Source organism: Rana temporaria, chromosome 12 (assembly GCF_905171775.1).
Source record: "Rana temporaria chromosome 12, aRanTem1.1, whole genome shotgun sequence".
Classification (NCBI taxonomy): Eukaryota; Metazoa; Chordata; class Amphibia; order Anura; family Ranidae; genus Rana; species Rana temporaria.
In genome coordinates, this window is record NC_053500.1 from 41,499,050 (window position 1) to 41,571,138 (window position 72,089).

The 72,089-nt window shown below is 42.7% G+C and overlaps 2 protein-coding genes across 2 annotated transcripts; both read left to right on the forward strand.

Moving 5' to 3' along the window:
- The first annotated feature begins 1,864 nt into the window (after positions 1–1,864).
- LOC120918668 (keratin, type I cytoskeletal 47 kDa-like) lies at positions 1,865–20,007 on the forward strand. The gene is made up of 8 exons (XM_040330351.1): positions 1,865–2,444; positions 10,679–10,761; positions 11,454–11,610; positions 12,944–13,102; positions 13,213–13,338; positions 15,610–15,827; positions 16,433–16,488; positions 19,609–20,007. Exons 1-8 carry the CDS (start codon positions 1,953–1,955, stop codon positions 19,707–19,709), a joined length of 1,392 nt encoding a protein of 463 aa, XP_040186285.1. The 5' UTR covers positions 1,865–1,952; the 3' UTR covers positions 19,710–20,007.
- Positions 20,008–44,678: 24,671 nt separating this feature from the next.
- On the forward strand, positions 44,679–59,112 carry LOC120918667 (keratin, type I cytoskeletal 47 kDa-like). Its single transcript, XM_040330350.1, has 8 exons — positions 44,679–45,248; positions 47,903–47,985; positions 48,449–48,605; positions 50,905–51,066; positions 52,612–52,737; positions 53,794–54,011; positions 56,203–56,330; positions 58,882–59,112. The coding sequence occupies exons 1-8, from the start codon at positions 44,760–44,762 to the stop codon at positions 58,980–58,982; spliced, it is 1,464 nt and encodes a 487-aa protein (XP_040186284.1). The 5' UTR covers positions 44,679–44,759; the 3' UTR covers positions 58,983–59,112.
- Positions 59,113–72,089: the final 12,977 nt, after the last annotated feature.

Consider the following 72,089-nt stretch of genomic DNA (forward strand, 5'->3'; position numbering starts at 1 on the left):
CCTGTTGCATCCAGCATCATGGAGAGCAAATTTCCAGCAGTACTGCTACATTCAGACACATACAGCTTGAAAGAGTCATCCTCATTCCTGTCCAGGGGACAGCCTAGCAGGAAAAATAGAAATTATGTTTTAGGAAAGCCATACACACTCGTCTGACATTGCCATAAAGTTACCTTATAAATGGGAGCTACAGTATTTTTAATAGAATCAAAGAGCAAAGCACTGTACTGAAAGAAACATTTTAATATACTGTAGAAGGATCGTAGCTCGTCTGGTTCCTGGTGAACTGACTGAACCCAGCAGCAACAGACCCCCCCCCCCCCCCCCTAGCAGCCAGCAATAACAGAACCCCGTCCTCAACAGTAGATTCTCCCGGCAACAAAGAACCCCTCCAGCATCAATAGACTCCCCCGCAACAGCAGATCCCCCAGCAGCCAGCATCAATATTCCCTCCAGCAGCCAGCAACAATAGACTCTCCCTCAAAACAGTATCTCCCCCCCAGCAACATAATACCCCCCCAACAACAATAGATCTCCTACTAGCAATAATAGACCCCCTAGAAACAATGCACCCTCTCAATGACTATAGGCCCCCCCGGCAGCCCGCATCAACAGACCTTCCAACAGACAGCAACAATCGACTCTCTTTCTCAACAGTAGATCCCCTAGCAACATACAACCCCTCAACAACAATAGATCCCCTGCCAGCAACAACAGACTCCCCCCCCCAGAAACACTGCATCCTCTCAGTTCTAAAAGACCCCCCAGCAGCCAGCATCAATAGATCCTCCAGCACACTCGAGCATCCCTTGCCAGTACATACATTAAATGTTTATCACTACATTTCCACTGAGAAAAAGCCCTGGACATTCTTTTTTGTGTTTGTTAAACTGGATATTTGTATTTTTTACAACCATTCAATGTGCATTACATTTTTGGATCATCATGCAGCTTTTTTACTTTTAAATTATTTCAGTTTTTTCGACAATTATTACATATATGACCATTTTTTTCAGTCATGGAATCACATACAGTTTAAGTTAGGAGACCGGTTTAAGATGGCACACTTTTGTAAGAATTTAAGTTATGACTGTATGAGACCAAATAATTTTTTTTTTTTAGAAGAAAAGATGTTAGTTGTAAAATCAGATCTCATCAGACACTTATTTTATGGGGGATTTTGGCCAGCAAATACAGGGTAATGCAGTTAAAAAGGAAAAAGAGACAGTAGGGGGTGACCCAAGATTTTAGCCTTTAGCCATTAGCACTCATATAAATATAATATAATATAATATAATTAAATATGGAAAAGCAATTAATAAATCTGATACTCAATATTTCTACCTACTGGTGATGTCTAACCAAGGTACACTAGTGGACAACTAAAATGTAACAGCAATATGAAATAACACATACAGTGTAGCATGTAGAAATATATAAAACATATTAACAAGATTCTATCAATAAATCGAAGGCAATGAGACAGAAATGTCACCTATAATAAAGTATTTTTCAAACTGTATAATAATTCCCCCAGACACCTCTAATTGTTTACTGATGGTCCCTAAGGCATAGAACGTGTCTTTAAATCAATAGTGATAAAAAAAAACAGAAGGGACTTAGTAGGATCAGCATAACAGGAAAACTATTCTCATAAAAGTTCGATCTCACCCCGCCTCTTCTCTATTGTCCTGGACCACAAACGCTCCAGGCATGTTTCACAAGGGATGCATGTTACATCTGTTTTTTCAAACAGGTGGGCACAGCAAAACAGGTAAGCAGACCATAAAAAAATGCTCGAGGAGGAATGTGCAGACTGAACACCTAGAGACCCACCCACTTTCCAGTATAAAGGTAACACGGAGAGCCAGTGAGCTCAGCTTCCTGCATCTTCTCTCCATCAGTCTCATCTTAAGAATCTCTCCAGTTTGTGCAACGTTACTGCCTGCATCATGTCTGTGAGCAGTTACCAAGTCAGGTCATCTGGCCAGAAGGCCAGCAGAAGCAACTATGGAGGGTTCAGCAGCTCCTCATTGTCTGGAGCTGGATTTGGCGGTGGCTTGGTGTCCCAAAGCTCCGTCGTCAACTACGGAAGCGCTGGTGGCTTTGGTGGAAGCGCTGGTGGCTTTGGTGGAAGCGCTGGCGGCTTTGGTGGCAGCGCTGGCTATGGTGGAAGCGCTGGCTATGGTGGAAGCGCTGGCTATGGTGGCAGTGCTGGCTATGGCGGCGGCGATGGGCTCCTCTTGGGTGGAGAGAAGCAGACCATGCAAAACCTGAATGATCGTCTGGCAACTTATCTCGATAAAGTGCGAGCTCTGGAGTCTGCTAATGCCGAGCTGGAGAAGAAAATTAGAGAGTGGTATGAACAGCACAACTCAACAAACAGCCACCAAAGAGGAGACTACTCCAAGTACTTCAACATCATCGAAGATTTGAGGAGCAAGGTGAGCCCCATAATCGGGATTAATAAAGAAGGGAAAACAAAAGCAAATAAGTCGAATTTATCTTTCGTTAACTTGAATGCTTAAACTTTTGTTATTATAAAATACAGTAAAACCTTGGTTTGCGAGCATAATTCGTTCCAGAAACATGCTTGTAATCCAAAGCACTTGTATATCAAAGCATTTTTTTTTACAGGGTATATAAGAGAAGAGAGGCACCTCTAAGTGTAGCAATAAGTTACTAAATGTCGTACCTTCATTAAATGTAACCATAATGCTACATTTAGAGGCTCCTCTCTTCTTTTTTATACTCAGTTGTGACATGACGCTACTCTTATATCAAGACATCGCTTGTATATCAAGGCAACATTTATTAAAACATTTTGCTTGTCTTGCAAAATGCTCTCAAACCAAGTTACTCTCAAACCAAGGTTTTACTGTACATGTTACAGTTGCTGTTACTTTCATATATTTGATGTATAAAGGTAACTAGTATTTAAACCTACCATCAGGCTAAAGAAGGTTGACTAGAGGTTAACTGTCATGTTTTGTAAATGGAATGTTAGACAGGATGTCAGCTGTGAAAAAAGACAATACCTGTTTCTTGTATAACAACTGTCGGGGTATTTCAATGGAGCAAATCGCAATATACAAAGTGCAGTAACCTATAGCAACCAATTTGTTCTTTTACATTTTCTAAAAAATAAAAGTTATTGTATGTTAAATGCTATTTAAGACAACCCTAAATACATATGACACTAGCTGCCTGGAGTTTGCATGTTCTCCCTGTGCCTGCATGGGTTTCCTCCGGGTACTCTGGTTTCCTCCCATACTCCAAAGACATGCTGGTAGGTTAATTGGCTTCTGCCTAAATTGGCCCTAGTATATGAATGTGAGTTAGGGACCTTAGATTGTAAGCTCCTTGAGGGTAGGGACTGATGTGAATTTACATGATATATGTAAAGCGCTGCATAAAATTGATGGTGCTATATAAGTACCTAAATAATAATAATATATAAAGTTTTCTGCAGAAAAGTGATTTTTTTTTAGCATTTTATTAGCATTTTTTATATGCAATTGCAGTCCATGCAATCAGCCATATTAGGCCATGGGAGGCTTATTAGAGTCCAAAAGTAACATTTCAATACATGAAGTTAAAGTGGATCTCAGGTCAAACTTTAAATTTACAGCCACCACTTCACCTTGCTACTAATATTAATAAATTAACAGCAACAGCCATTAAAAAAAATGGATGCCCTCTGGGTCTGACCAGCTAGTGGGTGCCACGTGATGCTATGGGAGGCTTTTGGAGACTGTATTTCTATACATGAAGTTAAATAGGACCTCTGGTCATACGTTAAATGTAGGTTCATTGTTTTACCAAGCTGCTCCTATGAATGAATTAAGAGTAACTGCCATGACATATATAGATGTTCAGTGGAGTGGCCTTTGATAACCAGCCACTGGGTTCTCCATGAGGGGCTTTGGAGGCTGTCAGTGAGATTTTAATACATGAAGTTAAGGCTGACCTCAGGTTTAAATTCTGGAGTACTGCTACCATGAACACATAACAGTAACAACAATGAAATACTTGGATGTTCACCGGAACGGATGCCCTCTGGGTCTGCCCAGCCATTGTGTTCTGTATGAGGTTATTTTGTTTTAAGCCCCGTACACACGCTCGGTTTACTAGGCAAGAACCAGCAAGAAAACTGCTGGCAGAGCTTTCTTGCCAAGTATACCGAGCGTGTGTACGAGACTTTCAGGCCTCGTACACACGACCGAGTTTCTCGGCAAAAACCAGCAAGAAACTTGCTGTTTTTTTTTTGCCGAGGAAACCAGTCGTGTGTACATTTTTAGACGAGGAAACTGTCGAGGATCTCGTCGAGCCAAAAAGAGAGCATGTTCTCTTTTTCCTCAACGGGAATGGAGAAAATTGGCACGTCAAGTTCCTCGACAGCCTAACAAGGAACTCGACAAGGTAAACGATGTGTTTCGCCCGTCGAGTTCCTCGGTCGTGTGTACGAGGCTTCAGGTTTCTCGACAAGAAAACTGCCCAGAACCTAGATGAGAAAAAATAGAGAACATGTTCTCTATTTTTCTCGTCGTGAGATTCTCTGCAGTTTTTCTGCAGAGAAACCCAAGAGTGTGTATACTTACCTGTCGCTGTGGAAACCCGCGCATGCTTGAAATAACTTTGACGCATGCGCGGTAGCTTCCACGGCATAGGTAGGGTGCAGCAAGATGGTGGCGACGGCATCGAATGTGACAAGCGCATGCTCGTCGTACGCGATGACGTCACCGCGTTCTTTCCTTTCAAAAGAACCACGGTTCTTTTGAAAGGAGAATTTGTACACTCGGACGGCAAGAGATTCTTGCCAAGAATCTCGGCAGGGAAAACGTTTTTTTTCCTGACGAGATTCTTGCCCGTGTGCACAGGGCTTTAGGGTTTCTCTGGGGTAAAAAGGTTGCCAAAGGCTGGCCCACAAATGCTGTATTTAGCACATCAGCACTCAATGAATAAGCATTTTAAACAAAGCATTAACTTATTTTTTTCTGTTCAGCAGGCATTAAGCGATTAGGTCACTGCACAAAATTATAACTTTACTATATATTTCTGTATACAACATATAGGCAAACTAAGCAAATCCCTATGGGAAGTTTGGATGTTTTTTCTTTACAGTTTTTTCCATTATAAATATAAATAATAAAGAGGTGTTGAGTGAAGGGACATAAAGGGAAGGGTTATCGGGTTACTTTCTCCACAATGCATGGCGTCATACTGAAATGCAACCTGTTGTTAATAATTATCCTCTATAGATGCAGTGGGACAAAGATGCCTAGAAGCAGTTTTCCTTATTTACCTACAGAGCAGAGCTAAAAACTATGATTATTCAAAATTATATTATGAGTCCATAAAACCATACGTCACATCTGCTTTATTACAGAATAAGCTTTCCTTATTGGATCAAGTCTGAAAGATGACTCTTGATTATTTGAATGGGTTATTACCTCTATGCTTTGCTTTGCATGCTGCCTTATGAAGCAGCCGTTGGAAATGCAAAACCATTATTTTTAAAGAGGTATTCTACCTTCAGATGAATTAGTCCTCTTCGTTATAACATGCTTTTCTATAGTTTTTACTGTACCATTTATAAATATGCAGACGCTTATACCTGCTATACTATACATACTGTTACCATTTTAGACTGCAAAAGAACGCCTAATGCCCTGTACACACGATCGGTCCATCCGATGAGAACGGTCTGATGGACCGTTTTCATCGGTTAACCTACAGTATGAGGCTGACTGATGGTCTGATGTGCCTACACACCATTAGTTAAAAAAACGATCGTGTCAGAACGCGGTGACGTAAAACACAATGACGTGCTGAAATAAACGAAGTTCAATGCTTCCAAGCATGCGTCGACCTGATTCTGAGCATGCATGGATTTTTAACCAATGGACGTGCGTACAAACGATCATTTTTTTTTTCTATCGGTTAGGTATCCATCGGTTAAATTTAAAACAAGATTTCTTTTTTTTTAACCTATGGATAAATAACCGATGGGGCCTACACACGATCGGTTTGGTCCGATGAAAACGGTCCATCAGACCGCTCTCATCAGTTTGACCGATCGTGTGTACGCGGCATTAGTGTTATGACCGTTATTCATGGAAAGACGTATTTCTCGAAGTGATTCCTCTCAAGCCTGCCTTGCATACACACGTTCGTGATAAAAAATGCTCGAGCAAAGCGCGGTGACGTACAACACGTACAACGCCACTATAAAGGGGAAGTTCCATTCGAATGGCGCCACCCTTTGGGCTGCTTATTCTAATTTCCCTGTCTCATAACTTTCACGACGTGAAAAATTACAAGAAAAAATAGAGCAGGTTCTAAATTTTTAATGGCCATTTTTCAATCGAGAAAAATGCTCTGGAGCCTACACACGACCGTTTTTCACGACCAATTAAAAAAATTGCATTTTTCTCGTCATGAAAAACGGTCGTATGTACGCGGCATAAGTCTAAGGCCCCTTGGTCTGAGAACATTACAGTGGAGTTCCACCCATAGAAAAGTCAGCAGCTACAAAAGTGTACCGTATTTGCCGGCGTATAAGACGACTCGGCATATAAGACGACCCCCTAATATTCTGCTGAAAACTGTGGTTTTGTGGTCTACTCACCATATTAGACGACTCCCTTGTGCGGTAGTAATGCCTTTTAAAACGAAGAGGCCGCCACATAGTGAGTGTGGGCGCACGTCTGTGGCTTCACAGCAGGGCAACGCACTGCGCATGCACGAGCCGCGCTGTAAGCTGTGATTGGCCGGGCAATCATCTGGGACCTGTGACATGTTCCAGATGATTGCCGAGAGGGAGGGGGGAGAGATGAACTTCCTTACGGAGCCGCCAGTGGGAGCTGGAACCCTCTAAAAAGAGGGTTTCCGCTCCCCCCAAAAAAATTACATGCCAAATGTGGCATGTCAGGGGGTCACCTGCTCTTAAAGCGGAAGTTCCATTTTAATATCCTTGCAGGAGAGAAACAGGCATGCGCAGTTGTGTGTGCTCCTAGTTCTCAGACCCAATGTCAAGCAATCAAATTAGTCACAGAGTTATTGCCAAGTTAGCTGACATACTGACACTGCTAAACTTGGTCTAGGTTTCAAAAAACCTTGCCAATTAAAGGGTATTCTTAAAGCAAACATGCTGATACTCTCACAGATACTGAGGAGGCTACAACTCTGCATTTCATTATCAGATGACATCTGAATCCTAGTTACCTGTTTTTCCTTGTATCTTCTTAATAGACAGGAAAGTAGCCCATCATTATGATGTGCATTAGGGATGTGCAGGAGGCGATAATGGAACGCTTGACGTCAACGCTGTCAATAAGTGGTAAAATTTGCGTGTTACAGATCCAGGGCTTCAGGACCCTGGAGAGGGCTCCAACAAGTACCTGTAAAGCCCCATACACACTATCAAGCCCCGTACACACGACCAGTTTCCTCGGCAGAATTCAGCTTCCGACCGAGTTTCTGGCTGAATTCTGCCGAGAAACCCGGCCGTGTGTACAATTTCGCCAAGGAGGCCGACGAGGAGCTCAACGAGGAAATAGAGAACATGTTCTCTATTTCCTCGTTGTTCTATGGGAGCTCTCGGGCCGCCGAGCTCCTCGGCAGCTTCAGGGCTGAACTGGCCGAGGAACTCGATGTGTTTGGCACGTCGAGTTCCTCGGCCGTGTGTACGGGGCCTCAGTTTTCCTGCAGGTTTTCTCTTCGGGTTTACCAAAACCATGTAGTGCAAGGGCCTGCCTGATCGCATACAAATTGAAGCTCTTGAGGTTTGACCTCATATTAGATGGTTTTGGTAAACCTAAAGAGAAAACCTGCAGGAAAACTGATAGTGTGTATGGGGCTTAAGTCATAGTATTAGCATGATGGTTGTGGAGTGTCTCAAAGAACTTCTAATGTAAAATATATTCACATAATATACAAAAAAAAAATAGGATAACTTTTGCTCATATTTGAAGATGTAGAAATTACCTTGGCAACAATGGGGCCCAGCAATGCCAGGCAAGGATGTGTAGATAGCTTTAATCAGCACTTGTCCTGTAGCACATCAACAATAGACAGAGATGGCCTAGATCTAAATGTATGATAAAAGCAGAACACAGGGCACATAGACCTAGTGCATTGTTTTAACATAAAATTTAAAGAGAAAGTAAACCCTCTCTTAAAAAAAACCTGCAAGACAAAGGCATAATGAGCAACTTATGGGTATCGCTGCTCCGGCCTTGTAACTGGCCGGAGCAGCGATGACGTCACTCCCACGCGAATGCACGGGAGCCGCCACTAACGACATGATGCCGTTAGTAGCGACACGCTCAGTGTGCTTGCGTGCCGTTGTCTAAATGGTCAAAATGGTCTGTAAGGGTTTACAACCACTTTAATAGCAATAAAACAGTATTGCACTTACAAAGATTCTATGAAATTGAGCATGTAACCAGCCTAGGAGAAGATGATATCTTAATCCCTTAGCAGCTAATGCTAAGCGTGACAGTAAGGAAAATAGTATTTTCAGAAGCAGAGACCATAAATGGAAACCACCCTACATCTGTCATCACAGGTCCGCTTTAAGCCTTCTGAAAAGGTTTGCAATAATTTGGCATATCAGTGCTGTAAGCGAATAAGACAGAGCCTGGTGAGCACCTGTTTACTTTTAATCTCCAATTTTTTTTTGTTTAAATACACAATTTTTTTAATTAATACATTTTTTATTTTATTTTTATTTATTTTTTGACAAACGTGGAAGATAAATTCACAGTGTAACTACTGTTCTGGATGTGTCACAGTACTTTGATGATGGATAAGTGTGTGTTTCCACTGTTTGCCATTCAGTTGCCTGCAGGCTCTCGGGATAAAAGGTTTTCTGTGTCTGGAACTTTGCTAACATGTCCAATATACACTGAGGGATAATAAAAGCATGCTCCCTTTGACGGCAAACAATGGATTCGTTTGTGTGCCAAACAAGCAGAATCAAAGAGATGATATTGTAAATTGAAAAAGTAAGACCTGGAACATCAATGTACTATACAATAAAAAACACATTAAAGAAGATTCACTTTAATGTAACATCATTATCTTTAATCATCTTTAAGATAAACAGCTTTAAACCAATATTGTGGATTCAATATGAAATGATGTATCATTTTCTCATTCTTATAAATTTTCTTGATTGTTTAATAGCAATATGTTTGGATTACTCACTGATGCTGTGCAAAGAACAGCCATAAAGACAGTGAGTCCCATAATTACGATTGCTAAATAATGTCTTCTGGTCTTGCTGTGGCAAGACCAAACATTTTGCCGTAGCGAGAGGTAGAAAGGATTTTGTTTGGGCAGAATTCACATTACAAAACTAAGACCATAGGCGTGCGCATAGGGTGTGCCAGGTGCGCCCAGCACACCCTAATCACCCTTTACAGCACAGATTCACCCTACTTCCCTGGCTCCCTCCTTGCCCCTGGATAAATCAACACATTTTCTTTCTCAGGCCTCGTACACACGACCAAGGAACTCGTAAATAAAACATTGTTTTCCTCGACGAGTTCCTTGTTAGGCTTGTCGAGAAACTTGACAAGCTTTCTTTGCATACACACTGTCAAGACAAAATCTCGTTGTTCTCAAACGCGGTGACGTAAAACACGTACGACGGCACTATTAAGGGGAAGTTTGATTCCACTGGAGCCACCCTTCTGATCATGCGCTGGTTTCTAAGCATACACACCAAACCGACGAGGAACACGACGAGGAAATTGAGACTCCCAACGAGGAAAAAGATAACTTTTTCTCTTTTTTTCTCATTGAGTTCCTCGACAGTTTTCTCGATGGAAAACATACACACGGACGTTTTCCTCGGCAAAAAAGCTCTGCCACCAAGTTTCTTGATGGATTCTGTCGAGGAAAACGGTCGTGTGTACGAGGCCTCAAGCTCAATTAAGGAGGTGTTTTCATGTTGAGCCCACAGACATGGCCATATAGGGCTCATGCTCTCTGATGACTGTGAGCATCTCTGATCATCTTTAGCTAAGCTAAAAGAAATGTTGTCTTGTAGGTGCCCTGGAAGACTGTAAATAGGTTTTAAATATACATACTATGGTATGTTTCCGTTGGTTGGTACCCTGACAAAACTGTTATTATGTTGTACAAAGTGACAGCAGGTTTTGCAGGTGTGAATGCTGAAAGCTGTATTGGAATGTTGTCTGCGTAAGTCATTTCCTGTTCCCTTGGGCAGGTGATTAGCTAATGAGTGTCGTCAACTACTTGTATCAACATGTGTTCCAAAGATTAGATCTGTAGTAAGAAGAGCCGGCAAGACTGTAATCCTTGAAATGACGTTTATTGGTACATCAGAGTGACAATAAAACAATGATGTTGATGCATTTCGGCAATAGCCTAATGCCGCGTACACACGGTCAGACTTTTGACCGGGCAAACCTCCATCGCAATTTCCAATGGAAAAATAGGGAAAATGCTCACTATCTACGTCCGTCGGAAATTCCGACAGAAAAAGTCAGATGGGCCATACACACAGTCAGATTATCGGATAAAAAGCTCCCATCGAATTTTTTCCATCAGAGATTCCAACCGTGTGTACGCGGCATTAGTTGAGCAAAGTGAGATGTATCATGATCAAAGGCCATTGACAAATTTCATGCTTTGTGTCCAACAGATTATCTCTGCCAGTACAGACAATGCTAGAGTGGTCCTGCAGATTGACAATGCCCGACTGGCTGCTGATGACTTCAGAATGAAGTAAGTAATCTTCAGAAGTGCTTTAACTGTTAAATAATAAGTCATCTGAACAGATTTCTGTTTAAACGTAAATGCCGCCCAACTCAAGATTTTCTAGTGGTTGTCTATCAAAACCACACAGCTAATGAGAGTCAAATGGAAAGCGTACTTTTTTCTGTAGTTATATAGAACTAAAAAAATAATTTAAAAACATACTTTATTATTAAGAAAGCAGCCAAAGCTTGAGTAAAGAAGCCTGTCCCCTAAAAGCATGCTGCAGAGAAGGACCACTGCTTCAACACAGAGATCAAAGGTCATTTTCTGCAATGTGCTTGTAGAGGATGGACTTTTCTACTCAGGCTGCAACTTCTTTCTAAAGAAAACAAGCAAGGCTGGCTCTACGCCTCTGCATTGCAGTAACACAAAATACATTTTTTACCACAACACCCCTGTAATGCATGGCACTCTGTGTTTAGAATAGCATCCTAAAGCAATAGCCATTGCAATAAAAAATGATGACTTCCTTAACCCAACACACAAATACAGGATTTAACATTAACATGCATTTCGTAATGAATCTAACCATAGCGAACAGGTGTAAAAGGAGACTACAGTAGTAATTCTTTGATTTTGAAGAAATAGTGAATGTTTAGTAAATGAAAGTAAATGTTTAAGTAAGGCAGCCAATAATTCATGCCCTTACTCCATGCTAGGTATGAAAATGAATTGACCCTACGCCAAAGTGTGGAGACCGACATCAACGGACTCCGACGTGTCTTGGATGAACTGACACTTGGCAGGTCTGACCTTGAACTGCAGATTGAGTCTTTGACTGAAGAACTGGCTTTCCTCAAAAAGAACCATCTAGAGGTAGGAAGGTCATTTAAAGGGTTAACTCAATCAAACCTGACATTTCAGACAAAGATACATGTTGGCACTAACCACTTCAAGGGTTCTTCCCCTTGAGAAGGCATTTAAGGCACGGGGATGGCTCCAAAGGCACTAACTCCAGCAAATGCCTGGATCATGTTATTTTTCTTAATACATATACCGCGTTTCCCCGAAAATAAGCCTGGGTCTTATGTTAATTTTGGCAACAAGAAACACAGTAGGGCTTATTTTCAGGGTAGGTCTTACCATGTAATGTGTTGTCTTTTCTCCCCCTCTCTCTCCCTGCCTGTCAGGAATCCCCAGTGTGAACTGAGTTAAAATGCTTGTAAAATCGTATAATTTACTCTATAACAGTAGTATATAATGTACAATGCCTGTGTTTCTGTAATATAATTGTGGTAAATAACTCTGTTATAGTGCCGCTCTGCGCTTCTATGACCCGCCGGAGCTCTCTTCCCCGGGAATTATATTACAGAAACACACACATTGTACATTATATACAACTGTAATAGAGCATATTATAGGATTTTACAAACATTTTAAACTAGGGCTTATTTTCGGGGGAAGGGCTTATATTGCAGCCCTCCTGGAAAATAACGCTAGGTCTTATTTTCAGGGTAGGTCTTATTTTCGGGGAAACACTGTATTGGAAGTCTAAGGCCTCGTACAGACGAGGGGATCTCCGCTGGAAACGGTCCGGCAGACCGTTTCCAGGGGAGATTCCTCCTCCGGATTTTGATCCGATGGCTTGTACACACCATCGGAACAAAATCCGTGCGGAATACATCGGCGGTGACGTGTCGCGCCGTTGCCGCGACGATGACGCGGCAACGTGCGCGACGCTGGAAGGTAAGTACTTCCACGCATGCGTCGAATCATTACGACGCATGCGAGGGAGGGGAGCGCACGGATTGATCCGGTGAGTCTGTACAGACGACCGGATCAATCCGCTGGACACGATTCAAGCGGATAGATTTCTTAGCATGCTAAGAAATTTCTATCCGCTTGAAATCGATCGGCCGGACGAATCTCCGCGGATAAATATCCGCTAGGCCGTACAGACGACCGGATTTGTCCGCTGGAACTGATCCGCGGATCAATCCCAGCGGATAGATCCGGTCGTGTGTACAAGGCCTTATAGTTATAGAAGTCTTCATGTAAATCTAATGCCACTACATCATGCAATGGGTAAATCATGCACTTTTATAGAGGGCAAAATGTAAATGATGCAAAAAATTTGATACTGTGGCACAATATACTATATACTAAAATGACATGCATCTTAATAAATGTGTATTCTTTACATAAATAGGAGATGAATTCCATTAAGGGTGGTACCGGTCAAGTCAGTGTTGAGATGGATGCTGCACCAGGAGTGGACATAACCAAACATCTGAATGAAATGAGAGCCGAGTATGAACTGCTGGCAGAGAAGAACCGCAAAGATGCTGAAGCATGGTTCCTCAAGAAGGTTAGACATCACTATAGAAAGCTTTACCACGTATTCATTCTGCTTTCATTGTGTTAAGTTGTAATTAATGGTAAAATTCTTATCAGAATTCTAACATTGGTCATTTTCAGAGCAGTGAACTGAAAAAGGAAATTTCCGTTGGTGTACAAGAAGTCCAAACTAGCCGCACTGAGATCTCAGACCTCAAGCGCACATTACAAAGTCTTGAAATAGAACTACAGGCACAAATGTCCATGGTAAGTATATTTTTTTATTATTAATATTAATTAATGATTGTCTACAAAACATTGTTAATAGATTTCCATATTTAATTACTTCAGCCCTGGAAAATTTTACCCCATTCCTGTTCAGAACACTTTTGGCACTGTGTCGTTTTAACTGAAAATTGTGCGGTCTTGCAATGCTGTACCCTCTGCGGTTTTTATTTTTTGCACTATAAACAAAGAAAGAGCGACAATTTTGAAAAAAAAACAATATTTTTTACTTTTTGCTATAAAAATATCCCCAATTTAAAAAAAAAGAATTTCTTCAAAAATCGCAAAAAGCGTATATTGATTGGTTTGCACAAAAGGTATAGCATCTGCAAACTATGGAAAAGATTTATGGCATTTTAATTTTTTACTAGTAATAACGATGATCTGCGATTTTTAGCAGTACCGCGACACTGTGACAGACAGATCGGACACTTTTGACACTTTTTTGGGACCATTCACAATTATACAGCAAACAGTGCTATAAAAATGCACTGGTTACTGTGTAAATGTCACTGGCAGGAAAAGGGGTTAACACTAGGGGGCAATCAAGGGGTTAACTGTGTGTTCCCTCAGTGTGTTCTAACTGTATAGGGATGGGAGTGACTAGGAGAGGAGACAATTTTTCCTACTTAGTAGGAACAAACACTATGTTTCCTCTTCCCTGACAGCACAAATCCCTGTGCTATCGCTCGTGCTCATCGCCAGCCACGCACATCGGGTGCCCCCACCGTGCACTGGGCACTCGCGCGCCCTCTGATGGCTGAAAAAGAGAAGGATGTACCCGTATGGGATTTTGCCCGGGGGAGCCATTCTGCTGCAGTATATCTGCGTGAGCCGGTTGGGAAACGATTAACACAAACTATGGAGTGGGTCTCTTCTTAACTACTTCAGATCCGTGATATAGCCGAAAGACAGCTACAACGCGGACCTAATTTGCCGGGAGGGCATCCATGAGCGTCCTCCCGTTCTTGAGCGGCCTGCATGCCCCCTGCAGGGCGTGCGGCGCGCACCCTGTAGGGCACACGCGGCACGCTCTATCATCAGCGAGTCTCGGCTGATCACAGATCGGAGTAGGGGTCGATCCCGACCCCTTACCACGTGATCAGCTGTCAGCCAATGACAGCTGATCATGTGATGTAAACAGAGCCGATAATCAGCTATTTTTTCTCCTCACACTGATAGCGTGAGGAGAAAAAAAATAGCTTATCACCGATGGCTGTCAGAGAGACATCTGTCCCGATGAAGGAGAGCACTCGCCTGCTCATCTGTGCCACTGCCAGTGAATAACACTGCTGCCTACCAGTGACCACCTCCAATCTCACCTATCAGTGGCACCCATCAGTGCCCATAGTTCCCCCCACAGTGCCACCCATCAGTGCACACATTGCCACCCATCAGTGCCCACAGTGCCACCTATCAGTGCCCACAGTGCCACCTATCAGTGTCACCTACCAGTGCTCATGAGTGTCACCTACCAGTGCCACCTATCAGTGCCCGTCAGTTCCATCAATGCCCCCCATCAGTGCCCTCCATCAGTGCCACCCATCAGTGGCCATTAGTGCCGCTCTATCTGTGCCCATCAATGCTGCCTTATTTGTGCCCATCTGTGCCGCCTTATCTGTCGCCATCAGTGGCACCTTATCTGTGCCTATTAGTGCCCATCAGTGCAGCCTCATCTGCGCATATCAATGAAGGAGAACAATTACCTGTTTGCAAAATTTTATAACAAACTATAAAACATGATTTTTTTTAAAAAAAAATTCCATGTTTTTTTGTTTGTTTAGCAAAAAATAAAAACCCCAGCGGTGATTAAATACCACCAAAATAAAGCTCTATTTGTGTGAAAAAAATGATAAAAATTTCATTTGGGTACAGCGTTGTATGACCGCGCAATTGTCATTCAAAGTGCATCAGCGCTGAAAGCTGAAAATTGGTCTGGGCAGGAAGGGGGTTTAAGTGCCCCGTAAGGAAGAGGTTAAAAGACCATATTCTTAAAAAATAAATAAAACATTGTTAGTAATGGCTTTCTGTTGGTCATATTGAGTAAGGTAAAGGCCATATTAGCATAAATTTATGTTTTAACATTGTAAAGTAGTTACTATTTGTGGTTCAAAAAGGACCAGTCCTTTAATTAGACTAACTTAAATGACGAATAGTTAAATGGCATTGTCATCAACATTTAAATTGGAATTTAAATGCTATCATTTCCTTTGCTAGAGGAAAGCCATACAACATTTTATTTCCCCCCCCTAGAAAAACTCACTGGAAGGAACATTATCAGAGACAGAAGGTCGTTACTGTGTACAACTGAACCAGCTTCAGATCCAGATCAGCAGTGTCGAAGAACAGTTGCAGCAAGTCAGATCAGACATGGAACGACAGGGGGCAGAATATGCAAGACTCTTGGACATCAAGACCAGACTGGAAATGGAGATTCAAACCTACAGACGCCTGCTAGAAGGAGAAATAGGGTAAGGACAGTTTGCTAAGAGATGGAGAATAATGCCAAATAGGATTGTCTTCACTAAATTTGATCAAAGATAATAGGTATGTCCAAACATTACCCAACCACAAAACCCCCTCTAGAGCAAGTCACAGCATATTGTTACCATGTCCCTCTAGTGAGAAACTTTTATTATTCTCCGTGATTTCATGACCAACTTGTAAATTTCCTGCAGTTCCTGGGAGCGCAGTTTCTCTTAACGTAGGCACCTCCCCAGAACTACAAGAGCCCTTTTCCTACATACAATGGGTGGGGAGGTCAAAATTGGCAAATTAGTCACACATCGTGTTGCCCAAATAGTCCTTCCCCCTACACTATTATAACTTAGGTGACTTAAAATGGTCAAGTGGTCAACTCTGTTGTTGGGTTTTTTGTTGTCGTGTATGTGTGAAAGTGTGATATTAGTGATAGAATAGGAATGAGTAATTGTAATGTGACAAAGGTCAAGTTACAAGTGACACAATTGGTATAGCTGTATTTATTTTTAATGATATGTTGAAGTTTCAGGTACAAAAAAAGCAAAACTCTAAACTAAACTAAACTAAGATCTTTTTTTTTCTTCTGTAATTACAGAAGTTTCACAGTGCAACAAACCAAATCTCAGACATCATCAGTGGACTCCAAAAAAGGTAAAATTGAAATTATCAACTGTTGAAGATGAAGATAAATCAAGTGGGGTGTATAGCGCGCTAATGAAAAAATGATAAACTAAATTGTGAAGAAGAAGCAACGACTCAAAAACATGTGATAAACTCATGAAAACAAAATGTATAAGGGAAAAGGTTGCACTACTAAATGAGATTAGAGCTTAAAAAAACTCTAAATAATAAAGTAATAAACAAATACCAAAATCGCAACAAATGAATACACCTAAAAGACAAATGCAAATAGTGTACTTATGGCAATATGAATACAGTGCACAAGAAAAAGTCCAAGTGAAATAGTCTGAATATAATCACAAAAATTGTTGAACATAAAGTAAGAAAGTCCATGTGGAATAATCAAGAGAATCCAATCCAGAAAGAGAAAAAAGGGGATGGGAAGTTGTTCTAGATTTTCCACCACCCCCAAAGGGAGCTTGGGGTAAGCCTTGCCTTGGGATAAACTCTGAGAAAAGTAAATACTCTTACCAGATAAACAGAACCTCCTATAAGTACCGAGATCACCAGCGCCTGCAGATATAGCCCTCTGCGGGGTCAGGAAGACATCACGTATGACAAAACATGTCGGCGGAGCTACGCGCTGACGTCATCACACTTCACATGCCCCCGGAAGGACAGGTGTTTGTTTGCATTCTTATTGCTGGCAAATTTTAAAGTTTTTACTATTCTGGAATCTTTTGAACAAATAACTGAACTGTGTTTTATTTTATAACACACTATTGGAGGCCTTTTTTATTCTCCTATACGCTTCGCTCCCGTTCTGGGAGATCGTGTCCCGGCGCTGTCTGGAGTAAGGAAGACGCCTTGATTGCCGTGGCTTTGGCATCCCAGACTCATCTCTGACCCCGCAGAGGGCTGTATCTGCAGGCGCTGGTGACCTCTTATCCCCTTTTTTCTCTATCTGGATTGGATTATTTTGATTATTCCACGAGGACTTTCTCACATTTATGTCCAACAATTTATGTGATTATATTCAGACTATTTCACTTGGACTTTTTCTTGTGCACTGTATTCATATTGCCATATGTACACTATTTTCATTTGTCTTTTAGGTGTATTCATTTGTGCAGATTTTGGTGTTTGTTTATCACATTATTATTTTGAGTTTTTTTAAACTCTAATCTCATTTAGTAGAATGACCTTTTCTCTTATACATGTTGAAGATGAAGGCATCACAAGTGTACATATACGTTGTGTTGCAACAAAGGTTAATCTTTGGCGTAGCGCATCCAGTGGTCCTTTGCTTCCTCTTTGCGTACAACTTCTCTTTAGTCACTTAAAAGCAAATGGCAATCAATCAAGTCCCCGATAGTGTGGACAAGCAGTAAAACATCTTCCTTGAAGAGATTTCTCCTCAGTTCTCCTCACCTTGATAGTTGTCATTGGACGGTTCGTTCTCATTGGGCTATTTCCCCTCTATTCCTGTTCCAGTGACAACTAATGGGTGAGAGTAGTGAGTCACATTCTGCTGGACTTGTTCTGTAATGCTGAAGCTTACAGCTTATTCACGTTTATCCAAGCCCTTTCTTCAGTTTTAATGAGAGTCAGAAACATATCCCAGCATTTAAAAGGCTCCACAAGTCACCTTAATAAAATCACAATGGAATGTATCAAGGCAGATGTCAAATGTACAAGTACAAAATGGAAAGTGTGAAAGTCTGTGGAACCAACCCATTCTATCTTGGGGCCATTAATGGGTCTGATTATGTAATTAGAACAGTGTGATTCCAGAAAAACATTTCCACAAAAACTTTCACACAAGTCTCTTTTTACCTAAAATAACATGTAGCTATCTCCTATATCTTGATCGGTTCAATTTGCAATTCAATGTTAGCTTTTTAATATGAAGCAGACAGCATTTTGCCTCTATTGATTATTTCTGGCTACTGGCAAAAAGGAAATGCCTGAGAGGAAGTGTTGTATGATTTTTACATGCCTTATCCTGCCCACACACCTTTCAACCCTATTGTACAATATCCTTTGGATTTACCAACAGCTACACATTATAAACTGAATGTACGGCCCAGGCAGGCCCTCAAACTACATAATTGTTCATATATCTAAAGAAGATGTGCAATTGTGTAACTGGAATGTAATTGATATGGCCAGTATAAGATTGCAAAATCTAAAAAAACAGGTATAGCCGGCCATAGATGGATCGAAATTCAGCCAGTTCAGCAGGGACCAGCCAAGACTCGATCCATCTATGTGCAGGCTTTTTCCAAGCAATTACTACCCGTGGTTATAGTTGCTAGTAGTAATCATTGTATTCAACAAGAAAAGCTTCCCACACCAACCCACCAGCAGAACCCAACAGTCCTGCGGGAGGCATTATCCTATCAACACTGACCGTGTTAATGTGGAAATCGAGCAATTTTCTTTCCTTCCACTTGTGGTGGAAGGAAAAAAAATCAAATCATCTATGGGCTGTTTATGGCAGGCAGTCTTTAGGTACAACCAGCCTGCATGCTAACAACTTTTAATCAGGGCTGGACTGGGACAAAAAGTTGGCCCTGGACTTCATCCAGACTGGCCCACTTTGACAGGTCTCTCCCATGGCGGCCGGACAACTCCTGCATCCCCCCCGGCCACCCAAGCCCCCTCTCCCACTTCACTAGCTACTAGCCATTCTACTTTATTAGAGTAGAACGGCTGGTACTGGTACTCTTATAGGCAGTACCAGTGGGGAAGCTAGACATTATTTCACCCGGGGCAAAGAATCAGTTCGGTGCCCCCCTTATGGGACAAGATTAGGCAGAAGTGAGAAACTCCCAGGCCATAGCTGTTGAGTCAGCTGTCTGTCCCCTCCCCCATGCTCCTCTGTCGTCCCCCCTGCTCCTCTGGTCCTCCCCCTGCTTCTCTGTTCCCCCCAGGTGAGCTCTGTGGGGAGGGAGAGGAGGTGAGCGCTGCGGGAAGGGAGAGACAGAGGAGCAGAGGGGGCTGCGGTCCGCTGTCACTGAAGTCGGCCCACTGAGCCATCGGCTCACCGGGAAACTCCCTGCAGTCCCAATGGCCAGTCCATCCCTGCTTTTAATGCAGTTTATTGTTAGGAGAATGATTTGAAAGTCCAACTCTTGTGTATTGCAGATCCCACAAAGATAAGGAAGGTGAAGATGATTGTTGAAGAGATGGTGGATGGAAAAGTTGTTTCTTCTGAAGTGAAGGAAACAGAAGAAAAGATGAGTTAGATTGGTAACAATTTAGGTACAATGAGCTACAGTGGATGTACAATGGCTCCAAAACAAAGACTCGCTTATGAAATTCATATTTCAACTACTTGTGAAAAAGCTACCATGTGTACCATTACATATAAAGCATGGCAATACCAATAATGTAATTTTTCTGTTCTGATTTGCCAAACACACTATGCGATGAACAGGAAAGAGGACAAAGCTAAACCATTATGGGGGCAATGACAATATCCATCAATCTAGCCTATGTACCCGTGTTTGTTTCAATAAAGCATTACAGTACTTTATTTCTCTGCATGACGTCGATTATTTATATGCATTACCTAGATGTACTTTGAGTATCCCAGATGGTGATTTGATATGACTTAATGTCCTTCAAAAATGTTTGAGTATCTAGTAAGAGCTGGAAAAATCCTAGGAGCCTGACAGAATTCCGCACAGCTGAACAGTCCTCCGACTATTCTTTTATTTGCCTTCTGTTCATCACTACTATGCATTTAAAGTATTTTTGATAAGTGTTTAGCATTATTTTAGGCCCTTCACAAATGTTTAAGTTTGCACTAAAAAAATGACTAGGAGCCTGGCAAAAACACCATACAGCCCCCCCATAAGGGCAAATGAGGACTCAATTCCAAATGAATAGCTATGTTACTACGTTTTGCATTCAAAGCAAACGATTCTCTAAGTGCGTCTTACAAAGCCATCGATGCACTTGAGAGTTCCTTAGATAAACATGCTTGCTTGTATATTGTAGATGAATTGTGTGGCTGAAGCCTACAGAGTAGGAAAAACAAACTGTCACTGTCTGAGTCACGTCTCCTTAACTGTTCTTCAGGACAATGAATATCACAAAGGTATACCATGATCAGTGTAGTCAAGATATCCCCAACTTTTTCTTACCCCCTTTTTTTTACCCTCAACCTCCTCACACCTCGTTACCATACCTCCACCAATCATAAGACCACACATGAGTTGGAGTATAAATGGCCATAGCAGCTTTTTTATTAATAAAATCTCAAATAATTTCCCAATAACATTTGTACGACAACTTTTTAAACACCCAGCTTGTTGGTCTTTGACGGCACCCCGAAGTTACCATTTTCCACCACTGCGGGACCTTTATACCATACCAGGCCTCCAGCCGTATCACCAGCAGCTCGGAGACAACCCCTTTTCCCGCAGTGCAACCATAACCGTATTTCAGCAGACACCGTTCCACTGGAATAACCCCATACCCCGGATGAACCCCCCACCACTTCTATCACATATGTCGTTATCTGCCACCATCAAAGACCACGGGTGCCGCCGTTATCCCGCTGCTATGACAACCCGAATCCATTGATCCTGAAATAAAAGAAAAGAAAACAAACCACACAAAGACAAACACAAAACAGGGAGGGTGGGTGGGAAAACAGCCTCCTCCTTCTGTCTCCCTTAACTGAATAGCTCCCCGCCTCCCTATTTATATAGCTCCTCCCCCTTCCAAAACTTCTCATCCTGCAACCTCCCCTTCAAACTCTACCACCTTAACTTCTTGTTGGCTCACTTTTCACCCGGTCATGCCCGGCCCTCCACTACTTGTTACTTCTTCGTTTTCCGTTCCGGGCCTCACTCTCCTGTAAATTACAGATCATAATTCATTCAAACTACCCTCCAGTCAAACAAAATAATGATGCCTTCATACTGACTTGGGGATACCATTTGCCTGCTATATGGCTATAATTTAACTGACATTGACGTTTTGGACCTGGCAGTACCACAGTCACTACCATCCGTATTCTTTAAATCACCCTAAACTGAACCCTGAAATGCGCAAAAGTGTCCCAAGGTCCAGTGTCTGCTATTATATCCCTCTACACTGCACAACAGCATATGGTAAGAAATGTAGTCCCAGCCTGATGTACTGTGAGTGGTCTGCTAAATTTAATTCAGTTGGATGCTATACTCAGATTAAAAAAGTCAGCACATTTGACATATTTTCTCAGAAACAATAGGCAATGGTCTCAGGTGTGAATGGGGAGCAGGTGTGTTAAATTTGGTGTTATCGCTCTCACTCTCTCATACTGGTTACTGGAAGTTTAACATGGCACCTCATGGCAAGGAACTCTCTGAGGAACTGAAAAAAAGAATTGTTACTCTACATAAAGATGGCATTGGCTATAAGAAGATTTCCAAGACCCTGAAACTGAGCTGCAGCACGGTGGCCAAGACCATACAGCGGTTTAACAGGACAGGTTCCACTCAGAACAGGCCTCGCCATGGTCGATCAAAGAAGTTGATTGCACATTCTCAGCATCAAATACAGAGGGGGGACAAATGCTGTCAAATTACATACAGAAGAATCACCTGTTTACTTGGCAGCATCTGTATTAGGAAGTCTTGTCTCCTGGGCTGCCATTGGACGACTCCTTTGTCTATCATAGTAGGCAGGACATTGTATTAAAGAGGCTGCTGTGTAAATAGGAGATTCTCCTGTATGTAATCTGTTGACGCTCGTCCCTCCCCCCCTATCCCCTCCCCTCCGAGGCTGCAGATGGGCATCGACCAGGCTGCCTTCATGGCAATGTAGAGGCTGCATTCATGGCAATGAAGAGGCTGCAGATGAGCACTGATTGGGCTGCATTGATAGGCAATGACCCTTATTTTGCTTCACAGTTCTTTATTTACATTTTTTTCCACTGAAACTTCCCTCCTTAAGTGAAGGTGCGTGTTAATCGCCGATAAATACGGTATATCCAAATAACACGCCCAAGCTCATCTATTCACCACACACAGCCAAAAAGGCAAGATAATTCTTGTTGGGCAGTGTATTAGTGCTCGGGCAAACACACTTAGCCCGAATTTTAATGGTCCAAAGAATGTCAGCAAAATGGTCGGCCCTCACGCATGTTCACTTCATCAAATCTGGCCCTCTTTGAAAGTTTGGACACCCCTGGCATAGAGGTTTCTCTTTTTTTGCACCATGCTAAATATCAGCACCTGCCACTGGTCACTTCTGATATCACATGTCTCATTCTCTTTTATTCCTCCACTGAGCAAAACTACCATCAGGACAGCCCTATAGACAGGACCAACATTAAAATTTTACAACGCTAGGAAACTTTATACGTGGAAAAACTTCAGGAAAACATTGCACAAAATAATCCACCATCCCCAAACACTGATTTCCTTATATGAGCATATTTGTATAGGAACAGCCTGGGCACGCAATAGATAAGATAAGGGCTACACCTTTCACATTATAGTTCATCAATCTCTCCCAAGTCCCCACATTTTGTTAAGCCCTGTAAACACGATCGGTTCGTCTGATGAAAACGGACAGATGGACTTACGCCGATGTATCTACTGATAAGCCACGTAAGTGCAGGGATGCGCCGTTGTATCTATGCGCGTGAATCTGCTATTAAGATACGCCTGAATTTAGGCTTCATACGACCGAAGTAAGTTTCCTACGTCGTCATATCTTGGGCGCATATTTACGCTGGCCGCAAGGGGCGCTTCCATTGATTTAGGCGTCGAATATGCAAATGACCGAGATACGCCGATTTACGAACGTACTTGCGCCCGTCGCAGTAGTATACGCCGTTTACGTAAGGCGTACGTCCGGTGTAAAGTCATTCCACCTATAGGAGGCGCATCCCATGCAATGGTATGGACGACGGAACAGCCGTCGGATTTTACGTCGTTTACGTAAGTCGTACGTGAATGGGGCTGGGCGTAGGTTACGTTCACGTCGTAGGCATTAAGCGTTGTATCTTAGGGAGTAAATTCTACATGATTCTGAGCATGCGCCGTTCGTTCGGCCCTTCATTTGCATGGGGTCACGGTTAATTTAAATGTATCACGCCCACTACCTTCCTACTTTGAATTAGGCGGGCTTACGCCGGCCAATTTACGTTACGCTGGCGCAACGTAGGGAGCGAGTGCTTTGTGAATACTGCTCTTGCCTCTCAGAGTTACGTCGGCGTAGCGCATATGAGATGCGCTACGCCGGAACAAAGATGCGCCGATCTACGTGAATCTGGGCCAACATGTTTTAAAATGTTCCTATGGATAAAAAAACGATAGAAAAAAACGATTGTCTGTGGATCAAAAATCCACGCATGCTCAGAATCAAGTCGACGCATGCTCAGAGGCATTGAACTTAATTTTTCTCAGCATGTCGTAGTGTTTTACGTCACCGCGTTGGATACGGTCGGATTTTTGAACGATGGGGTGTAGGCAAGACTAATGAAAGTCAGCTTCATCGGATATCCGACGAAAAAAATCCATCGGATTAGATTCCATCAGATATCCGATCGTGTGTACAGGGCTTAAGAGACATACTTTAGCCTTTCCAAACTACTTACAAAGCAAAAAAATTAATAAAGGGGTTAGTCAGCCATGACTCATAACAGCCTAATAGTATGACGATAGACTAACATGACATGATTGTGACTTTCAGAAGACCATAATACAGCTCAAAGGGTGTGGTGCTTAATATTTTTAAAGTGTTATTTATGGTTATTTCATTGTGTGAACTACACACAAAAGATAAAGCTGGTTACACAAGACTGGGTGACACAACGTACAATTCAGGCATTGGTAATGATGAAAGGATATCATGTCTGTTAAGAGGGCTTGTCCTAAGAAAACTCAGGATTATGACTCAAGAGCTTAATTGCAGGTATGCAAAGTAAAAAATAAGGGCTAGATTCAGATAGAATCGTCAATCTATCCGCCCGGAGTAACGTATCTCAGATACGTTACGCCGCCGTAATTTAGGGCGCAAGTTCTGTATTCAGAAACAACTTGCGCCCTTAGTTACGGCGGCGTAATGTATCTGTGTCGGCGTAAGCCCGCCCAATTCAAATGTGGATGATATGGGCGTGTTTTATGTATATTAACTGTGACCCCGCGCATATGACGTTTTTTACGAACGGCGCATGCGCCGTTCGTGAAAAAATACCAGTGCGCATGCTCGAAATTCCACCGCAAAACGTCATTGCTTTTACGTCCAGCCCTATTCGCGAACGACTTACGCAATCAACGTAACATTTTCAAAACTCAACGCGCGAACGACGGCCATACTTAATATAGGATATGCCTCATATAGCAGGGGTAACTATACGCCAAAAAAAGCCTAATGTAAACGACGTAAAAAAATGCGCCGGCCGGACGTACGTTTCTGAATCGGCGTATCTAGCTCATTTGCATATTCCTCGCGTAAATATACGGAAGCGCCACCTAGCAGCCAGCGTAAATATGCACCCTAAGATACGACGGTGTAATGCCTTGTTTCCACTGAGCGGATCGGTTCGGTACGGTTCGGTTCGGTACGCTATTTTGGGTGTTTCCATTATGAAAGTGCGCCATAAAACCCAACCGTACCGGACCATTCTGGGTCCTGCTTCAGATGTGGGGCCATAGAAAATGAAACGGGTCCATTAGGGCGGAGATGCAATACATTCCACTGATTGGTGGACGTGCTAGGCATTTTTTCTAAATCCTGTATGGTCCCGACGGTCCGATTTGCAGTGGAAACGCTCACGAGAATAGACCGGTCCGTTCTAAACCGTTCCAAATCTACTGACCCGAACCGTTCCGTTCAGTGGAAACAAGGCATAAGTCACTTATGTCGGTCGGATCTTAGGGAAATCTATGCGTAACTGATTCTATGAATCAGGCGCATAGATACGACCCCGCGCACTCTGGAGATACGCCATCGTATCTTCTCTCTGAATCTAGACCTAAGTCTGCATGAAACGATGAGCTTCAAACAGACATAGATTATGGTAGAATGGGGTCCTAGGCGATTGTAGCACTGACCCTCAAAGTAGCTGCTGATGGATGGGTCCCCTGATTTCGGATGACAATGACCCTTCTGCCACGCGCTCTGACACATTAAGGCCGGCCATAGACAGAGCAATGTTCTTTCTTGCAACAATGGGTTGCAGGGTATGCTACTCCGGGCACATAAACACTTCTTTGTGTGCTTGTGTGCCTAAACCCTAATACTGTCACACCAATAACAATGCAAAAAGGGTTTTATTAAAGGGGTTGTAAAGGTTAGTTTTTTATTTTCTAAATAGGTTCCTTTAAGCTAGTGCATTGTTGGTTCACTTAACTTCTCACTTCCTGTTCCTCCTCAGTAAGCTTGCCCCCATCATCCGAGCCGTTCTGGCTGGGGGTTAGTCAGCGTGCTCGCCCCCTCCCTTGGCACTACATCCCTACGGGAAAACACTGTGTAGTCCCAAGGGAGGGGGCGAGCACGGTGACTAACCCCCAGCCAGAACAGCTAGGATAATGGGGGCACGCTTACTGAGGAGGAACAGGAAGTGAGAAATTCAGATAAAGAAAAAAAACATTTAGAAGGCAAATTAAAGGAAAAGGTAAGTGAACCAACAATGCACTAGCTTAAAGGATCCTATTTAGAAAATAAAAAACAAACCTTTACAACCCCTTTAAGGAAGAAAAAGCCCTGGAAAGAGAGGCCTGGAGCAAGTGGATTAGAAAAGAGCTAGCAGAGGGCCAGCATGACAGGAGTGATAAGGGACAGCAAGGGTTAAGGAAGTTAGTTTGGAAAGTGGGGTGTATTAAGGGATTGGAGGAAAAATTGTGGAGAGGAGGGGTTTTGTTTATTTAAAGGACTGGAGGGGTGACCCGGGCAACACAGCAGGGGAATCAGTTAGAGAAGAGGTTTCCCGCCCGCCCTCCCTGGGTTTCGATAACTTTTCTTTCTTTCAGGTGTTTTTGCAGTACACGTCATGGCAGCGGACAGTTGACGGTGGTGGTCTTTGATGGTGGTAACTATCCTATGAGGTGGAAGTGTGGAGGACTCATCCGTGGTATGGGCTCCCTGGTGTGTGCAGTTAGCAAGCGTTAGCTGAAGATGGTAATGGTGGCACTGCGGGTAACAGGTTGTCTCCGAGCTGGTGTTATTTCGGCTGGAGGCCTAGTACGGTAAAAGGCCCGCAGTGAAGAAGTGAAAATGATTATGTTGGGAATTGCCGTCAAAGACCACCGGGGGGAGCATCTGATATCTGAGTTTTTGTTATGGTTAAAATATGTTAAATATATATATTTAATGTGTAATAATTTTGAATGAACAAAATAGTAGCGTTATGTTAAAAAAAAAATGAATAAATGTGTAAATAAATCTTTGACAAAATATACACATGCTAAACCATAATAGACATATATGAGAAGTGAAAAATAAAATAATAAAAAATATATAAATAACTGAATGTTCAAAGGAAAAAACGTTCATCCGGTGATAGAGAAGATTAATCAATATTAACAAGTCAAGTCCATAAGTGATTAATTCTTAAGAAATCTTGCTTGAAACCTTCCACCACATCATAGTGCTCAGTGACTCCACACCCTAAGGAATTGCGCTTACCAGTAAGACATGCCTTGCATTCGCATGCTTGGCAATACAGCTGTATAAATCTTCAAACGAAATGATCAATTCCACCAGTGTTCCAATGCATCAAAAGTTGCTCCACATGTAAAAATAATGGCCCAGATTCACAAAGCACTTACGCCAACGTATAACAAGTTACGCCGACGTAAGTGCAAATCTGCGCCGTCGTATCTGTGTGCCAGACTCACAAACAGATATGCGCCTAAAACCAGGCTACAGGGTGGGCGCACATTTAGGCTGGGTGCACGGTGCCGCTCCCATTGATTAGCCATTCAAACATGCAAATGAGGGAAATACGGCGATTCACAAACTTGCGTGCGCCCGACGCAGGCTATGCAAGGTGCGCGTAAGTTGTACGTCCGGCGTAAAGTTATTCCCCATAAAGGAGGTGCAACCCAGCAGCAGACATGCAAAGGTCTGCACCAGGGAACACAAGCCGGCGTATTTTACGTTGGACGTGTGTCTGGCTGGGCGTAGGTTACGTTCACGCCGTACGCAGTGATCCGGCGTAGTTTAGGCAGTTGTTCCGACGTGGTTGTGAGCAGGCACAGGGGGATGCGTCCACGTCACGGCGCATGCACAGTTCGTGATACGTATCTGTCTGGCGCTCGGCCCATCATTTGCATGGGGTCACGCCTCATTTGCATGGGTCACGCCCACTTCCACCTACGCCAGCGTACGCCTTTGAATCCCACGCCACGCTGGCGCAGCGTTGGGAGCACTGGCTTGCTGAATGCATTGCTTGTCTTTCTGCGCTGCGTTGGCGTAGCGTACATTGGTTACTCTACGGCGGCGTTATGTGCGCCTTGCTCTCTGTGAATCTGGGCCAAAGTATTTTTCCTTTGAACATTCAGTTATTTATATATTTTTTATTATTTTATTTTTCACTTCTCATATATGTCTATTATGGTTTAGCATGTGTATATTTTGTCACAGATTTATTTACACATTTATTTAGGATTGTTCAAAATAATTTTTTTGAACATAGCCCTACTATTTTACGTCATTCAGAATTATTACACACTATTTTCATTTTTTAAGTAGCTGCTTTTTGGGGGGCTTTCACATTGATTGGCGCAGTGGGATGTAAGAAGGTTGAAGGGCGCATATATTTCGCCTTTTTTCACTATTTGTTTATATATATATTATGAATAAAGAAGGCTGCCGTTGGCCAGTTTTACTCCAGCTCAAGTGTGGTCTTGTTATTATAGGTAAGGTCAAGGGGGGCATTAAGGTTGGAGTAAGTAAATATGGTGGCAGTCAAGCTATGGGATGTACATCTTAGCTACCCTGGTCAAGGAAAGTTTGGTTTAAACAAATACAGCAATGCCAGGGTTAATCCAAAATGAAATACAGGAACAACTGTTTATTGAGGATCTATGATTTTACTGTCCTCTTATCACCTTTGAGAGGCCTTGCCAAATGTAGTGGGCAGTAACAACCTGGCTGACAACAAGGTAATAAAACACAGTAACAACTCCGGGAGAGGACATCAGAAGGTTTAATAAAGAGTATAGTCTAACTGTGCAGCGGGGTGCAGTGGCAGTAAACATTTATAGATTTCAGATGCAGTAAACAGAACTTTGTTTAAATTGTAGTCTAGCAATACACAACATTACAGCGGGAAGGTAACCAGATCAGGAGCACTCACAGGTTGTAAGAGCAATCAGTAGTAGCAGAAGATCTCAGGAGTGCCTACAGCATCTCTCTTGAATGCGACTTGGCTGGTCCATACCCAAGCGGGGAGGTTTCCAGGAAGGATGGCATGTCCCTGCACTTTTCTGTTTGTCTGGAACCTCTTCCTGACGCTAAGCAGTGTCCCTGGAAGACGGGGGGCTTGTCTATACTCTATCCACACGTGAAATGCGTGCTCATGTGGTACCGGAAGCAGGTCGGTAAGGTGATCTGTCATTGGCCGTGTGAGGGTGCCAGAGTGCGACCCATGGGGCACACACGAGGCTCGATCCTGGGAGGACTTCATATGACATCCTAATAATAGGGGTTCTTCCTGTCCGTCATATTACAATAGGCGGGAAGGGGTTAAAAATGCTGTATTACATGTGCAGCAGGTGCCCTGCATATCCCACGGCCTGGCCAAGCTGGCCAAGGTTCTTCTGTGAGGGAGAAAGTGCCTGCCAGTGGCTGCAGTGGAATTTTTCCCCTCTCTTTTCTCCTCACTGACTCACACAGACACACAGAGCTGCTCATTCTGCATCCTCCTCTGTGTCCCTATTGGCAGGAGGAGGAGAGCCAATGGCAGGAAAAATGACAGGAGCAAATCAGAAGGACTTTAACAAGCAGCAGCCAAGACCTCTAGGATATGTAGTCCCAATCTAAAACAGCCCCATAGCTTTCTATGGAGACAAAACTACAATAGCCAGCCTGCTCCAGGGGAAAAGGAACTAGAGACTCCATCTTGCTGATCTGAGGAGATGTCTCAGAATCTACAAGGCAGTGGAGGAGACTAGACCTAGAGGATGAGGTGCTGCCTTCCAGGTCAGTCCACCATGTGATTTCAGGTATCCGCAGCCAGTCGAAACATCCAGCCTGATAGAGGGGGATCCCAAGTGCACATCCAGATGCATCTGCACCGACGGTGTGAAGCGTTCCAGTGTGAAGTGTCCAGTCACGTCACTAGAAGAGCCTGCTTGTTCCAGGACATTCGTTTGGGCCTTGACTGCAGGATTAAGTGAGAGGGTTTTTGCTTTTGCCCATTTACAGGAAACAAGGACACTGCACACAGATAGTGTTTTATGGACACTGTATACAGACATCACTGCTCCTAGTCAACTTGCTGACCCCTGTAGTGCCACAGTACACAAGGCCATTCATATACGGAGACACTGTATACAGACACCATTGTCCTTTCACCTTGCTGAGGAAGATTCTGCATTCTTTACTTGATAATCCAGGCCAGTTGTGTTGTTTGGCCCTGCTATTCAGGAGTTTAAGTGCACCGAGAGTGGCTAGCTGAAAATACAAAGCCTCATCTTTCTTTAAAGGGACTGAAGTTACTAGTGCCATATGGGCCCACACACACATATTAAGGGCTCTGTATATGTAGTGGGTGTGCGGGGCAGTTATCTGGGGTGCTAAGCCATTAAATTTTGATTTTAATACAGTGTTTGTCGTTGGGATTGTGGTGTCAAAAGAGACAAAAGAAAGAGGTCTGACATAAGCATTTTAAAGTGTGACATATACTGTGTGACGTAAAAAGTTTTATTTTATTCTCTAGTGTGTCTGCTTATTATATAAAATAAATAATTATATATATATATATATATATATATATATATATATATATATATATATATAATTATTTATTTATTTATTTTTTCAAAAACTGGCTTAACGGACAAATTACTGAAGTTTGAAGTTAGAACTTCCAACCGGTAATTTCACAGTAAATAGATAAATAATAAATTATTATGTTATAACATAATAATATATTATTTTGTTTTAATCAAACAGCAACTTTTCAACAGCAGCAGATTCTCCTTCCCCCCTCTTGACTGAGTGAGAAAAACATGGGATCACAATTTCACTTTTTATATATAAATACCCCTGTAATACACAAGCTTAATGTATTCTAGTAAAGTTAGTCTGTAAACTAAGGTCCGTTTTGTTAGGTTGTTACAGCATTTAGATACTTTATAAAATAGAAATTGACTGGGGCCATCTTAAGTGTGGGCATCATGAAGACAGACTGTATGACTTCCTGGATTTCAGCCTTTCAGATCTTGCACATGCTCAGTGCTGCACAAGCAGTGTAATAGGTTTCAGATCAGGCCTCAGCACCTGTACTGTCCAAGTCACATGATTCTTCGAGACTGGGGAGTGCACAGACTCCTGGAAAGTTACACCCACTACATTCCCAGGAGTCTGTGCGGTGTAGGTTAGGAAGCTTAAGCACCTAGGTGCAGGAAGTGGGAAGATTAACTATTCTGCCTAGCAACAACACTTTGAAGGCATCTAAAAAAAAAAAAAAAAAAAAAATTCTAAAGGACTAATGACATTTTTTTAAAACTACTGATGTAATGTTATATTTATGGGTGGAACTCCACTTTAACAGGGCTGGGCTGGAAGTGAGCATTTGTGTCATGGACATGCAGTAATGTCTGGCAGCTTACCTTCTTCTCATGTCTCCATCAGAGGGCTGACTCTCTTCTGGCTGCCTTTTTATCACCTCTCCTTCCTGTATGGCCCCACCCCAGGCCATCCCAGGAAGTCTATATTAACTGTTGCAGTGCAGGTCTGCTTTGCCGTGTTGTTAGCTTACGTTCCTGTCTGCAGTGTGCTACGTTTACCTTCCTGTGTACCGTTTTTGTCTCGTCCCTGACTTCTCCTGTTTGCCTGTGACCCTGACCTTTTGCCTGTCCCTTTGTCTGCCTGTTGCCCTGACCTCGGCTTACCCATCACTATTGCTTGTCCTGGTTGCTGCTTCCCCTCTCTCCCTGTGGAGCGTGACCTAGGGGATCCCAGGGGTCGCGACCTGGATCCAGCTGCGGCGAAAGGCCATCCTCACCACTAGAGTCTCTGGCGAACGCAAAGCCTGCCAAGATACGCTACGCCCGCACAAAGTTACGCCGCCCTACGTGAATCTGGGCCTTTATTTGTATAACAATTTAAAACACATTTTTGATATTAAGCTGTATTAGTAGGAGATAGCCTGACCGCCGTACACCTCGCCCGGCCCGAGTGGTTAGCTGGTAACTATCTGGTAGCTCGATTCATTCAAGCCATGCCTCTATGATTAAGCCCTGGGGGGCTGGGTGAAACATGTTGAGGGCATGCAGGGCCATCTTAATAGCATCATGGGCCCCTGGGCAAAGTAATGCACCGCGGCCCCTGCCAGCCTGCCCCAAATTTACACACCTACTCAATAATTAAAGTATAAATAGTTGATAGAATTAAACATATACATATATATATATACATTAGTACTTTAAATAAAATAGATTTTAAACAATAGGAAAACATGCCATAATTCAAAGCCTAAATCAACACAAAGAGCACAAGGGAGAGGCAGAAGGGCATCAGGAGGGCAAAGTACAAGTTCTGGAATGCCACTCAGGACAAGGCCATCATCCTGGGAAAACTTAGTAAAATGCATGACTATCCTAGCAGATATAGAACAGTTTGCAAATATGATATAATGCAAGACTATCATGGGGCCCCTATGCACCTGGGCAGTGCCCAAGTGCCCAAGTGTGCCCAGGCATAAAGACAGCCCTGAGGGCATGGTCTGAATAAATTGAGCTGAGGTTGCTTTTACCTGCTAACCACTCGGGCCAGATGAGGTGTGTGGACTTCTAAAGCGTGCTTTGGGTCTGGACGAACCTTTTCCCAGCCTGCATCCTTACTAGTCAGCGGCATCCAATTTATCGTACTTTGTTAGCCTAAGCCGGGACCACTAAACATTTATCACGGGTCACAATTTATTGATACTTATTGTTTATTTTTTCTCTGTATCCTATGATGCGGCGCGCCGGGGGGCGGGGCCGAGTGATGCAGTTGGCAGGTATGCCCGCCGCTGTATCACGGGAGCGCGCCCGCAAAAGCTTTCCACCATGCGAGCTTGCTTGCATGAAGGTGGAAAGCTCTTGCAAGGAGGAGCCGAGACCGCCCTCGAGGGACCCCAGAAGACAGCGTTCGGGAAACACTCTGCGCAAAACGAGCTGCACAGTGGAGGTAAGTAAAACATGTTTGTTATTTTTAAAAAAAAAAATGTTTTGCCTTTAGTGTTCCTTTAACTTCACCAGTCACACAGTGCTTGTTTATTATTGCATTACCACTTTGAGAATGCATGTTTAACATTGCAGACTGTATACACAGATATGGATGTCCACCGCCACCCGCCGATCCTCTGGGAGACACACAGGACAGAACTCTGCGAAGCACACATTTAACCCTTTGAGCTCCCTTGCTGTTTAACCCCTTCCCTACCAGTGTCATTAGTATAGTGACGATATATATGTTTAGCAATAATCACTGTATTAGTGTTACTGGTTCCCTAAAAAGTGTCAAAAGTTAGTGTCAGAACGTCCATTACAATATCGCAGTCCAGCTATAAGTCGCTGATCACTGCCATTATTAGTAAAGAGAAAAAAAAAATAGAAAAAACAGTATAAATCACATAGTTTGTCAACGCTATCATTTTTGTGCAAACCGATCAATATACGCTTATTGGAATTTTATTTTACAAAAAATATGTAGCAGAATAGATATTGGCCTACATTTTTATTTGATTTTGTAATTTTCTTATTGGATGTGTTTTAGGCTAAGGCTAAGATACGAGCGGCGTAAGTCTCCTACGCCGTCGTATCTTAGGGTGCAATATTTACGCTGGCCGCTAGGTGGCGCTTCCGTTGAGTTTGGCATAGAATATGCAAATGACTAGATCCGCCGATTCAGAAATGTATGTGCGCCCAGCGCATTTTTTTAACGTCGTTTACGTACGGCTTTTTCTGGCGTAAAGTTAGTCGAACAAATAGCTGGCCTAGTCAATGTTAAGTATGGCCGTCGTTCCCGCGTCGAAATTTGTAAATTTTACGTTGTTCGCGTAAGTCGTCCGTGAATGGGGCTGGACGTAATTTACGTTCACGTTGAAACCACGTTGGAGCAATGCACACCGGGATATGTACACGGACGGCGCATGCGCCGCTCGTAAAAACGTCAATCACGTCGGGTCACCACCCATTTACATAAAACACCCCCCTCATCCTCATTTGAATTAGGCGTGCTTACGCCGGCCCCATTTACGCTGCGCCGCCGTAACTTAGGAGGCAAGTGCTTTGTGAATACAGCACTTGCCTCTCTGACTTACGGCGGCGTATTGTAAATACGATACGCTACGCCGCCTGAAAGATGCGCCGCCGTACCTGAATCTAGCTATTCGTTTTTTTTCAAATTTGCATTTTTTTTTCTTTGTTTATAGTACAAAAAAAAAAAACGCAATAGTGATCAAATACCACCAAAAGAATGCTCTTTTTGTGGGGTAAAAAAATGACATAAGTTTAATTTGGGTTCGGCGTTGCATGACCGTGCATTTGTCACTCAGAATAACGATAGTGTCTTATCGCAAAAAAAAAATCTTCCGGAGGACAAGTGGTTAATACAGGATTATTGTTAGTACAATCTGAAGTCTCTATTTTGAAAGATGGAAACCAGTAAACTTGATAAATTATTCATGCACCACAAAGCTCCCCGGGGGACGCTTACTATGAAGTTGTCTGCTTTGTATGACGATCATCATATATCATTCACAACCAGGAGAGGAACAGCTGGCCAGACTAATGTTTTTTTTACAAGGACCTCAGGGCTAACACGGAAGCCTTGACATATGAAAGGACCTGTTGAAATGATACCTATCTGGTTCTCAGCAGCAATCTTGTAAGGAACACAATATATGTTCTAATGCAGGTTTCTACTCTATTGGTAATAAGGGCATCATTCAACGTTGGTAAAAGGTGCACCGCTTGTTTTAATCTACAGACATCCCTTTGTAGGCATAGACCATTTTTTTTGGTAAAGGTTTGGTAAAGGTGAACCGTGCTTCTAATGCCACAATTAGGGTTTTCCCGATACCACTTTTTTAAGACCGAGTACAAGTACCGATACTTTTTTTCAAGTACTCGCCGATACCGATTTTTTTTAATCTCATGTGACAGCGGCACATGTGTCAGTAGTTTTTTTTTTTTTTTTTTTTTTTATCTTTAACAAATTTTTTTAATTTTTTTTTAAAAAAAACATTCTTTACAATTTTTTTATTTATAATGCTTTCTTTTTTTAAGGGGGGGGGGGGGTGGACCGTGTCAGTGTGTTTTTTCTTTTTTTACTATTATTTTCTACAATATTTTTTTATTTTATTTTATTATTATTATTTTTTTTATTATTATTTTTTTCAGCCCTGTTGGGGGGCTTTGGTGAGATATCAGGGGTCTTAACAGACCTCTGACATCTCCCCTTTGAGACAGAGAAAGGGACTAGGGACACAGATTCCCCAATCCCTTTCTCTGCAGCTTCAGCTGCGCTGAAAATGAATGGAGTGAAGACAGCCGCTTCTCTTCATTCATAAACTGAAACATTGTAATCACAGTTTACAATGTTTCAGTTATGTGATTAGACAGAGTCAGTGATCACTGACTCTGTCCATTCTGGTCAGTAAGGAGACGGATTTACCGGCTCCTACCCCGCTCTCCATCTTGACAGTTCCAGGGGGTGGAGGAGGAGCACGGAGGGAGAGAGAAACACGGGGGGGACACGGAGGGATACAGGGAGGGAGAGAGAAACACGGGGGAGACACGGAGGGATACACGGAGGGAGAGAGAAACATGGGGGACACGGAGGGAGAGAGAAACACGGCGGGGGACATGGAGGGAGGGAGACTGCAGCAAAACGGAGGGGGGCTGGAGGAGGACACCGGACAGTCAGCAGTGATCATGTGTGGGGGAGTTGCAAGCACCGATCACCGCTGATTTTAAAGCAGCTGAAAGCTGGGGGGGGGAGGAGAGAGAGAAGCAGAGAAATTACTTTTAAATCTATACAGCGGTGATCGGTGCTTGTAACTTCCCCATGCACTGATCACCACTGACAGTACAAGTATCGGATGAAGCATCTGGAGCAAATGCTTGGTATCTGTCCCGATACCGATACTAGTATCGGTATTGGGACAACCCTACACACAATCATTTTTCGAGTTGTAAAAAACGAAGTTTTTCAGGCTCTAGAAAAAACAACGTTTTTTTTCAACTTCATCGAATGGCGCCACCCTTGGGGCTGCTTTTGCTGATTTCGTGTTAGTAAAACTTTGGTGAGAGGCGATTCGTGCTTTTCAGTCTGTTACAGCGTGATGAATGTGCTTACTCCATTACGAACGGTAGTTTTACCAGAACGAGTGCTCCCATCTCATAACTTGCTTCTGATCATGCGCGGGTTTTTCACATCGTTAATGCCCACACGCGAAAAAAATTTACAACCCGGAAAACGACATTGTTTAAAACGTTGTGAGAAAATAGAGCATGTTCGGAAAAAAAAATTGTCGTTTTTCAGAACCCGAAAAATGCTCTGAAGCCCACACTCGTTTTAAATGAAATTTTGAAAAAACCCAGAAAAATGATGTACGCGGCATAAGCCTGTCTTGTTATAAGCCTAATACAATCTGTATAACTGAGACTTGGAAAGGAGGGGGTCAGAATTCTGAGCTAGTCCGCAGTGGCGGCTGGTGCTCAAAAATTTTTGGAAGGCGCAAACAAACTGAAAAGAAAAATCAATTGCAGCCACTGTGCCCATCAAATGCAGCCACTGTGCCCATCAAGTTCAGTCAATGTGCCCATCAAATGCAGTCACTGTGCCCATCAAGTGCAGCCACTGTGCCATCAAATGCAGCCACTGTGCCCATCAATTTCCGCCACTGTGCCATCAATTGCCGCCATTGTGCCATCAATTGCCGCCACTGTGCCATCAATTGCCGCCACTGTGCCATCAATTGCCGCCACTGTGCCATCAAATGCAGCCACTGTGCCCATCAAACGCAGCCACTGTGCCCATCAAACGCAGCCACTGTGCTATCAATTGCCGCCACTGTGCCATCAAATGCAGCCACTGTGCCCATCAATTGCTGCCAGTGTGCCCATCAATTGCCACTACTGCGCCCATCAATTGCTGCCAGTGTGCCCATCAATTGCTGCTTCTGTGCCCATCAAATGCTGCCAGTGTGCATCCCCCACCCGCAATTAACCTGTCTCGGTGGAGCAGCGGGTCATAACAATAGTGTCCTCCACGCTCCTCGATGTCTTCTCCCGTCCTCTCTTCCCGTCCTCTACTATGATTGGACGCCTGATATGCTCTTCTGTGCTGGATGATGTACTATATACGTGATCCGGCAATTCCTGAAGGGGGCGCGCGTGCGCTGACTCAGCTAGGCTGTGATTAGACATAGCAGATGCCAATCAGCGGGTGCTGGCCAATGGATGACCGCCGGGAGAAGCTATGGACACACAGGACAGAGTCTTGTCAGCGGAGAAGCTATGGATTTTCTTTCCCTGCAAAATCAGGGAAAGAAAATCCATCATGTCCCTTAGTAAAAGCAGCACACAGTTTACACCAAAACACTGGCTAGGCACACATTTAACCCTTTGAGCGCCCTAGCTGTTTAACCCCTTCCCTGCCAGTGTCATTAGTACAGTCATACCTCCCAACTGTCCCTGATTTCGAAGTGACTGTCCCTGATTTGGAACCAAGTCCCTCTGTCCCTCTTTCCTCCTCATGTGTCCCTTATTTTTGGTCTGAACTATATAGTTGTATTGAACTATATAGTTGTATTGATCTTTAAAAAAGTGTTTCCCCAGTGCTAAACTTTTTATCCAATTTCTATATTGCTGCATTTGTAGACCTCAAAAGTCAGTAGGAATAGTAGTGGTTAAAAAAAAGCACAAAAGTAGTGGGTTTAACATTTTTTTTTCCTTTAAGGGGGTGTGGCAAGTGGTATGTCCTATACCTACATACATTTGCTAATAGGTGTCCCTTGTTCCCATCTTAAAAAGTTGGCATGGTACAGTGACAGTGCATATTTTTACACTAATCACTGTATTATATATACTGTATTTATGGTTCCCAAAAAAGTGTCAGAATGACTACCGCAATATTGCTATTCTGCTATAAATCGCTGATCGCCACCATTACTAGTAAAAATATTAATAAAAAATTCCAGTATATATCCCATAGTTTGTAGATGCCATAACTTTTGCGCAAAACAATCATAAACCAAAAATAGCAGAATACATTTTTCCCAGAAAGAAATTCGATTTTTTTTAAATGTTTTTATTGGATATGCTTTATAGCAGAAAGTCCAAAAATGATTATAAAACCATCGGTCTTTTTTTGTTTATAGCACAAAAAATAAAAATAAATGCAGGGGTGATCAAATACCGCAAAAAAAGGCTCTATTTGTGAAAAAAATGTATTAAACCAATGTTATTTATGTCCAATTGTCAGTAACACAGTGTCGTATCGCAAAAAATGGCCTGGCCATTAAGCGAGGGGGGATTATGTGGATAATCCAAATTTTTAGTTTTTTTTTTTTTTTTTTATGTTTTACATTTCTAAAAGAAATATGCAGTGACAAAAGCAAGTTGCACATGCTGTAAAACAGCCCTGTACTTACCGGTTATTACTGCCCCCTACTGGTGTGAAGTTGTATGACATTGACTAACTACCAATTTACTAAATTCCATCTCGGCCATGAAGAATGTTCTAGAAAGAGAATTGACGTAAGCTTGAAAAGGCATGTTATGAATAATTGTTTTTCCTTAGGCTTCGTGACATATACAAATCTCTATTGTCTGTACTATTACAGGGTTTTTTTTTTTACAATTAGTTACGTGCAGTGCACTTATCTTAAGGTATCATTTTGCCTAATAGACTATTACAATTGGCAGAAACATATAATTTCATATTATTAAACTGTGACTCTATAAACCTTTTTTTAAACTGTGTCTTACATCGATCGCTTACAGCATCAACATTTAGCTAAAAAGGGTTAGTTTTTTAGTTTTTTTCAGAACTTTTGTTACAGCCCTCTATATGCAAGGCATGTCATCATATAGTATGAATTGAGAACAACAACTCAACATACACTATATTGCCAAAAGTATTGGGACATCCCCCAAATCATTGGATTCAAGTGTTCCAATCACTTCCCCATATGGTTTGCATGTCTAGGTGTATAAAATCAAGCACCTAAACATGCAGACTGCTTCTACAAACATTTGTGAAAGAATTGGTCGCTTTTTAGGAGCTCAGTGAATTCAAGCGCGGTACCATGATAGGTTGCCACCTGTGCAATAAGTCCATCCGTGAAATTTCTTTACTACAAATATTTTGTGATCAACTGTTAGTGGTATTATAACAAAGTGGAAGCAACTAGGGACAACAGCAACTCAGCCACGAGAGTAAGTCAGCGCATTCTGAAGTGCACAGCGTGCAGAAGTCGTCAACTGTCTGCAGAGTCAAAAGCTATAGACCTCCAAACTTCATGTGGCCTTCACAATAGCACAACCACAGTGTGTAGAGAGCTTCATGGAATGGATTTTTCCATTTCCGAGCAGCTGCATTCAAGCCTTACATCACCAAGTGCAATGCAAAGTGTCAGATATAGTGGTCTCCTTTTACACATGACATGTCCCAGGGAGCTGCATGAACACTTTGTCAGAGAGGTACTCACCGAGGCCGAGATGCAGAGAGCGGTTCACTCTTGCGACTAAGCGCAGTCCACCCCCTAGAGGTGGTACAGAGGGTGGATCGCACAAAGAGGCACAAGTCACCAGCAGGTTGGGTAGGTCTTGCATGCAGGTCACCAAGGGGCTATTTAGCCGTACAGAAGCTGGCAGGTACCAATAACCAACGGGTAACAGAGTCCAGAACAGGCCGAGGGTCGAGCACAAGAGACAAGTCCGTAAGCAGGCCGAAGGTCAAACACAGGAAGACAGAGGTAATCCGAGAACAGGCTGAGGGTCAAGGCACAGGAGACTGACGGCAGATCCGAAAACAGGCTGAGGGTCAAACACCGAAGACAAGAAGAAAAGTCCGTAAAGCAAGCCAAGGGGCAGGTCCAGGAGGAGATCAGAGCAGGTCAAGGCCAATTCGGGTCACAACAGGTAATCAAGAGGCAGGTAGCAGATACAAGTACACAGGAAGCTGAGAGATAAACCATCGATTTGTTTGTGGAATGAAGCAACTTTTATAGGCCAGCCAGGGGCTCACATTATGCGCACAGGGAACCGACAATGCCGACAAGATAGATTCTGGTTTCTTCCCTGACACGCTTTCACGGAGCCATGTTATTTAGATCATGCACAGAAAGAAGCCATCTGTGAGACATTAGAAAGTCATTGCCGGCTCCCACAGATAAGATGGCAGAACAGGGCATCCAAAGCCTGGCTCTGGGGAAGACAACGCTGGTTAGTAGTACCTATTTGTTAAAAGTCACCAGCTACAGTATTTGCAGTGGTTGACTTCAAATTTTTAGGAACCCTGCGTAACGCTCCTCTATAAGGGTTCCTCTTTAAGGGTTTTCCTCTTTTAGTCTTTATTTGACAATAGACATAGAAGCTTGGATAGATTTTCCTCCCAAACTCTACTGTAGTAAGAGCTGTTGGATACACCCTGTAGTGTTTAAGAACATATGATGTGATGATGTGATGACCAGATAGCCTTTTTGCAGACTGTCTCCAGAGACAATCCTGCCCGTGCCGTACAAGAAGATGACAAATCGCCCTGGTTGAGTGAGCTCTAACCACCTCTGGAGGATCCTTCCCGGCTCTATATGCCCGGTGAATATTTTTTACTATCCAGGCCAAGATGGTTCTGGCCAAGGCCTCTTTCCCTTTACATTTTCATGATAATGAAAAAGTCTGTCAGAACGTCTTAATGTAGAAGTAGCCTGGAGATAGGCTTTGAGGACTTTTGGAATGTCCAACTCGTGCTGATCAGCATCTGATTCCGCTGGGAAGGCTGGAAGCACCCATTCCTTGGAGAGACGAAAGATCGATGCCACTTTTGGGACAAAATTATCCAATGGTCTCAGCACAACTGTCTGGGAAAAAAATGCAATAAGGTTCTGCCGCCCCCAATTCTTGGAGTTTGACACCCTTCCCCCTGAAGTTATGGCTAACAGGAAAGCAGCTTTTAAGGCGATATCCCATAATGAACATTCTGTCGGAGTATGAGGAGGGTTTGCTAGAAAACTGAAGACTACTGGTAGTTCGCTTAGAGGGAACCTATTTCTCTTGGGAGTGCGTAGACTAAGTACCGCTCTCATGAAGTGCTCCACCAGCAGGTTTGCTGCTCATTTCTTTTGGGTAAGAGCCAAGATGGCTGAAATTTGCACCTGAAGCGAACTGAGCCCCAAATGTCATAAATCTTGTCAGGAATTTCAGGATTAAAGAAATTGGAGGGAAGGCATAGGCCAGTTGCCCAACCCAAGGATGGGTAAAGGCATCCGTCCCCTCCGTTAATGGATGAGGGTAGCCTGATAGGAATCGGTTCACCTTGCAGATGGTCGATGAGACAAAAATATCCATCTTGCAAACCCCCACGCAAAGAAACTGAGGCCATCTGAGTATTGAATTGTGCCCCTAAGTAGATCAAATTCTGTGTAGGTTCCAGCTGGCTTTGGTAATGCCTGTCCCTCAACGCAAAACTGAGGAACTGCTGGTATGACTGAAGGATCAGGACATGCTGATAGGCATATTGGAAGTTCACTGAAATCCTCCAGTCTCCTGGTTAAATGACCTGGATTATGGTATGGAGAGACTCCATCTCGAGTCTATCTGGATAAATTGGTTTAGCCTCTTGAGGTAGTTCTGGAGGCTGCCGTTTGAACAGCCATTTTTTGGCAGTGGTCTTGCCGGAACTGGGTCACTTTGAGCCACCTGGCTCCAACTGCCTCCTGGGCGGGCCTGGTGTTAAAAGGGCTTCTGGGTATCTTGGGGAGCAGCAGGGGTTTCAGCTCTCTACGATCTTATGAAGGTTGGCTGTGTACCCCTTCAACACCTTCTGAAGTCCTTGGATGGGCGAAAGCCTCAGAAATCCCATTATATGTTTGGTGCTCCTCTGAATGGTTGCCCCCTCTGGTGTCTGGACCTTTGATCTTGGGGCAGAAGACCTGATTTTCCTCCAGTAACCCTGGAGATGGTAGTCCAGTTTTATTGTATTCCAACAGTACGTGACAGAAGTGCTAAACTAGGAAGCCACAAACTAAGCATAAGCCCTTGTTTTCTCATGCATCCCCTCCACATAGTCAAGTGATATCAGATCACATGAACAAGTGCAAAAGATGCAGGCGTAGTACACCTGTGCTGAGCTTTACCATTCAGCACATCTGCTCAGCATGGTCTTAATTAGGGTTCACAGCAGGGTAGAAGTTGATGGAAGAGTGCCAGCATGGGATGACCATACGGTTTCCATCAGGGTTCATCCCTTGCCTTGGTAGCTGTACCACAGATTTTTTTTAATAGAAAATGCCCGGTAACGTGATTATATTGGTATGTATAGCTTATTTTTTCTAAAAAAAAATCAGCAGCAATACGATGTCTTCTGAAATAGTTTTCAAGCAAACCAATTATACCATGTTTTTCTCTTGTTGCTGTCATGTCTGTGTGTACAGGACTAGATTTATACTTGTCCCCAGGCAAGTTTGGATATCATTGCACACAACACTAAGACTACAGTAGAGGTGCCGAGGTTGGGAGAGACAGTTCATCCACTCTTCATCTGTATATCTAGAACAGATGACTAGAAGAGAAGGGCACACTTTAACCGCTTAAAACCCTCAGTTTAGGCCGATATGTATTCTTCCACATATTTTTGGTAAAAAAAATCAAAATAAGGGTTTATTGATTGGTTTGCGAAAAAGTTATAGCGTTTACAAAATAGGGGATAGTTTTATGGCATTTTTATTACTATTTCTTTTTTTACTAGTAATGGCGGCGATCAGCGATTTTTTTTGTGACTGCGACATTATGGCGGACACATCGGACACTTTTGGCACATTTTTGGGACCATTGTCATTTTCACAGAGAAAGGTGCTATAAAAATGCCAACTGATTACTGTGAAAATGGCAATAGCAGTGAAGGGGTTAACCACTATGGGGGGCGCTAAGGGGTTAAGTGTGCCCTAAGGGAGTGATTCTTACTGTAGGGGGGCGTGGCTGTAGGTGTGACGTCACTGATTGTCGTTCCCTATGACAGAGAACAGACGATCAGTGACAAGCCACAGAGAAGAACGGGGAAGGTTTGTTTACACTCACCTCTCCCCGTTCTTCAGCTCCTGTGACCCGATCGCGGGACACCGGCGGCGATCGGGTTCGCGGGTTTCGCAGGCGCGGTCACGGAGCTTCGGACCAGGTCGCTGGTTTCTTAAAGGGGACGTACATGTACGCCCTTGTGCCCAGCTGTGCCATTCTGTCGACATATGTCGTCGTGCGGCGGCCCTTAAGTGGTTAAGTACATACAGTAGTATACCATACCGCCCAACTTTGGAACTTGAGAGACACTGTGGGATGGGAAGACATGTGGCCAAGGAAGGAAAAATGAAGGCAGAGTATTAATTAGCAAACTACGCAGCAAAGAGCAACTATTGAGAAAAAAAACTTTGGTCAGGACTATATAATCACAACATAGTGTACAAAGTGCAGCGGTCAGATCTATGTAGTGTACAAAGCCAGGGCCATCTTTAATGTTGATTGGACCCTGGGCAAACAGGAGGTTGTGTCATATGGCCCCTTACATTGTTGAACAGTTAAAGGAAAACCTTCCCAGTGTCAGTTGTGGTAGTTAAAGGCCTGGGGTCAGTGGGGTATGGGTGCAGTGAATATTGACTTGATCTTGTGGACTTCTTTTGCTGGCTCACCAAATTCATCTTGCTTAATTCTGATGAACACAAGTTTCAGTGCCTTGAAAAAACGATATCTGAGGCCTCGTACACACGACCGTTTTCCTCGAAACTTGGTGGCAGAGCTTTTTTGCCGAGGAAAACGGTCGTGTGTATGTTTTTCATCGAGAAAACTGTAGAGGAACTCGATGAGAAAAAAAGAGAACAAGTTTTTTCCTCGTCGGGAGTCTCAATTTCCTCGTTGTGTTCCTCGTCGGGCTGGTTTTCGACGAGAAACACGTTCGTGTGTATGCTTAGAAACCCGCACATGCTCAGAAGTGTGGCGCCAGTGGAATCAAACTTCCCTTTTATAGTGCCGTCGCACGTGTTTTACGTCACCGCGTTTGAGAACGACGAGATTTTGTCTTGACAGTGTGTACGCAAAGAAAGCTTGTCAAGTTTCTCGACAAGCCTAACAAGGAACTCGTCGAGGAAAAAGATGTTTCATTTAGCAAAAAAATAAAAACTCCAGAGGTGATCAAATACCACCAAAAGAAAGCTCTATTTGTGTGAAAAAAATAAATAAAAAATTTGGGTACAGCGTTGTATGACCGCGCAATTGCCATTCAAATTGCGTCAGCGCTGAAAGCTGAAAATTGGTCTGGGCAGGAGGGGGGTTTAAGTGCCCAGTAAGCAAGTGGTTAAGATTTCAATGACAATAACTGACATTTGTTTGAAATAAGATACATTTTGCAGCCTAACAGAATAGATATTATTATATAACGATGAATACTATTTTTATGTAAACTTGTTACAGCATTCCTAGTTGTTGAGCAAACTGTTTATGGTCATGTGGAATTGCAATGTCTTAATAACTTCATGCCAAACAAACCTTTTCAACATTCGTTATTTTTGCCTTAAGCAGACAGACGACCGTAAAATTTGCAGCATGCAAAGAAGCCCGGAGCAAACAAATAGGGGGGGGGGAAGCTTTTAGAGAAAAAAGAATGCACCCCTCCCTGATTCTAGTAATATAACATTATGAAAAAATGCCTGAGGGTTACATAATTGCTGTAAGAAAAGATTTTTAATTTTGGGGTAGGACCAGCGGCAGCTGTTAACTGGGCAAACTGTTTTTCTCAAGGTGAATTTCCACTTTAAAACGCCCACTGAAAACTATATATATAGAAACTACAGACCATAATCCACATCCACATCATCTCTTCATCTCTTTTACCTGAGAGAGAGTATCTCCATTAGTACTTCCACCATGTCTGCCCGCTTTAGCTCAGGATCATCTTATCAAGTTTCAAACTCAGGTGGTGGCTACGGTGGTAGCTCCTTCGGAGGTGGAAGTGGTGGTGGCTACGGTGGTAGCTCCTTCGGAGGTGGAAGTGGCGGTGGCTTTGGAGGTGCTGGCTACGGTGGTAGCTCCTTCGGAGGTGGAAGTGGTGGTGGCTTCGGAGGTGGAAGCTATGGTGGAGGGTTTGGTGGTGGATCAGGTGGGGGAGCCAGTTCTGGGTTTTCTATCAATGCTGGGGGTTCAAGTAACTTCACTGGAAATGATAAGCAGACCATGCAGAACCTCAATGACCGTCTGGCTACCTACCTAGAAAAAGTCAGGGACCTGGAAACAGCTAACGCTGAGCTGGAGCTCAAGATCCGTGAGTGGTATGAGAAGCAAGTAGGTGCTGCAGCAGGTGCAGGAGCCAAAGATTACAGCAAGTACTATGAAATCATCAATGACTTGAGGGGAAAGGTAGGTTCTGATGTAATGAGAGTTGAGAGTTTTTTAAATACTAAATTGATGTTCAAATTATTAATATATTTTATAAAAGAACAAAAGTGATAATTCACTTCTCAGGCAAGGCTGATCGAAGCATTCCAATTTATTTCTTCTGAATAATTTTATATATTTCGGCTGACGTTCTGTTATGAATAATTTTATATAGTTCTGCTGCCCTACTGTATAAAATAAGTATGATTCAATAACTGCCTGATTAATTGCAGATTGGACAGTTTTGTGTACATATGTTCAGGAGAATCCAAAAATTCTCCTGGTTTTCACTTGGTTTGTAAATCAACTTCCTTATCAATACTCTGATCCACTTAATTGTACTTTTTCAGTGACCCATCTAAAATATAATTTTAACAATATTTTTGCCTTTTTCATTACTTACAACCAAAGTTTAATTTTGTTAAAAAAAAAAATGCCATTTATTTTATAAATGCACACAATAACAATAGTTTTTAATTATTATTCCTAAGTATTAATTAATAATAATTATTATTATTATTATTATTATTATTATTATTATTATTATTAATATTATTATGCAAAAGTGTTGTAGGGCTTAGTCACATTATTTGCTTTGCATACTATAACATTTATGGTTTGATAGACTGAAGACAAGAGAATTTTTGAAAATAGATCTGTAAAGGGAAAGTAACTGAAAAAAATACATGTTTTAAAAGACTGTACAGCTAACTTGCAAAATAATAATAATAATAATAATATAAATAGTGAAATGGCACAAACAATATAGAAAATAAAAATACCAAAAATAAATGTAAATGTATAATCCTCTCCCACTTAGGGGGGAGGTGGATGGGAAGGTCCTGAGTCACCTATAGTTGCTTATGGGGGCGGCAACGTTTTTTTTGGGATGTTTTAGTTCCCATTTTAATTTTTGACCTGTTTTATGTTCCCAACTCCCGGATTGTGGATGTGTACGTCGCACAATGTTATCATTCTTCCCAAAAAGTTTTCTGTATTGTGATACAGCTGTCTGTTACCTTCTAACCTTCCAACTGTCTGGTAAATTTCAATAAAAATCATTGAAACTAAATTTATAATCCTCTAAAGCCTCGTACACACGATAGGTTAAACCGATGAAAACGGTCTGATGGACCATTTTCATCGGTCCAAACCGATCGTGTGTGGGCGCCATAGGTTATTTAACCTTCGGTTAAAAAAAGCAAACTTGCTTTAAAATTTAACCAATGGATTGCTAACCGATAGGTCTAAACCGATCGTTAGTAGGCAAAACCATTCTCAGAATCAAGTCGACGCATGCTTGGAAGCATTAAACTTTGTTTTTTTCAGCACGTCGTTGTGTTTTACGTCACCGCGTTCTGACACAATCGGTTATTTAACCGATGGTGTGTAGGCGCGACGGACCATCAGTCAGCTTCATCGGTTAACCTAGGACAACTGTCCTTCAGACCGTTTTCATCAGATGGACTGATCGTGTGTACGAGGCTTAACATTTCCTCATAGTTCTAATGGTTTTCCATTCTTGGAAAAACTCTATTTTATTTTACCAGATATGGCACCATCCAGGTAAAGTACAGTTCTAGGAGATGGAGTGCTACACAATGCAAGAAAATGGCACAGATACTGTATTCAACAGACTTAGAGGTGTTTCGCTTGCGGAAACATTTTTTTTTTGTCAACCGCTACAAATACTGTAGCTGCTGATTTTTATTATATGGACACTTACCTGTTCAGGGAGCCCGCGATTTTCAGATCGGCTGTCGGGTGCTGCCATCACCATCTCTACTAAGAGAAAATGACAGTGAAGCTATTCGGCTTCACAGCCAGTACCCTACTGTGCATGCGCGAAGCACGCTGTGCTTTCTAACTGGCCCGGTGGTAGAGGAAGGAGGAGGGAGGCCGAACTTCTGAGGGATGGCACTGTGGCACCGTCTTCCAGAGATAGGGAAGGGTACCTTTCAAAAACAGGTACCCATTCGCCCCTCCCCCCTAAAAGGTGCCAAATGTGGCACCGGAGGTCAGGAAGAAGCAGATAAGCGGAAGTTCCACTTTTGGGTGGAACTCTGCTTTAAGCTGTCAATAGATGGTTCGAATCTCGGCCGGGACCGGACGAGATTCGATCCATATATGGGCAGGCTGATTGTACCCAAGTCAATCCATAAATCAACTTGGGTACAACCAGCAATCAACTTGGGTACAACCAGTATGTCAGATTTCTAGAATGTGATTATTGCTGTGTTATTTCAGAAGGGACATGAATTACACCCCCCCCCCCTCCCCCCAACTGCTGGGAGAACACTAAGGCTCTGTATTCCCCTATCAACATTGACAGTGTTAAATGCGATTTTGTTGTTGCAGAATATATGTGATATGCACATGTTCTTAACCTGTTAATAGACAAAAAAAAATAATTAGAAGGATGTCAACTTCTGCAGTGCAAGAATAGCTGGGCAATGAAGGTGAATTATGAACAGGATCAGTGTTTGCACAGTGTGCAACATTAAACAGTTTACAATAAAGAATTTATATTAGCAACTCGTGCAAATGCCAAGTATTGCCACCAATACCAATATCGGTGCAATGTAATTAGGAAGTATTAGATGTGTGAAATAATTGTATTTTACTCTTCATTTTAGATCTTGGATGTCACTGTTGGGAACTCCAGGATTGTCCTGCAAATTGACAATGCCAGACTGGCTGCTGATGACTTTAGAATGAAGTAAGTTAAACAGAAAATCTATTTTTGCGTAAACTAAAAATTGTAATATAGTTTGGACACACTTTCAAGAAAGATGTCAAGGTGTCAAGGTGCCCGAGCATTGTTCCTCTATAGTTACGTGATTGTTAAAATGTTACTACTAATGTACTGAAGTTGTCACTGTGACAATTGAGTGCTGTTAAGGCTGTATGTCAATACATTTTTGAGCTGTCTGTAATTTTTTGGACAGCTGACCATTAAATAATTAATTTTGAAGAGGTAACCATGCTACAAAGATCTTTAATAGAGTATGTAAGCTTCATTCAGAAGGCTGACCTTGTTTTGCCCTAAAATGTCCAATGAACCCCATATGTAGTATCTACTGAGTGCTCACTTGCATTCGTTTTGGGAATATGAGTATCGATACAGTGTGCAACAATTTATAGTCATTTGGTTTGATTTGAACTACTGTTTTCTCCCAAAGGTATGAGACCGAGCTGGCTCTACGCCAGAGTGTGGAGGGTGACATTGCTGGCCTCCGCAGAGCCTTGGATGACCTGAGCTTGTCCAGAGGAGACCTGGAGATCCAATATGAAAGTCTAACAGAAGAGTTGGCTTACCTCAAGAAGAACCATGCAGAGGTAAATTCATTTTCATGTTCTCAAATTTTCTGCTGATGCTCTATTCTATGGTCACCTGCAATGGCCCACGTTCTACCTTTCATAGAACAATACTATCAATTTGCAGTCATAACTGTTCATATGAAGCATGAGTAGACCCCTAAACAATCTTATGCAGTCAGATTACCCAATATAGACAAATATACAACTGATTACCTGGGTGTAACTTAGGTAAGAAAGAGGTTTTATACTGCCTCATGGAATGAGTCCACTTTTAAAAAAATATGTAGCCTGTTTTTTTTTTTTTTTACCTTAGTTTGAATCATTTCACAACACTTACATAAAATATTCAGCATAATATCCAATCTCCTCTTCTCAAGAGAGAATAAATTCAGTTCCTCTAATCTTTCCCCATAGCTAAGCTCCTCCATGCCTCTTATCAGTTTGGTTGCCCTTCTCTGCACTTTCTCCAGTTCCCCGATATCCTTTTTGAGAACTGGTGCCCAAAACTGAACTGCATATTCCAGATGAGATCTTACTACTTGAAGGTTGTATACTGCCTCATGGAATGAGTCCACGTTAAAAAAAAAATATGTAGCCTGTTTTTTTTTAATCTATGGGCCAGATTCTCGTAGAATTGCGGCCGTGTAACGTAACCCGTTTACGTTACACTGCCGCAAGTTTTCAGTGTAAGTGCCCGATCCACAAAGCACTTACCTGTAAACTTGCGGCGGTGTATCGTAAACACGTCCAGCGCAAGCCCGCCCAATTCAAATGGGGCGGGTACCATTTGAATTAGGCGCGCTCCCGCGCCGGACGTTCTGCGCATGCTCTGTTCGCATTTTTCCCGACGTGCTTTGCGCGACTTACGGCGGCCCGACGTGTTTGTGAATCGCCGGGAAAAAAAATATTCAAAAGCGACGCGGGAACGACGAGCATACTTTAACATGGTGGAGTAATTTTACACCTAACTTTGCGACGGGAAAAAAAGACTTGCGCCGACGTAACGACGGGAAAAACCTTCGTGGATCGCCGTAACTGCTAATTTGCATACCCGAAGCTCGAATACGACGCAAACCCCCTCCAGAGGCGGCCGAAGTATTGCATCCTAAGATCCGACGGTGTAAGTCAATTACACCTGTCGGATCTTAGGGTTATCTATGCGGAACTGATTCTATGAATCAGCCGCATAGATACGACAGGAGATACGACGGTGTATCAGGAGATACGCCGTCGTATCTCCTCTGTGAATCTGGCCCTATGTACCTTAGCTTGAATCATTTAACAACACTTACATAAAATATTCAGCATAATATCTTAAGGCATAATAACCTGTGAACTTCCAGTGGTGCTTCTTTCAAAGTTAAAAAAACCCAATCGATTATTGAGCACAAACTTTTTGCTTTAAAAATTTAGGGCCTGATCCACAAAAGAGATACGACGGCGTAACTGCTGTTACGCCGTCGTATCCCTGTCCCTAACTATGGAACTGATCCACAGAATCAGTTTTCCATAGTTAGGCAGAAGATCCGGCATGTGTGAGAGACTTACACTGCCGGATCTTAGGATGCAGTACCGCATCCGCCGCTGGGGGCATTTCACGTCGAAATGCCGCCTCGGGTATGCAAATTAGGACTTACGGAGATCCACAAAGCTTTTCAGCTTCGTTTTTTCTCCGTAAGTTTTAGTTTGCAAACGCAAAATTAGGGCTGCTTTTAAAAAGTGTAAACTGTTTACACCTTGTAAAAACAGACCTTTCTATCCAGCGACGCGATTTTTTTTTAATTTAAATTTTTTTTTACCCGACGCAACTTTATTGTCCCGTCGCAATCCACAAAGCCCGACGTAACGTAATTTCGCGCTATGCACGTCGGGAAAATGACGTCACGAGCATGCACAGTACGGCCAGCGCGGGAGCGCGCCTAATTTAAATGGGAATCGCCCCCTGGAGTAGAGGAACGCCTTGCGCCGGCCGGATTTAAGTTACACCACTCAAAATTTCTAGGTAAGTGCTTTGTGGATCGGGCACTTAGTTAGAGATTTTGCGGCGGTGTAACTTAAATGTAAAAAGTTACGTTGCGCCGGGTTTTTGAGGATTAGGCCCTTAATATCTGCCTAACGTTGACATTTGTGCAAATATTATACAAAGTATTAGAATATTAAAATATAATGTTCAGAATCAGGCTTGTCAATTTAACTAGCACTACAAAAAATGTGCGTTAGTATTTATGGCTTATTATTAATTATTAAATTATAATAGCATTAACATAATTTTCTTAGAACATCGGAAAATGTCACATAATCTATTCTTCTATTTTAGGAATCGCAACAGGCAAGAAGCAGTGCTGCTGGCCAGGTCAATGTAGAGATGGATGCTGCTCCTGGAATAGATCTCACTAAGATTCTGAATGACATGAGAGAAAATTATGAAAACCTGGCTGAGAAGAACCGCCGAGACGCAGAGGCATTGTTTGCCCAGAAGGTAAGATGGATATCTACATATAGATGGCAATGCAATAGAGCCTGCACTGTCGCAGTAACCAGCATATTTTGAAAAAGGAGGGTAGGGAAAGAAGATGTAGTACAATTTAGACTCCTTTCACATGGGCTTTCAAAGTTACATACAGTAGTTAGTCAGGTTGAAAAAAAGACACAAGTCCATCCAGTTCAACCATATAAAAAAAAAAAAAAAACATACAATCCCATATACCCAATTCTATACCCACAGTTGATCCAGAGGAAGGCGAAAAACCCCAGCAGAGCATGATCCAATTTGCTACAGCAGGGGAAATCCTTCCTGATCCCCCGAGAGGCAATCTGATTTTCCCCGGTTCAACTTTACCTATAAATGTTAGTACCCAGTTATATTATGCACATTTAGGAAAGAACCCAGGCCTTTCTTGAAGCAATCTACTGAGTTGGCCAGCTCTTACTGTGAAGAAACCTTTCCGTATTCAGAGATGAAATCTCTTTTCCTCTAGACGTTAAGAGTGCCCCCTTGTCCTTTGTGTTAACCGTTAAGTGAATAACTCAACACCAAGTTCACTATATGAACACCTTATATATTTGTACATGCTGATCATATCCCCCCTTAATCTCCTCTTAATCTCCTCTTCTCTTGAGAGAATAAATTCAACTCCTCTAATCTTTCCTCATAGCTGAGCTCCTCCATGCCTCTTATCAGTTTGGTTGCCCTTCTCTGCACTTTCTCCAGTTCCCCGATATCCTTTTTGAGAACTGGTGCCCAAAACTGAACTGCATATTCCAGATGAGGTCTTACTAATGATTTGAACAGGGGCAAAATGATATCTCTCTCTCTGGAGTCCATACCTCTCGTAATACAAGAAAGGACTTTGCTTGCTTTGGAAACCGCAGCTTGGCATTGCATGCCATATGATCTACCAAAAACCCCAGATCCTTCTCCACTATGGATCCCCCCAGTTGTACTCCCCCTAGCATGTATTATGCATGCATATTCTTAACCCCCAAGTACATAACTTTACATTTATCCAATCTGGCTTTCCAATCAGTTTTTCAGGAGGACCTGAATGCAAGCTTCATGCAGGTCTATGATCAGGCAAATTTAAACAGACTCGATTTTGTTTACATCTACCTATCTCTGAGTCCACCCAGGTCCAGAAAAAAGAAACATTTCCAGACCTATATGTGAGGGGTCGGAGATAACCTAATATAAACGTACAAGTCCATTTACATCTGGCTGCCAATAGATGCAACACAGGTCCACCACAATCCAGTGTCAAAAGGTTGACAAATACTGAACAGGCACAGATGTCACAAAAGTGACATCTTATTAATGATTATAGAGCTGCATTAATATGTTCCTTTTATATATGCCTAGAGTTCAGCATGAAATCTAAGAATACCAGCACAGATTATCCTTGTTATGGATAACATATGCTATGTCCAATGCAAAAATCTTTAGATGTGAGGTTATTGCTTCTGCTTATCATGCCTGGCTTCATTTTGCAATATGGTCACATATCTTCTTCATCCATGATCGTTTCAGAGTAAAGAACTTAACCAGCAGATCTCAGTCGGTGTGCAAGAAGTACAAACAACCAAGTCTGAAATCACTGACCTTAGACGGACCCTCCAAGGCTTGGAGATAGAGTTGCAGTCTCAACTGGCACTGGTATGTCAAATGAAGTGCATATAATACGGCCAAAATCTAAGAACACCTCATATGTACGGACAGGTGCTTTTGTCTATTTGAAGATATGGAGCTTTTATCTTGTAGGTGGAAATTTTTATACAAAATCTAAGTACCAGATCATCTAATGCCTCGTACACACGATCGGAATTTCCGATGGAAAAAGTCAGACGGACTTTTTCCATTGGAAATTCCGACCGTGTGTATGCCCATTAGAGTTTTTCCATTGGATATTTCGAGGAATTCCATCGGAGTTTACATAGAGAACATGTTCTCTTTTCCTCTGATGGAATTCCGTCGGAATTCCTATGTGAGTTTTGTTGGGCAAAAGCCTGATCGTGTGTATGGGGCATAACAGGACAGGATCCATTCTGACAAACCTAGGAGAGATTTACATGCCACCAGCCATTTTTCGAGAGTTCCTGTCCAAGTGAAACATACTTGGCCAAAAACTTGTAAACCCCTGTTCATCACACGTATATGTTCAAATGTAGGTGGGCACCCCTCCACATTATTGGGTTCAGGTATTTCCAAGTGAAAGGTACAGACAATGCTTTGACAAACAAATATATTTAAGATAATTGTACAATTTCAACTATGTGGCAACAATTTGGGAAAATCCTTTCTTCTGTTTCAGCATGTCTGTGCCCCTTTGTGGCCCCATTGTGAGACAAGTTTTCTTGTTCAACATCAGTATGCTTTTTTGGATGCATGGGCATGCATTTCCACAGACATGCTCCAAAATCTTGTGAAAAGTTTTCCCAGAAGTGTAGAGGGTGATATACCCACAAAGAGGTGTGCAAGTTCATTGGTGCATGGTTTTGGCCATATACGTAGTATAGATGTATGAAACAAAATGGCAAACTGTAAGGAGGATAAATCTGCTAGTTTTTATTTTATTTTATTATAAAATCCTTGGAATTGGATACACTGTTGATTTAAAGCTATTGGCTACATTTAATATTTCTATGACAAGTAGTAATAATGTGCACAAAAATAATACCATGTTTACGTTTTTTTCTATTTTATTTTTTTTAGAAAAAATCTCTTGAAGACACCTTCTCTGAGACAGAGGGCCGTTATGGAGCACAGCTCCAGCAGCTCCAACTTGTCCTCAGTGGGCTAGAGGAGCAGATTTATCAGGTCAGATCAGACATAGAACGCCAAGGCATGGAGTACAGAGAGCTGCTCAATATTAAGAACAGATTGGAGATGGAGATTGAAACATACCGTCGCCTGCTGGATGGAGAAATGGGGTGAGTGGCTAAAATAAAGTACATCAAAACATTGTAGAACCAATAAAACACAATAGTAAATAATATATGTAAAAACTGATTGATTTTTATTTGTATATGTTTAAAGGTGCCCATAGATTTAGGCAGAGAACTTAAGGCACAATTCAACTATCCATGAGAAAAACTCTTGACTGGTTTCTGCACGAACATGTATTTTCGGCCAGTCTCAGCATAAACATCAAAGGCTCAAAAGGAAATGCTGCTGAAAGCCTGCCATCCGTCCATTTATGTGGTGTCAGATGCTGGCTGATGGACCTTGTCAATGCTCCCCACATGGTACCGGTTATGGTTCGGGAGAACCGGTCGTGCAAAGTTGGGTGTTTTTGGGCCTAAGGCCTAAAGTGGCGAACATAGATTTTTCGGTTAATAACTTTCAAACCGAATGTGCTACCGACTCCAAACTTGGGGCACATCCCCCTGAATAGCACAGGTACCCCTAATAAAAGTTTGGGGTTTCGGGGACCTCAGCCACACATTCCAAGACTAGCTCACCCAGATCAGGTTCATCTAGAATTCACACAAGTTTACCCAGATCAATCCTCACTTTAAAATGTTTCACCTGGATCACATATCTCTGATGCAGCTCCAGTGCGAATTTGCACAGGACCCCTGTGCATCTTTTGGTCCAAATTCAGCCCAAAACTTGGGCTGAAACGGTGAACCAGCTCCCCTGCTGGGAGCCGCATCAGCATTAGGTGTGAACCGAGCCTAAGCCTTTTGTGGGTTAAACATGTCGGAGTGATGTCATTGGAATGTGAACGTACACATTAGGGGTCAGTGCACCCAAAACTAATATTAAAATTTTGGCAGATGATATAGAGTTACCGGAAGATTCTTTATTTCTCTCAATGACTCTATAGGTGAGATCTCCATGCTTGAGTTCCTGGTTCTGCACACCTGTTGTGTTCATTATAAGGGTTTCCCAATCTCCCTGTTGTATTTTTCATTTGTTTTAGGCTGGGTTAACACCAGTGCGAATTGGATGCAGGTTTCCCCACATCCAATCCGCATAGCATGACATTGTGACCGTCTCTCTATGGAGTCCTGTGCACGGGAGTCCTGTGCGTCTTTTGGTCCATTTCAGGTCCGAATTCAGCCTAAAATTCGGGCTGAAATGGGACCTAAAATGGTAAATGTTGATGCACCGTGACTCCTGCTGTGAGCCGCTATGTTCTCCAGTGTGAACCCAGCCTTAAAGTGGATGTAAACCCTCCATACACCCAGTGAAGTGAACAGACTCAAGTTGATACACAGAGATGAACCAAATCTCCCTACATGAGTTTTACATGTATATCTGCTGTCTTCACATTTATATACTGTTTAGAAAGTTCAGATTGTGTTAGGAAATTTTCTCTTCCTGGTTAACACAGAGTGTGATGTCTGGGCATACAGCCAAGATAGCTAAAATTGCTGATTAAAGCAAAGGCACACACCCCCTCTCATCATAGGCAGAGAGGTGTTTTGTAATAGGACCTGCTGTCTGCTAATCTATTTTAGCAGCCTCCCCAGACAGAAGATTCAGGCTGCTTTTTTCTAAAGTGCCAGAGAATTTGTCAGGAGTTATCAGGCTGATAACAGAGGAACAGTTCAGAAGAGAGCTATGGGACTTAGCTCATTGAAGATAGATAACAAAATACTGCACATATATGTGCCCAGCTCAAACTCCATGAATTGGGTTTACATCCACTTTAAGGAAAATTCAACAAGAGATGCTAGAACACTCAAACATGGGTGGAAACAAACTAATCTCACAGACGGACAGGAACAGAGTAATGCCCGTACACACAATCGGAATTTCAGAATTTTTCCATCGGAAATTCTAATGAATTCCATCAGAATTTAGATATAGAACATGTTCTATTTTTTTACGATGGAATTCCGATGTGATTTGGCCGGGCAAAAGCCCGATCGTGTAAAAGCGGCATTGGCAATGGATATAAGTATCCAGTAGCTAATGCAGCCCACCAGGATCTTTCTAATGAGATTTAAAATCATCTCAGTTACAGCATGTGTTGATAAGTAAAGCTGGTCATAGATAAAAGAGGTCTTGGACAAGAGGAATTGCAAAGAAAGTCTTGGCTTTTCACATTTTTCAATTTCAGTTGATCTAAGTGATATATTTTCACAACTCCATTCCAATTTTTTTTTCCAGGCAATCTTCTACCTCTAAGTCCTCCACCGTGTCTTCCTCTTCCAAGGCATCTTCCTCTTCCAATGCATCTTCCTCATCATCCTCTACAGCTGTTGCAGTAAAGACAGCATCTATTGAAGAGAAAAAAGGTAATACTTTCCTTTGTCCCACATTCTGACATTCAGGTTGATGCCAATTCATAAACTTGTAGTCGTTATTTTACATAATTGTTTATATTTGCATCAGAATTTGTAATTCCCCCAAAAAACTGAATATTCAGTGAAGAAATGCTGTTACTACTGTAAAACAGAAGCTAGTGAGATTTTTAGAATTTTTAGATTTTTAGATGTAGGGCCAAAAATGGGGAGGAAGCTCTTTGATGTTTTTATTTGTGTCTGTGTCTTCCTGTTCTGACAACTGCTCCCCTTAATGTAGAGGGCGGCAAATCAGAACACATCCCCTAATAGTGCCATAGACAGAAATAAAAACTTGATGAAAGTACCTATTTTTCTTAGGTCTTTCCAAAATTTGTCTGTAGTTAAGCTTTAAATTGAGTAGAATCGTGCAAAAAAAAAAAAAAAGGAAAAAGCTAAATTTGCAAAAATGTACAGGCATAAAAAAATGACACATTTATATGTTTTTGTGAAGTGATGCTTTGAAATTTAAAGTGAGATTAAAGCTTTGATTAAAAAAATAAAAATAACAAACATACTTACCTCCACTGTGCAGTTCGTTTTGCACAGAGTGGCCCTGATCGTCCTCTTCTGGGGTCCCACGGCGGCTCTCGTGGCTCCTCCCTGAAATAGATAGCGCACTCTAGGAAGCTCTCTCCCGAGGGGGTTACCTTGCGGGCGCGCTCCCGTATCATACACTCGATGTCCATAGACGCCGAGTGTATGAATCGACCCCGTCCCTCGGCGGCCACGTCATTGGATTTGATTGACAGCAGCGGGAGCCAATAGCTGCACTGCTATCAATCTATCCAATGAAGAGACGAGAAGCCGTGGAGAAAGCGGCGCGGGATCGCACCCACGTAAATTCGGGGGGTTCAGGTAAGTAAAACAGAGGCCGGGGGCCGGACACTGCAATGTGTTTTTCTACCTTAATGCATAGGATGCATTAAGGTGAAAAAACACAAAGGTTTACAACCCCTTTAGGTCCCGTACACAGGACAGAATTTCGGGAGACATTGGGCTGGCTTCCTTCGGACGACCATGCTGGAAAACCAGCAGCCGACCAACTCTTGATAAGCGCTCTCAGCCAATGGCAGAGAGCGCCGATCAAAGTGTTCTGGCTGGGTGGGGCATCCCCCTGTCACAACACAACAGCTCTGAGGGGAAATCGCTGAACTAACGCTGCATGGTTAGTACAGCGGCTCCAACCCGGAGCTGACACTTGCGGGGTTGAACGGAAAAAGAAAAGAATAGTGTGTATCCGTCTTTAGTTCATGAGACAAGCGGAGTCAGCCTTTGGCTATCCAGTAACTGAACAACCTTTGAACAGACTCCAAAAGCATTAAGTATTGTAGATAATAGAGCAGTGTCCATAAACACTGGAAACCAATCAGATTTCAGCTTAATAAAGCGACATTATCTATAGATGAATTGTGATTGCTTTCTATAGGTTAGTGTTGCTTGCTTCTTGATGAAATAAGTTTGCTGGAACAGAACTAAAGCATGCCCCAAACCATATTCTGTGACCAATGGTCATTGATGCCTACATGCCCTGGAAAATTCAGAATGTGTCAGTTAACAGAAACTCTATGACTTATATGACATACCCAAGCTAAAAAATCCCCATCAATTTACACAGCACATACATAAATACAGTATATTATACATTATAGATTGATAATACTTAGATACTGTGCTGTCCAAATTTTCTATTGTTTAAATAATGTATTATTATTTTTAATAATGTAACTGTATCTAACAGTTACATTATTGGATAAGTGACATCACAGAAGAATACTGCAGCCTATAGGTTGCAGTATTTATCTGCAGGCTCAAGGCTTTATTTTTAACAGAAAAGCCTCCAGCCTGCATTTCTGGGGCTGAAATTGTTTTTCAATAGGCTTAGCAAGTGGTGTAGGCTCTTAGGGATAGGCATTGTCATGATGACGTCACTAATAAAACTAAAGCTGAACACTTTGCCTATGAACCACAAATACTTATCATTCGTAGAGGAGTCTTGCAGGGAAAGCATTGAGCCCAGATGGTCCCAATCAGATTGCAGTCTAAAGGAGGGTTCAACAAACTGTTCTATACAAGGGGCACATTGTACATTTACAAATATTTGGCCATAGAAAGAAATCCCCATTGTTGTCCTCCCTTACTGTACATCATTACATCAAGGTCCCAATCAAAATCTTCTTTACATCAGGGTCCCCACCACAATCCTTCCTTACATCAGGGTCCCTATCCAAGTTCCCCTTCCATCAGGGTCCCCCTCAGAGCCCCCCCCCCCCACATCAGAGCCCCCATTACATGGGAGGGTTGACCCCCCCACTGACCCTAGCTGCGGGCTAAATAAAATCTTGTAGTCAGCCGGATGGGGCCCATGGACAGTAGCGTGATTACCTCTGGTCTAGGGCATATGAAGTGGCCTAAAACCACCCTGGGAATCCTGCCATAGTGTAATTTTGAATACAGACAGAAGATGGGTTCCAATAATAATGCAATTTTCTGATTTTGATTCCAGACCCAACCAAAACCAGAGTAGTGAAGACCATTGTGGAGGATATTGTAGATGGGAAGGTCGTGTCCTCCTCTGTGCAGGAGAGAGAAGAGAAGGTGAATTAAAATGAAAGGTCAAGATTCTCTTGGGACTTGTGGAGGTGCAAGGGGCTAAGCATTGATTCAATTTTCCTAAATGTAAAATTAATCTTTTAAAAAATTCTTGAGATTAAATAAAAATCTGTTCTGACTACTACCTTGTGGGTATTCCTTTTTTCAAAGCGTCGGTGTTGGGTTATCAAAAGCATCGATTATTATGCATGACAGTACAAGATGGGCTTTCACTTTAGTGATTAAAGGACAAGTACATATTGAATATGCCCATAAGAACCCCCCCACCTTGTGTTTCTGACACCTCTTTTGGGCTGAGAAGTGTGTCTACTGTATCCAAAGACTATCCTCCAATCACTGAGCATCACAAATATATAGCTGGATTCAGATACGGCGCCGCATCTTTAAGGCGGCGTAGCGTATCGTATTTACGCTACGCCGCCTTAAGTCAGAGAGGCAAGTACTGTATTCACAAAGCACTTGCCTCTTAACTTCACGTGGCGTAGCGTAAATGGGGCCGGCGTAAGCGCGCCTAATTCATATGAGGAAGGGGGGGGCGTGTTTTATGTTAATGATTGGTGACCTGGAAAAAGAGAGATAGGATCTGACTGGTCTAGACTAAAAAATAATATTTTTAACAATAGCACCTCATCCCAAAATTATATATGGGAAAGTAGAACAGTGGCGGGACTATAACGGTGCATGCAGAGACCAATAAAGAAAAATAGAACCAATACTATAAATTTTAATGATTTATTAAAAGACATAAAGTAGCGTCGGGTTGTAAGGCATATCATAGACTATACAAAAGCCTACTACACAGATCAACAACCTGATCACCAATACAGAGTTAAAAAGGTTCCCATAGCAGACATTAGTACTATGACGGAGATCGCAACCTGGTTGGTAAACCCTATATATTTCGCCCGATTAGGCTTCTTCAGGGGTGGTTGAGATCAGAGTTTAGGATTCTGATAATGACATACAGAAAAAGAAAATTAGTGATTTATACATACATACATTAAATATAAAATGATTGGTGACCTGACGTGATTGATGTTTTTTACAAATGGCGCATACGCCGTCCGTGTACATATCCCAGTGTGCATTGCTCCAAAGTATGCCGCAAGGACGTATTGGTTTCGACGTGAGCGTAAATTATGTCCAGCCCCATTCACGGACGACTTACGCAAACGATGTAAAATTTTCACATTTTGACGCAGTAACGACGGCCATACTTAACATTGGCTACCCCATTCACACAGACTGAATGTACATGCAGTTTCACAAAACAATAGCGCTGCAATAAATTTTTTTTGTATAAATAATATACCCCCTAAAATGCACCTCTCCTTTAAAGGTCAGCTGCTCCACAATTGAGATTTTGCTTTGGGGTAAGTACTGGTGTGCTGGATCCCTCACTTGATGTGAGATTTCCTAGCAAAGATTTATTATTACCGTATATACTCGAGTATAAGCCAAGTTTTTTAGCACACAAGTCACCTTTTTGCGCCTGATTTTCTGGACTTTGGGGCCCGGCTGTCCTTAGGTCCCCTGGACCCCAAACTTATCACACATGTATCACCACTCTTTCTCTACAAGTGTGCAAAGTTTGTTGTCCGGGAGACCTACGGCCGCGGAGCATCAGTTTTTCAAAGCCGGGCACCCCTTCCATAGACTCCCATGTTAAATGGTAATTTCTCTGGTGATTTTGGGGACCCAGTACCAGCCGGTCGTAGGTCTCCTAGACCCGGAACTTGGCACACATGTAGCCCAATTTCTCCTCTATAAGTGTGCAAAGTTTGTTGTCTGGGGGAAGCAAAGACAAGTGCAGTGTGTGGCATCACGCCTTCTATGCTGGAGAGACGTACATATTTTCCTTAGCAGCAGGAGTGTGTTTGTAAAGTGAGAGAGAGAGAGGCGGAGCCACCTGCACTGCCAGGTGATACTACAGGGAGTGCAGAATTATTAGGCAAGTTGTATTTTTGAGGATTAATTTTATTATTGAACAACAACCATGTTCTCAATGAACCCAAAAAACTCAATAATATCAAAGCTGAATATTTTTGGAAGTAGTTTTTAGTTAGTTTTTAGTTTTAGCTATTTTCGGGGGATATCTGTGTGTGCAGGTGACTATTACTGAGCATAATTATTAGGCAACTTAACAAAAAACAAATATATACCCATTTCAATTATTTATTTTTACCAGTGAAACCAATATAAAATCTCAACATTCACAAATATACATTTCTGACATTCAAAAACAAAACAAAAACAAATCAGTGACCAATATAGCCACCTTTCTTTGCAAGGACACTCAAAAGCCTGCCATCCATGGATTCTGTCAGTGTTTTGATCTGTTCACCATCAACATTGCGTGCAGCAGCAACCACAGCCTCCCAGACACTGTTCAGAGAGGTGTACTGTTTTCCCTCCTTGTAAATCTCACATTTGATGATGGACCACAGGTTCTCAATGGGGTTCAGATCAGGTGAACAAGGAGGCCATGTCATTACTTTTTCATCTTTTATACCCTTTCTTGCCAGCCACGCTGTGGAGTACTTGGACGCGTGTGATGGAGCATTGTCCTGCATGAAAATCATGTTTTTCTTGAAGGATGCAGACTTCTTCCTGTATCACTGCTTGAAGAAGGTGTCTTCCAGAAACTGGCAGTAGGACTGGGAGTTGAGCTTGACTCCATCCTCAACCCGAAAAGGCCCCACAAGCTCATCTTTGATGATACCAGCCCAAACCAGTACTCCACCACCACCTTGCTGGCGTCTGAGTCGGACTGGAGCTCTCTGCCCTTTACCAATCCAGCCACGGGCCCATCCATCTGGCCCATCAAGACTCACTCTCATTTCATCAGTCCATAAAACCTTAGAAAAATCAGTCTTGAGATATTTCTTGGCCCAGTCTTGACTTTTTTAGCTTGTGTGTCTTGTTCAGTGGTGGTCGTCTTTCAGCCTTTCTTACCTTGGCCATGTCTCTGAGTATTGCACACCTTGTGCTTTTGGGCACTCCAGTGATGTTGCAGCTCTGAAATATGGCCAAACTGGTGGCAAGTGGCATCTTGGCAGCTGCACGCTTGACTTTTCTCAGTTCATGGGCAGTTATTTTGCGCCTTGGTTTTTCCACACGCTTCTTGCGACCCTGTTGACTATTTTGAATGAAACGCTTGATTGTTCGATGATCACGCTTCAGAAGCTTTGCAATTTTAAGAGTGCTGCATCCCTCTGCAAGATATCTCACTATTTTTGACTTTTCTGAGCCTGTCAAGTCCTTCTTTTGACCCATTTTGCCAAAGGAAAGGAAGTTGACTAATAATTATGCACACCTGATATAGGGTGTTGATGTCATTAGACCACACACCTTCTCATTACAGAGATGCACATCACCTAATATGCTTAATTGGTAGTAGGCTTTCGAGCCTATACAGCTTGGAGTAAGACAACATGCATAAAGAGGATGATGTGGTCAAAATACTCACTTGCCTAATAATTCTGCACTCCCTGTAGAGCCGGACTGGGTAGGTGAGATGCAAGGCGATGTGGGGAATGGGGGAGAATGGCACAGAGGTCAGAGCTGAGGAGTGGTGAGAGAGTGATGAGGACACCCTGTAAATCAGAGCTGAACCCTGTACACTGTGCATAGCGCACCTCTAAACCCTGCACTGTACATAGCACACTCCTCGACACTGCTCTCTGTACATTGGTCACCCCTGAAACCACACCTCTGAACTCTGTACATAGCATACTCCTCAACCCTGCTCTCTTGCATTGAACAACCCTAAAACCGAACGCTGCACTCGGTACATAGCGCACTCCTGAACCCTACACTATAAATGTAGCGCACCTCTGAACTCTGCACTCTGTACATAGCGCACCCCTGAACTCTGCACTCTGTACATAGCGCACCCCTGAACTCTGCACTCTGTACATAGCACACCCCTGAACTCTGCACTCCGTACATAGCGCACCCCTGAACTTAGCGAACTTACTCATGGTATTTATTGTCTCTTTAAGATCCTCCTACTGTTGGCACAATTTGACCACACCCATGGCGGGGGGGCTGGTTGAGTTCCTACACCTTTTTCCCAGAAGAAAGAAGCCATGGATAAATTTATATAGTTTTACAGATACAACTGGACCTTTGAGGACAATCATAATGCTGATGTGGCCTACAATGAAGTTGAGTTTGACACCCCTATTTTAGAGTCTTAGGCACTGAGCTACAGGCTCCTGAACACTTAAATGTTAACAGGAACAATTAAAAAGCATGTGGATGAGCATTGTTGAGCAATGTTGAACATTTTTAACATATTTATTTCAAGTTTGAACTAGCCAAGGTATTATGCCATTTTTTATTTTGCACACATTTAAAAAATAATTTTAGGCCCAAAGATTAGTTAAAACCCCAAACAATATATATTTTCTGAAAGGACAGACATTTACTGGGAAGTTCAGTGTGCTTATGTTTCTCCTCCTCTAGCTCTTATGCATGTATGTGGGTGTGGGGAGGGCTAAAAAAAAAATGATTTGGTGTAAACATTTTGAGCCAGATTCACAAAAAAGATACGACGGCGTATCTCCTGATACGCCGTCGTATCTCTGAGATACGATTGTCGTATCTATGCGCCTGATTCATAGAATCAGGTTACGCATAGATAGCCCTAAGATCCGACAGGTGTAAGTGACTTACACCGTCGGATCTTAGGCTGCAATTCTAGGCCGGCCGCTAGGTGGCGATTCCATTGCGGTCTGCGTAGAATATGCAAATTACTAGTTACGCTGATTCACAAACGTCCGCGCTGCCCGTCGCTGTAAATTTACATCGTTTCCGTAGAGATACGCCGCGTAAAACTAAAGCTGCCCTCTAGGTGGTCTAGCCAATGTTAAGTATGGGCGTTGTTCCCACGTCGAAATTTGAAATTTCACGTCGTTTGTGTAAGTCGTCCGTGAATGGCGCTGGACGCCATTTACGTTAACATCGTAACCAATGATCTCCTTGCAACGTCATTTAGCGCAATGCACGTCGGGAAATTTTAGGGACGGAGCATGCGCAGTACGTTCGGTGCGGGAATGCGCCTAATTTAAATGGGCGCAGGGCGGATTTACGATACGCCGCCGCAAGTTTACAGGCAAGTGCTTTGTGAATCAAGCACTTATGCTGAAAACTTGCGGCGGTGTAACGTAAATGTAATACGTTACGCCGCCGCAACGTAGGGCGATTTCTTTTTACTTTCACAAAAAAAAATATTTATAGTGCATAGTATATCGTAAAAGTCCCCTATATGTTATATTTTATGGCAGGTTTTCTTTCTTGAGTCATCAGGGATATTTTACACTTCTAAAATGTGACCTGCGTTCCTTGGAAGCTACAGCAATGGAGCACAGAAAGTGACAACAGAAACCGGAAGTGACAGATTAACATTTTCAGGTTTATTCTGGATAGGGGAGATCAGTGAACTAATGTTCGCTGGTCTCCCTCCCCTTCACCCAGCCGACATATACACATACGCCACCCCATAGGTGAGGCAGCAGACTATAGTATTTTCTGGTATTTTCTGGCTAAAAGGTCATGAAACTGGCAAAGAGTCAAGGGTGATGAGCTTGGGTGTGTTCAGAGGTGTGTTCAGAGTAGGATCCAAACCCATATGTGTGATCCCATCAGGAAGCTGTCACCTGTATGGGCCACTCGTCTGCATCTGGAGCTTTTCCATCTCTAGTGGCAGATGATTAGACTGTACAGGTGACAGCTTCCTGGCAGGATCACACACCTGGGTTTGGATCCTACTCTGAACAGGCAGCTGTAATAAAGACCGGTCATTGCTGTTCTCTCTCTTTAACTCCTAGACGCCGACAGTATGCAAATATGCGGCCTCTATGCAGGTGGGCCCTGGCGCTGAGCATCCGCATATTTGCATACCAATTTGCAGACACAGCTATGCTGAGAGCGCACACCCTGTGAGCTCCCAGCACAGTTACCAGTGGCTATCAGAGAGCTCCCGATTGTTTCCTGCGATCAGGAGCTTTCAGATCATGTGATCGCCGGCGGGCACATGATCATAAACCTCACCCCGCATCCTGGCATCTAAAACCTCTTAAAGGGCTGGGAAGTGCCAGCGCAAAGGTGTTGTCTTGATACCCCACCTCCCAGTTTTCTGCAAAAAGCCTGTAGTGGTTGGGCCAGTTTTTTACTTTCTGCTATAAAACACATCCAATAAAATAAAAAATAAATAGTTTTAGGACAATGTGGCCCGGATTCACGTACGAGTTACGCCGGCGTATCTCCAGATACGCCGCAACTCTGAGTCCGAGCCGTCGTATCTATGCGCCTGATTCTTAGAATCAGTTACGCATAGATTTGTATTAGATCCGACCGGCGTAAGTCTCTTACGCCGTCGTATCTTAACTGCATATTTACGCTGGCCGCTAGGGGTGTGTACGCTGATTTACGCCTAGAAATATGTAAATCAGCTAGATACGCCAATTCACGAACATACGCCCGGCCAACGCAGTACAGATACGTTAGGCTTTTCCCAGCATAAAGTTACCCCTGCTATATGAGGCGTACCAATGTTAAGTATGGACGCCGTTCCCGCGTCAAATTTTTAAAATTTTACGTTGTTTGCGTAAGTCGTTCGCGAATAGGGCTGGGCGTTATTTACGTTCGCGTCGAAAGCATTGGCTTCTTGCGGGTTAATTTGGAGCATGCGCACTGGGATACTTTCACGGACGGTGCATGCGCCGTTCGTAAAAAGCGTAATTTACGTGGGGTCACATAAAATTTACATAACACACGCCCATATCTACCACATTTGAATTAGGCGGGCTTATGCCAGCCTATTTACACTACGCGGCCGCAACTTTCGTTTGAGAACACGGCACTTGCCTGTAAAAGTTGCGGAGGCGTAACATTAATAGGATACGTTACGCCCGCACAAAGATACGCGATTCTACGTGAATCCGGACCTATATATCTTGCTACATATTTTTGGTAAAAAAATTAAATAATTTAGTCCACCAGACCCACTGATTGGCTCCCGCTGTGCATACCTCCCAACTTTTTGAGATGGGAATGAGGGCCACCTATCAGCAAAAGTATACAGGCATAGGACACACCCATTGCCACGCCCCCTTAAAGGAGAATTGTACAAAAAAAAGATTGGTTAAACCCACAAGTGCTTTTTTTTAACTACTACAGTTCCTTTATATTGGCTCTTGAAACTTACAAATGCAGCAATTTAGAAATCCGATGAAAGTTTTAGCACTGGAAAACACTTTTTGATAGATAACAAATGCATTTTATATACATCTATATAGACCAGACAAAAATGGGGGACAAATGAGGAGGAATGAGGGACAGAGGGACATTGCTCCAAATCAGGGACAGTCCCTCGAAATCAGGGACAGTTGGGAGCGATACCAAAAAATACTGACCTTTGACCCTGATTTTGACCCTGACCTTGACCCAAACACTAACCCTGGCACTGACCTAGATCAAACCTTAATCTATGTTTATTTTATTTTTTATGGGGTTTTTTTCTACACACATTTTTTCTTTTCCTCTCTCTGCAAGGACAAAGATATCTCTCTCATCTCTTGACAGAGACAGAAAACACAGGGACGGGCTTCACAGTGACTGATCACTGTGATAGCCTATCAGAAGCTATCACAGCAATCAGTGGCAGAAATTAATGGGCACAGTGGCAGCATTTGATGGCACAGTGGCCGCATTTGATGGGCACAGTGGCAGCTTTTGAGGGCACAGTGGCAGCATTTGATGGGCACAGTGGCTGCAATTATTGTTTTTTTTTTTTTTGTATTTTTCCATTTGTTTGCATCCCCCTAAAAATTTGAGCACCAGCCGCCACTGCCCAAAGACCGGCTCATGACCCAAAAATGTCTCTGCAATGCCATCTAGACCTAACATAATACCAGGTGTATTGACTAATATTTACTGACTAATGTTCTCCGTAGAGGTGCACTGTTTGCTGTGTTATAGTGCCCCCCGCTGGACGCACCAGAAAGTTTGCAGAAGTTCTTTTAATATTTTGCCCAAGTTGTATCTGTAGCTCACCAGTGACATCGTGTGGCAGTTAAGTTTTTAGAATATTAATTATATTCTAGTATTCCCGCAGTCCAGTTTTGTTACGAGAATAAGTCAGGAACCTGGAAATGTTCTTTAACCACTTCCATACTGGGTCTATTCTGGCACTTCTCTCCTACATGTAAAAATCATCATTATTTTGCTAGAAAATTACTCAGAAACCCCAAACATTGTATATGTTTTTTTAGCAGGCACCCTAGGGAATAAAATATCGGTCGCTGCAACTTTTTATGTCACATGGTATTTGCGCAACAATATTTCAAATGCTTTTTTTTTTAAAAAAATCGTTTCATGAATTAAAAAATACCAAAATAGTAAAGTTAGCCCAATTTTTTTTGTATAATGTGAAAGATGATGTTACGCCGCGTAAATAGATACCCAACATGTCACGCTTTGAAATTGCGCACACTTGTAAAATGGCATAAAAACTCCATAGGCGACGCTTTAGAGTTACAGAGGAGGTCTAGAATTGTTGCTCTAATGCACGTGGCGATACCTCACATTTGTGATTTGAATGCCGTTTACATATGCGGGCGCGACTTACGTGTGCGTTCGCTTCTGTGCGTGAGCACACGGGGACAGGGGGCGCTTTGTGAAAAAAAAAACGATGTTTATTGTTTATTTTACTTCATTTTTTTTTTTTTTACACTTTCTCTTTTAAAGAAATATTTATTTTTTATCACTTGTATTCCTATTACAAGGAATGTAAACATCCCTTGTAATAGGAAAGGTGTGTGACAGGTCCTCTTTGTGGAGAGATGTGGGGTCTATAAGACCCCACATCTCTCCTCCAGGCTGAAAAGATTGAGATAAAAAAAAACGAATGATCCCTTTCTTTCCAGCCGAGTTCTCGGCTTTGTATACTTCCACGCGGGGCACCCTGAACTGCTATGAGGGGCCCTCTGGACTGGTCTCCGGGCTATTACTCAGGTTACCTTGTTGATGATCCGGTGACTTGTCGGTATGGTTCCTCTATCAAGATGGTTCCTGTAAGGACTTTGCAGGCGCAATCCTTGCCGACGGAAATCTCCGAACCTCGGCCGGCATCCAGGCTCATTCTTTAACCACTTAACACCCGCCCGCCATCAAATGACGGCGGGCGGAATGCTCTATTGTTCCGACAGGACGTCATATGACGTCCTGTCATTTAAAGCCTCTAGGGTGCGCGCGCGCACCCATCGCGTCACTGGGAACACAGTGCGCGTGCCCGGCGGCCGCCATGGCCACCGGGCACCCGCGATTGCCCAGTAACTGAGCAAGGACGTGGAGCTCTGTGTGTAAACACAGAGCTCCACGTCCTGTCAGGGAGAGAGGAGACCGATCTGTGTCCCTTGTACATAGGGACACAGATCGGTCACCTCCCCCAGTCACCCCCCCTCCCCCTACAGTTAGAACACACCCAGGATACACATTTAACCCCTTCCCCGCCCCCTAGTGGTTAACCCCTTTCCTGCCAGTCACATTATACAGTAATCAATGCATATTTATAGCACTGTTCACTGTATAAATGTGAATGGTCCCAAAAATGTGTCAAAAGTGTCCGATGTGTCCTCTATTATGTCGCAGTCCCGAAAAAAAACGCAGATCGCTGCCATTCCTAGTAAAAAAAATAAAAATCATTATGTCCCCTATTTTGTAGGCAATATAACTTTTGCGCAAACCAGGTTATTGCGATTTTTTTTTACCAAAAATATGTAGAAGAATACGTATCGGCCTAAACTGGGAAAAAAATATATATATTTTTTAAAAAAATTGGATATTTATTATAGCAAAAAGTAAAAAATATTCTTTTTTTGTTTATAGCCCGAAAAATAAAAACCGCACAGGCGAGCAAATACCACCAAAATAAAGCTCTATTTGTGGGGAAAAAAGGGCGTCAATTTTGTTTGGGAGCCACGTCGCACGACCGCGCAATTGTCAGTTAAAGCGACACAGTGCCGGAAGCTAAAATCTCATCTGGGCAGGAAGGGGGTGTATGTGCACAGTAGGCAAGTGGTTAACATCCCCGTTGGAGGATGTTAAAAAAAGAGCCAGGAGGCCGAGCAAGCGTAACGAGCCATCCGAGCGAAGCGAGGACGTGAGGCCGACTGGCCACTTACCTCAAATTCCACGTCGCCCTGGAGGCTCGGTGATTTCCGTCGGCAAGGATTGCGCCTGCGCAGTCCTTACAGGAACCATCTCGATAGCCGGAACCATATCGTCAGATCACCGGCTCTATCGGAGACACAACCATCCTAATCCCAACCCCTCCCTGTGTATCAGAGATCCATCAGATAACAAGTAGTCTCCTTTTCAGCCATTCCCAGGATTCACCAGCAGGTGTCACTATTCCCTCATAATGATAACTGAAACCCTGACACCAGTCCTAGTAATGTGATCTCCCTGACCAGGATAGATTTATGACTTCCAGGACATCCCCCCCCCCCCCCCCCCCCCCCACACACACACACACTGACAGCTATCTGAAGTAGAATAGTTTGAGGCTATGAGACATACCACAGAAAAATGTGCAAAGATGAATGTGATTGCACAAGGGCCCCTTTGCTCAGACATTTATGGCATTTGAGAGGCACCTTCAGGATTCCCAGAAATGCTGCTTAAAGACAAAATCTGATCTGCTTCCCCCCTTATTAACATAGTAATACAATTTTTAATTACAAAAAGTTTCTGTTTTTATGACATACTTTATTATATATCCATATATCCAGTGATCGTCACTTGGTGCCTATGCTTCTCTATGCAATGGAGGCAGATCATGGCTTGTGGGGTGCAGTACATAGCTTACTAAAATCACCACACCACCCTGACACAATATCCTCAAGACCCCTTAGTACCGACGCAAGCAGTGGGCTGGCTCCTGGGAGGAGTTATGTAAATATCAAAAAGAGGGAGTGAAAATCAGCACAATACAATCGGTTGCATTGTACTGTGGATTTCCTAATTTTCACATTTCCGAAATTTAAAACTTTTATATATCTGAATTTTAGAATTTTAGAATATTCAAAAAAAATCGGAAATTGTAAAATTATATTATATTATTATATTTACGAATTAACAAATTTGTTAAAAAACTAAAATAATAATAAAGTGTTTTTTTTATTATTATTATTATTATTATTATTATTATTATTATTATTATCATTTATTATTATTATCATTTATTATTATTAATTTGTTTCATTCACTAAGAGACAAATTTGAAAGGAAATTCCAATACTAATAATTTAATAGTTTGTAAGAGTTAAGTTATTATTAGTTAGTTATTTCATGTATACAAATTTTGGAATTTTCTGATCTTCGTTCCTACAGTATTTTTGAATTTTTGTTCTTTTGAACTCCTGGATTTTCATTCTTATTTTTGGATTTTAAAATTTTAAAATTTACGAATTTACGAATTTTGGGGCTTTTTTTTATTTCTGATTTTTCAAATTTGCGAAATTTTGAATTTTCGAATATTCAAAAAAAATTGGAAATTGTAAAATTTGGATATTTCCGGATTAACAAATTTGTTGAAATTTGTTAAAAAACAAAAATAATAATAAAATGTTTTTATTATTATTATTGTTATTTATTATTATTAATTTGTTTTATTCACTCTGGGCCAGATTCAGGTACATTTCCGTTGCTCCTTGGCAGCGTAACGTATCTGATTTACGTTACACCGCCACAGGTTTACAGCGTAAGTGCCTGATTCACAAAGCTCTTACCCGTAAACTTGCGGCGGTGTAGCGTAAATCCGCTCGGTGCAAGCCCGCCTAATTCAAATGGGGCGGTTATTTAGGGCCAGATTCACGTAGATGAGCAGCGGCGTAACGTATCGTAGATACGTTACACCGCCGCAATTTTTCATCGCAAGTGCCTGATTCACCAAGCACTTGCGATGAAAACCTACGCCGGCGCAAAGCGGGCCAATTCAAATGGACCTACCGCGCATGCTCCGTTTCCGAACTCCCGCCGTGCTTTGCGCAAAGTGACGTAATTTTTTCGAACGGCGACGCGCGTAGCGTAATTCCGTATTCCCGGACGGCTTACGCAAACAACGTTATTTTTTAAATTTCGACGCAGGAACGACGGCCATACTTTAGACAGCAATACACTTGCTGGGCCAGATTCACGTAGCTCAGCGGATCTATAGATCCGCTCGATCTACGTGAATTAAGATCCGCTCCCGCAAGTTTAGGAGGCAAGTGGCTAATTCACAAACAACTTACCTCCAAACTTGCGACGGCGGATCCTAAATCCCCCGGCGGAATTCAAATTCCGCGGCTAGGGGAGTGTACTATTTAAATCAGGCGCGTTCCCGCGCCAATTTAAATGCGCATGCGTCGTCCGGGGAATTTCCCGGCGTGCATTTCTCCCACTGACGTCACTAGGATGTCAGTGGTTGCGACGTCAGCGGGACTTGCGACGCGCGTGTTCGTGAATCGGCGTACGCAAACGACGTAGGAAAATTCAAATTCGACGCGGGAACGCCGGCTATACTTAACATTGGCTGCGCCTGATAAAAGAAGGGGTAAGTATACGACGGAAAACCGCTACGGAAACGACGTAAGAACACTGCGACGGGTCCGCGTACGTTCGTGAATTTGCGTATCTCGCATATTTACATATTATTTATCGTAAATCAGCGGGAACGCCCCCGGCGCCATTTTTAAATTGAAAAAAAGATCCGACAGTGTAACACATTGTAACACTGTCGGATCTAGCCCTATCTATGCGTAACTGATTCTATGAATCAGACGCATAGATAGGACCAGTGTAAGTCAGAGATACGATGGTGTATCTGTAGATACACCGTCGTATCTCTTTGTGAATCTGGCCCGCTGACTCGAGTTAAGGCACCAAAAAAAAGTGTAACTTTGCGACGGGAAACTAGACTAGCGGCGACGTAGCGAACGCGAAAAACCGTCGTGGATCCGCCGTAACTCCTAATTTGCATACCCGACGCTGGTTTACGACGCAAACTCCCCCCAGCGGCGGCCGCGGTACTGCGTCCTAAGATCCGACAGT

Excerpts from the sequence above, each read along its gene's own strand:
- LOC120918668 (XM_040330351.1), top strand. The coding sequence starts at position 1,953 with ATGTCTGTGAGCAGTTACCAAGTCAGGTCATCTGGCCAGAAGGCCAGC. Across the intron at positions 10,762-11,453 it reads GCTGATGACTTCAGAATGAA|GTATGAAAATGAATTGACCC; the intron begins GTAAGTAATCTT and ends ACTCCATGCTAG. Across the intron at positions 15,828-16,432 it reads CTGCTAGAAGGAGAAATAGG|AAGTTTCACAGTGCAACAAA; the intron begins GTAAGGACAGTT and ends CTGTAATTACAG.
- LOC120918667 (XM_040330350.1), top strand. The coding sequence starts at position 44,760 with ATGTCTGCCCGCTTTAGCTCAGGATCATCTTATCAAGTTTCAAACTCA. Across the intron at positions 47,986-48,448 it reads GCTGATGACTTTAGAATGAA|GTATGAGACCGAGCTGGCTC; the intron begins GTAAGTTAAACA and ends TTTCTCCCAAAG. Across the intron at positions 48,606-50,904 it reads TCAAGAAGAACCATGCAGAG|GAATCGCAACAGGCAAGAAG; the intron begins GTAAATTCATTT and ends CTTCTATTTTAG.